The 62,207-nt window shown below is 35.7% G+C and overlaps 2 protein-coding genes and 1 long non-coding RNA gene across 3 annotated transcripts; all 3 read right to left on the bottom strand.

Annotated features, from left to right (window-relative positions):
* Positions 1 to 19,053: 19,053 nt before the first annotated feature.
* LOC145736023 (uncharacterized) lies at positions 19,054 to 20,105 on the bottom strand. The gene is made up of 2 exons (XR_014179820.1): positions 19,591 to 20,105; positions 19,054 to 19,479 (listed from the first exon to the last, which is right to left on the bottom strand). It is a non-coding gene; the product is annotated as an uncharacterized LOC145736023 (long non-coding RNA).
* A 29,716-nt stretch (positions 20,106 to 49,821) lies between these two features.
* LOC145735621 (uncharacterized) lies at positions 49,822 to 53,977 on the bottom strand. Its single transcript, XM_081989612.1, has 9 exons — positions 53,724 to 53,977; positions 53,467 to 53,649; positions 53,283 to 53,375; positions 53,104 to 53,166; positions 52,973 to 53,047; positions 52,820 to 52,896; positions 51,309 to 51,440; positions 50,472 to 50,631; positions 49,822 to 50,028 (listed from the first exon to the last, which is right to left on the bottom strand). Exons 1-9 carry the CDS (start codon positions 53,920 to 53,922, stop codon positions 49,901 to 49,903), a joined length of 1,110 nt encoding a protein of 369 aa, XP_081845738.1. The 5' UTR covers positions 53,923 to 53,977; the 3' UTR covers positions 49,822 to 49,900.
* A 3,524-nt stretch (positions 53,978 to 57,501) lies between these two features.
* LOC145735670 (uncharacterized) lies at positions 57,502 to 59,116 on the bottom strand. Its single transcript, XM_081989652.1, has 2 exons — positions 58,378 to 59,116; positions 57,502 to 58,298 (listed from the first exon to the last, which is right to left on the bottom strand). Exons 1-2 carry the CDS (start codon positions 59,114 to 59,116, stop codon positions 57,502 to 57,504), a joined length of 1,536 nt encoding a protein of 511 aa, XP_081845778.1.
* Between the last annotated feature and the right edge of the window lie 3,091 nt (positions 59,117 to 62,207).

The raw sequence follows: 62,207 nt of genomic DNA, 5'->3' as shown, positions 1-62,207 counted from the left end.
GGATAAAAACACTACAAATGAGCCAAAACTGGACTCTCTAGCTTTTCAGGTTACCGAGATATTGAATTTAAAAAAAGTAGTAAAAAACGACCCCTAATACCCCCCCATTCTTTCGCTAGAACGCCATTAGAAAGAGGATAAAAAATACTACAAAATGAGCCAAAACTGGACTCTCTAGCTTTTCAGGTTACCGAGATATTGAATTTCAAAAAGTATTAAAAAGGACCCCTAATACCCCCCCATTCTTTCAATTTTTTTGAAAAATGAAAAATTTTAAAGTGCTTTTTTTGTAATTTCACCTAATTTAAGGTCGTTTGGTGTAAATATGCTCTTTGCTGTGCATTGGAACCCTCCTGGAGCAAAATAAAAAATTGCCAAAATAGCACTTTTTGCAAAAATGAAATTTTATCAATTTTTGAATGAGTGTAACTCTTTTATTTGAACTCTTATAGATTTCGCTAAAACGCCATTAGAAAGAGGATAAAAAATACTACAAAATGAGCCAAAACTGGACTCTCTAGCTCTTCAGGTTACCGAGATATTGAATTTCAAAAAGTATTAAATAAGGACCCCTAATACCCCCCCATTCTTTCAATTTTTTTGAAAAATGAAACATTTTAAAGTGCTTTTTTTGTAATTTCACCTAATTTAAGGTCGTTTGGTGTAAATATGCTCTTTTCTGTGCATTGGAACCCTCCTGGAGCAAAATAAAAAATTGACAAAATTGCACTTTTTGCAAAAATGAAATTTTTTCAATTTTTGAATGATTGTAACTTTTTTATTTGAACTCTTATACATTTTGATAAAACGCCATTAGAAAGAGGATAAAAAACACTACAAAATGAGCCAAAACTGGACTCTCTAGCTTTTCAGGTTACCGAGATATTGAATTTAAAAAAAGTAGTAAAAAACGACCCCTAATACCCCCCAATTCATTCAATTTTTTTGAAAAATGAAAAATTTTAAAGTGTTTTTTTTGTACTTATTTCCCTAATTTAAGGTTGTTTGGTATAAATATGCTCTTTTCTGTGCATTGGAACCCTCCTGGAGCAAAATAAAAAATTGACAAAATTGCACTTTTTGCAAAAATGAAATTTTTTCAATTTTTGAATGATTGTAACTTTTTTATTTGAACTCTTATACATTTTGATAAAACGCCATTAGAAAGAGGATAAAAAACACTACAAAATGAGCCAAAACTGGACTCTCTAGCTTTTCAGGTTACCGAGATATTGAATTTAAAAAAAGTAGTAAAAAACGACCCCTAATACCCCCCCATTCTTTCGCTAGAACGCCATTAGAAAGAGGATAAAAAATACTACAAAATGAGCCAAAACTGGACTCTCTAGCTTTTCAGGTTCCCGAGATATTGAATTTAAAAAAGTATTAAAAAAGACCCCTAATACCCCCCATCCTTTCAATTTTTTTGAAAAATGAAAAATTTCAAAGTGTTTTTTTTGTACTTATTTCACCTAATATAAGGTCGTTTGGCATAAATATGCCTTTTGCTGTGCATTGGAACCCTCCTAGAGCAAAATAAAAAATTGACAAAATTGCACTTTTTGCAAAAATGAAATTTTATCAATTTTTGAATGATTGTAACTCTTTTATTTGAACTCTTATAGATTTCGCTAGAACGCCATTAGAAAGAGGATAAAAAATATTACAAAATGAGCCAAAACTGGACTCTCTAGCTTTTCAGGTTCCCGAGATATTGAATTTAAAAAAGTATTAAAAAAGACCCCTAATACCCCCCATCCTTTCAATTTTTTTGAAAAATGAAAAATTTCAAAGTGTTTTTTTTGTACTTATTTCACCTAATATAAGGTCGTTTGGCATAAATATGCCTTTTGCTGTGCATTGGAACCCTCCTAGAGCAAAATAAAAAATTGACAAAATTGCACTTTTTGCAAAAATGATATTTTATCAATTTTTGAATGATTGTAACTCTTTTATTTGAACTCTTATAGATTTCGCTAGAACGCCATTAGAAAGAGGATAAAAAATACTACAAAATGAGCCAAAACTGGACTCTCTAGCTTTTCAGGTTACCGAGATATTGAATTTCAAAAAGTATTAAAAAAGGACCCCTAATACCCCCCCATTCTTTCAATTTTTTTGAAAAATGAAAAATTTTAAAGTGCTTTTTTTGTAATTTCACCTAATTTAAGGTCGTTTGGTGTAAATATGCTCTTTGCTGTGCATTGGAACCCTCCTGGAGCAAAATAAAAAATTGCCAAAATTGCACTTTTTGCAAAAATGAAATTTTATCAATTTTTGAATGAGTGTAACTCTTTTATTTGAACTCTTATAGATTTCGCTAGAACGCCATTAGAAAGAGGATAAAAAATATTACAAAATGAGCCAAAACTGGACTCTCTAGCTTTTCAGGTTCCCGAGATATTGAATTTAAAAAAGTATTAAAAAAGACCCCTAATACCCCCCATCCTTTCAATTTTTTTGAAAAATGAAAAATTTCAAAGTGTTTTTTTTGTACTTATTTCACCTAATATAAGGTCGTTTGGCATAAATATGCCTTTTGCTGTGCATTGGAACCCTCCTAGAGCAAAATAAAAAATTGACAAAATTGCACTTTTTGCAAAAATGATATTTTATCAATTTTTTAATGATTGTAACTCTTTTATTTGAACTCTTATAGATTTCGCTAGAACGCCATTAGAAAGAGGATAAAAAATACTACAAAATGAGCCAAAACTGGACTCTCTAGCTTTTCAGGTTACCGAGATATTGAATTTCAAAAAGTATTAAAAAAGGACCCCTAATACCCCCCCATTCTTTCAATTTTTTTGAAAAATGAAACATTTTAAAGTGCTTTTTTTGTAATTTCACCTAATTTAAGGTCGTTTGGTGTAAATATGCTCTTTTCTGTGCATTGGAACCCTCCTGGAGCAAAATAAAAAACTGACAAAATTGAACTTTTTGCAAAAATGAAATTTTTTCAATTTTTGAATGATTGTAACTTTTTTATTTGAACTCTTATACATTTTGATAAAACGCCATTAGAAAGAGGATAAAAAACACTACAAAATGAGCCAAAACTGGACTCTCTAGCTTTTCAGGTTACCGAGATATTGAATTTAAAAAAGTAGTAAAAAAAGACCCCTAATACACCCCCATTCTTTAAATTTTTTTGAAAAATGAAAAATTTTAAAGTGTTTTTTTTGTACTTATTTCCCTAATTTAAGGTTGTTTGGTATAAATATGCCCTTTGCTGTGCATTGGAACCCTCCTGGAGCAAAATAAAAAATTGCCAAAATTGCACTTTTTGCAAAAATGAATTTTTTTCAAATTTTGAATGATTGTAACTTTTTTATTTAAACTCTTATAGATTTCGCTAGAACGCCATTAGAAAGAGGATAAAAAATACTACAAAATGAGCCAAAACTGGACTCTCTAGCTTTTCAGGTTCCCGAGATATTGAATTTAAAAAAGTATTAAAAAAGGACTCCTAATACCCCCCCATTCTTTCAATTTTTTGAAAAATGAAAAATTTTAAAGTGCTTTTTTTGTAATTTCACCTAATTTAAGGTCGTTTGGTGTAAATATGCTCTTTTCTGTGCATTGGAACCCTCCTGGAGCAAAATAAAAAATTGACAAAATTGCACTTTTTGCAAAAATGAAAGTTTTTCAATTTTTGAATGATTGTAACTTTTTTATTTGAACTCTTATACATTTTGATAAAACGCCATTAGAAAGAGGATAAAAACACTACAAAATGAGCCAAAACTGGACTCTCTAGCTTTTCAGGTTACCGAGATATTGAATTTAAAAAAGTAGTAAAAAAAGACCCCTTTACCCCCCCATTCTTTAAATTTTTTTGAATAATGAAAAATTTTAAAGTATTTTTTTTGTACTTATTTCACCTAATATAAGGTCGTTTGGTATAAATATGCTCTTTGCTGTGCATTGGAACCCTCCTTGAGCAAAATAAAAAATTGACAAAATTGCACTTTTTGCAAAAATGAAATTCTTTCAATTTTTGAATGATTGTAACTTTTTTATTTAAACTCTTATAGATTTCGCTAGAACGCCATTAGAAAGAGGATAAAAAATACTACAAAATGAGCCAAAACTGGACTCTCTAGCTTTTCAGGTTACCGAGATATTGAATTTAAAAAAGTAGTAAAAAAAGACCCCTTATACCCCCCCATTCTTTCAAATTTTTTGAAAAATGAAAAATTGGGGGGGTATTAGGGGTCCTTTTTTAATACTTTTTGAAATTCAATATCTCGGTAACCTGAAAAGCTAGAGAGTCCAGTTTTGGCTCATTTTGTAGTATTTTTTATCCTCTTTCTAATGGCGTTCTAGCGAAATCTATAAGAGTTTAAATAAAAAAGTTACAATCATTCAAAAATTGAAAAAATTTCATTTTTGCAAAAAGTGCAATTTTGTCAATTTTTTATTTTGCTCCAGGAGGGTTCCAATGCACAGCAAACGGCATATTTATACCAAACGACCTTAAATTAGGTGAAATAAGTACAAAAAAAGCATTTTGAAATTTTTCATTTTTCAAAAAAATTGAAAGGATGGAGGGGTATTAGGGGTCCTTTTTTAATACTTTTTGAAATTCAATATCTCGGTAACCTGAAAAGCTAGAGAGTCCAGTTTTGGCTCATTTTGTAGTGTTTTTTATCCTCTTTCTGATGGCGTTTTATCAAAATGTATAAGAGTTCAAATAAAAAAGTTACAATCATTCAAAAATTGTAAAAATTTCATTTTTCGAAAAAGTGCAATTTTGTCAATTTTTTATTTTGCTCCAGGAGGGTTCCAATACACAGCAAAGAGCATATTTATACCAAACGACCTTAAATTAGGTGAAATAAGTACAAAAAAAGCACTTTAAAATTTTTCATTTTTCAAAAAATTTGAAAGAATGGGGGGGTATTAGGGGTTCTTTTTTAATACTTTTTGAAATTCAATATCTCGGTAACCTGAAAAGCTAGAGAGTCCAGTTTTGGCTCATTTTGTAGTATTTTTTATCCTCTTTCTAATGGCGTTATAGCCAAATCTATCGGAGTTCAAATAAAAAAGTTACAATCATTCAAAAAATTAAAAAATTTCATTTTTGCAAAAAGTGCAATTTTGTCAATTTTTTATTTTGCTCCAGGAGGGTTCCAATGCACAGCAAAGAGCATATTTATACCAAACGACCTTAAATTAGGTGAAATAAGTAAAAAAAAAACACTTAAAAATTTTTCATTTATCAAAAAAAATTGAAAGAATGGGGGGGTATAGGGGTCTTTTTTTACTACTTTTTTAAATTCAATATCTCGGTAACCTGAAAAGCTAGAGAGTCCAGTTTTGGCTCATTTTGTAGTGTTTTTTATCCTCTTTCTAATGGCGTTTTATCAAAATGTATAAGAGTTAAAATAAAAAAGTTACAATCATTCAAAAATTGAAAAAATTTCATTTTTGCAAAAAGTGCAATTTTGGCAATTTTTTATTTTGCTCCAGGAGGGTTCCAATGCACAGCAAAGGGCATATTTATACCAAACAACCTTAAATTAGGGAAATAAGTACAAAAAAAACACTTAAAAATTTTTCATTTATCAAAAAAATTGAAAGAATGGGGGGGTATTAGGGGTCCTTTTTTAATACTTTTTGAAATTCAATATCTCGGTAACCTGAAGAGCTAGAGAGTCCAGTTTTGGCTCATTTTGTAGTGTTTTTTATCCTCTTTCTAATGGCGTTTTATCAAAATGTATAAGAGTTAAAATAAAAAAGTTACAATCATTCAAAAATTGAAAAAATTTCATTTTTGCAAAAAGTGCAATTTTGTCAATTTTTTATTTTGCTCCAGGAGGGTTCCAATGCACAGCAAAGAGCATATTTACACCAAACGACCTTAAATTAGGTGAAATAAGTACAAAAAAGGCACTTTAAAATTTTTCATTTTTCAAAAAAATTGAAAGAATGGGGGGGTATTAGGGGTCCTTTTTTAATACTTTTTGAAATTCAATATCTCGGTAACCTGAAAAGCTAGAGAGTCCAGTTTTGGCTCATTTTGTAGTGTTTTTTATCCTCTTTCTAATGGCGTTCTAGCGAAATCTATCGGAGTTCAAATAAAAAAGTTACAATCATTCAAAAATTGAAAAAATTTCATTTCTACAAAAAGTGCAATTTTGTCAATTTTTTATTTTGCTCCAGGAGGGTTCCAATGCACAACAAAGGGCATATTTATACCAAACAACCTTTAATTAGGTGAAATAAGTACAAAAAAAGCACTTTGAAATTTTTCATTTTTCAAAAAAATTGAAAGAATGGAGGGGTATTAGGGGTCTTTTTTTACTGCTTTTTGAAATTCAATATCTCGGTAACCTGAAGAGCTACATGGTCCAGTTTTGGCTCAATTTGTAGTATTTTTTATCCTCTTTCTAATGGCGTTCTAGCGAAATCTATAAGAGTTCAAATAAAAAAGTTACAATCATTCAAAATTTGAAAAAAAAATCATTTTTGCAAAAAGTGCAATTTTGGCAATTTTTTATTTTTCTCCAGGAGGGTTCCAATGCACAGCAAAGGGCATATTTATACCAAACGACCTTAAATTAGGTGAAATAAGTACAAAAAAAACTCTTTAAAATTTTTCATTTTTCAAAAAAATTTAAAGAATGGGGGTGTATTAGGGGTCTTTTTTTACTACTTTTTTAAATTCAATATCTCGGTAACCTGAAAAGCTAGAGAGTCCAGTTTTGGCTCATTTTGTAGTGTTTTTTATCCTCTTTCTAATGGCGTTTTATCAAAATGTATAAGAGTTAAAATAAAAAAGTTACAATCATTCAAAAATTGAAAAAAATTCATTTTTGCAAAAAGTGCAATTTTGTCAATTTTTTATTTTGCTCCAGGAGGGTTCCAATACACAGCAAAGAGCATATTTATACCAAACGACCTTAAATTAGGTGAAATAAGTACAAAAAAAGCACTTTAAAATTTTTCATTTTTCAAAAAATTTGAAAGAATGGGGGGGTATTAGGGGTTATTTTTTAATACTTTTTGAAATTCAATATCTCGGTAACCTGAAAAGCTAGAGAGTCCAGTTTTGGCTCATTTTGTAGTATTTTTATCCTCTTTCTAATGGCGTTCTAGCGAAATCTATAAGAGTTTAAATAAAAAAGTTACAATCATTCAAAAATTGAAAAAATTTCATTTTTGCAAAAAGTGCAATTTTGTCAATTTTTTATTTTGCTCCAGGAGGGTTCCAATGCACAGCAAACGGCATATTTATACCAAACGACCTTAAATTAGGTGAAATAAGTACAAAAAAAGCATTTTGAAATTTTTCATTTTTCAAAAAAATTGAAAGGATGGAGGGGGTATTAGGGGTCCTTTTTTAATACTTTTTGAAATTCAATATCTCGGTAACCTGAAAAGCTAGAGAGTCCAGTTTTGGCTCATTTTGTAGTGTTTTTTATCCTCTTTCTGATGGCGTTTTATCAAAATGTATAAGAGTTCAAATAAAAAAGTTACAATCATTCAAAAATTGTAAAAATTTCATTTTTCGAAAAAGTGCAATTTTGTCAATTTTTTATTTTGCTCCAGGAGGGTTCCAATACACAGCAAAGAGCATATTTATACCAAACGACCTTAAATTAGGTGAAATAAGTACAAAAAAAGCACTTTAAAATTTTTCATTTTTCAAAAAATTTAAAGAATGGGGGGGTATTAGGGGTCTTTTTTTACTACTTTTTAAAATTCAATATCTCGGTAACCTGAAAAGCTAGAGTGTCCAGTTTTGGCTCATTTTGTAGTGCTTTTTATCCTCTTTCTAATGGCGTTTTATCAAAATGTATAAGAGTTCAAATAAAAAAGTTACAATCATTCAAAAATTTAAAAAATTTCATTTTTGCAAAAAGTGCAATTTTGTCAATTTTTTATTTTGCTCCAGGAGGGTTCCAATGCACAGCAAAGGGCATATTTATACCAAACGACCTTAAATTAGGTGAAATAAGTACAAAAAAAGCACTTTAAAATTTTTCATTTTTCAAAAAATTTGAAAGAATGGGGGGGTATTAGGGGTTATTTTTTAATACTTTTTGAAATTCAATATCTCGGTAACCTGAAAAGCTAGAGAGTCCAGTTTTAGCTCATTTTGTAGTATTTTTTATCCTCTTTCTAATGGCGTTCTAGCAAAATCTATCAGAGTTCAAATAAAAAAGTTACAATCATTCAAAAATTGAAAAAATTTCATTTTTGCAAAAAGTGCAATTTTGGCAATTTTTTATTTTGCTCCAGGAGGGTTCCAATGCACAGCAAAGGGCATATTTATACCAAACAACCTTAAATTAGGGAAATAAGTACAAAAAAAACACTTAAAAATTTTTCATTTATCAAAAAAATTGAAAGAATGGGGGGGTATTAGGGGTCCTTTTTTAATACTTTTTGAAATTCAATATCTCGGTAACCTGAAGAGCTAGAGAGTCCAGTTTTGGCTCATTTTGTAGTGTTTTTTATCCTCTTTCTAATGGCGTTTTATCAAAATGTATAAGAGTTAAAATAAAAAAGTTACAATCATTCAAAAATTGAAAAAATTTCATTTTTGCAAAAAGTGCAATTTTGTCAATTTTTTATTTTGCTCCAGGAGGGTTCCAATGCACAGCAAAGAGCATATTTACACCAAACGACCTTTAATTAGGTGAAATAAGTACAAAAAAAGCACTTTGAAATTTTTCATTTTTCAAAAAAATTGAAAGAATGGAGGGGTATTAGGGGTCTTTTTTTACTGCTTTTTGAAATTCAATATCTCGGTAACCTGAAGAGCTACATGGTCCAGTTTTGGCTCAATTTGTAGTATTTTTTATCCTCTTTCTAATGGCGTTCTAGCGAAATCTATAAGAGTTCAAATAAAAAAGTTACAATCATTCAAAATTTGAAAAAAAAATCATTTTTGCAAAAAGTGCAATTTTGGCAATTTTTTATTTTTCTCCAGGAGGGTTCCAATGCACAGCAAAGGGCATATTTATACCAAACGACCTTAAATTAGGTGAAATAAGTACAAAAAAAACTCTTTAAAATTTTTCATTTTTCAAAAAAATTTAAAGAATGGGGGGGTATTAGGGGTCTTTTTTTACTACTTTTTTAAATTCAATATCTCGGTAACCTGAAAAGCTAGAGAGTCCAGTTTTGGCTCATTTTGTAGTATTTTTTATCCTCTTTCTAATGGCGTTCTAGAGAAATCTATAAGAGTTTAAATAAAAAAGTTACAATCATTCAAAAATTGAAAAAATTTCATTTTTGCAAAAAGTGCAATTTTGTCAATTTTTTATTTTGCTCCAGGAGGGTTCCAATGCACAGCAAACGGCATATTTATACCAAACGACCTTAAATTAGGTGAAATAAGTACAAAAAAAGCATTTTGAAATTTTTCATTTTTCAAAAAAATTGAAAGGATGGAGGGGGTATTAGGGGTCCTTTTTTAATACTTTTTGAAATTCAATATCTCGGTAACCTGAAAAGCTAGAGAGTCCAGTTTTGGCTCATTTTGTAGTGTTTTTTATCCTCTTTCTGATGGCGTTTTATCAAAATGTATAAGAGTTCAAATAAAAAAGTTACAATCATTCAAAAATTGTAAAAATTTCATTTTTCGAAAAAGTGCAATTTTGTCAATTTTTTATTTTGCTCCAGGAGGGTTCCAATACACAGCAAAGAGCATATTTATACCAAACGACCTTAAATTAGGTGAAATAAGTACAAAAAAAGCACTTTAAAATTTTTCATTTTTCAAAAAATTTGAAAGAATGGGGGGGTATTAGGGGTTCTTTTTTAATACTTTTTGAAATTCAATATCTCGGTAACCTGAAAAGCTAGAGAGTCCAGTTTCGGCTCATTTTGTAGTATTTTTTATCCTCTTTCTAATGGCGTTCTAGCGAAATCTATCGGAGTTCAAATAAAAAAGTTACAATCATTCAAAAATTTAAAAAATTTCATTTTTGCAAAAAGTGCAATTTTGTCAATTTTTTATTTTGCTCCAGGAGGGTTCCAATGCACAGCAAAGAGCATATTTATACCAAACGACCTTAAATTAGGTGAAATAAGTACAAAAAAAGCACTTTAAAATTTTTCATTTTTCAAAAAATTTGAAAGAATGGGGGGGTATTAGGGGTTATTTTTTAATACTTTTTGAAATTCAATATCTCGGTAACCTGAAAAGCTAGAGAGTCCAGTTTTAGCTCATTTTGTAGTATTTTTTATCCTCTTTCTAATGGCGTTCTAGCAAAATCTATCAGAGTTCAAATAAAGAAGTTACAATTATTCAAAAATTTAAAAAAAAAATATTTTTGCAAAAAGTGCAATTTTGTCAATTTTTTATTTTGCTCCAGGAGGGTTCCAATGCACAGCAAAGGGCATATTTATACCAAACGACCTTAAATTAGGTGAAATAAGTACAAAAAAAACACTTAAAAATTTTGCATTTATCAAAAAAATTTAAAGAATGGGGGGGTATTAGGGGTCTTTTTTTACTACTTTTTAAAATTCAATATCTCGGTAACCTGAAAAGCTAGAGTGTCCAGTTTTGGCTCATTTTGTAGTGCTTTTTATCCTCTTTCTAATGGCGTTTTATCAAAATGTATAAGAGTTCAAATAAAAAAGTTACAATCATTCAAAAATTGAAAAAATTTCATTTTTGGAACAAGTGCAATTTTGTCAATTTTTTATTTTGCTCCAGGAGGGTTCCAATGCACAGCAAAGAGCATATTTATACCAAACGACCTTAAATTAGGTGAAATAAGTACAAAAAAAGCACTTACAAATTTTTCATTTTTCAAAAAAATTGAAAGAATGGGGGGGTATTAGGGGTCCTTTTTTAATACTTTTTGAAATTCAATATCTCGGTAACCTGAAAAGCTAGAGAGTCCAGTTTTGGCTCATTTTGTAGTGTTTTTTATCCTCTTTCGAATGGCGTTTTATCAAAATGTATAAGAGTTCAAATAAAAAAGTTACAATCATTCAAAAATTGAAAAAATTTAATTTTTGCAAAAAGTGCAATTTTGTCAATTTTTTATTTTGCTCCAGGAGGGTTCCAATGCACAGCAAAGAGCATATTTATACCAAACGACCTTAAATTAGGTGAAATAAGTACAAAAAAAACACTTAAAAATTTTGCATTTATCAAAAAAATTTAAAGAATGGGGGGGTATTAGGGGTCTTTTTTTACTACTTTTTAAAATTCAATATCTCGGTAACCTGAAAAGCTAGAGTGTCCAGTTTTGGCTCATTTTGTAGTGCTTTTTATCCTCTTTCTAATGGCGTTTTATCAAAATGTATAAGAGTTCAAATAAAAAAGTTACAATCATTCAAAAATTGAAAAAATTTCATTTTTGGAACAAGTGCAATTTTGTCAATTTTTTATTTTGCTCCAGGAGGGTTCCAATGCACAGCAAAGAGCATATTTATACCAAACGACCTTAAATTAGGTGAAATAAGTACAAAAAAAGCACTTACAAATTTTTCATTTTTCAAAAAAATTGAAAGAATGGGGGGGTATTAGGGGTCCTTTTTTAATACTTTTTGAAATTCAATATCTCGGTAACCTGAAAAGCTAGAGAGTCCAGTTTTGGCTCATTTTGTAGTGTTTTTTATCCTCTTTCGAATGGCGTTTTATCAAAATGTATAAGAGTTCAAATAAAAAAGTTACAATCATTCAAAAATTGAAAAAATTTCATTTTTGGAACAAGTGCAATTTTGTCAATTTTTTATTTTGCTCCAGGAGGGTTCCAATACACAGCAAAGAGCATATTTATACCAAACGACCTTAAATTAGGAGAAATAAGTACAAAAAAAGCACTTTAAAATTTTTCATTTTTCAAAAAATTTGAAAGAATGGGGGGGTATTAGGGGTTCTTTTAAAAAATTATTTGAAATTCAATATCTCGGTAACCTGAAAAGCTAGAGAGTCCAGTTTTGGCTCATTTTGTAGTATTTTTTATCCTCTTTCTAATGGCGTTCTAGCGAAATCTATCGGAGTTCAAATAAAAAAGATACAATCATTCAAAAATTTAAAAAATTTCATATATATATATAAACCATCTTTATTTCCGAGGAAAAAGGCTATCGACCTACCGGTCTTTCTGCCAATGTTACAGAAACAAAACTTATGTACTAAATATTTGTTAAAAAAAAAAAATAAAAAATATATAATGTTTTACAAAGAAAAGGTTAAAATTAATAGTTCGTTTTTTTAGGTAAAGTGTTCCAACAGAGTATATTGAGGAAAGGCGTAGCGAGATTGTCTATTTGGTCTTGTGAGGGAGATGGGGTTTATAATTGTCCAGTTGTGGGGGTTGCCCTTCCATTTTGCCTCTAGTTTCGTTAATCGTTCTGTTATTTTTGTCATTTGTGTCCGTTCGTAGAGTAATTCGTTGGTTGGGTTATGTAGCGGGTTTTGAGGATGTCTAATCTTGGTTACTAGTCTAAGTGCAATTTGTTCTGTAGTTTGTATGTGTTTTTTTGTTTTGCTGGTCGCATTAACTCTTAGTATGTGTCCGTAGTCGAGTAGAGGTCTGCAAATAGATTTGTATATTTTAGTTGCAGTTTTTGTGCTTATACCTCTGTTCTTGTACGTCAGGGCTCTGAAATGTTTAGTTCGTTTAATAATTTCAGTTCTCACATTTTGTGCATGTTTGGTAAATTTGAGTTTTTGGTCAAGTGTTATCCCTAAGTATTTTATTTCTGGACTTGGTGTAGTTACATTACCGTCTGTTGTTATTGTAGGAGAGTTGTCTTTTATTTTGTGATTTGGTAAGAGTAGTTGGTTTTTCGTGGGGTTTGGCGTTAATCTCCATTTGTAGAACCATTCCGTCGTGTGGTTTGTTAATGTCTGAAGCTCCTCTACAGCTTTTGCCGTAGTTTTGGCATGAACTATGAGTGCTGTATCGTCAGCATATTGTAGAATGTAGTCATGTTTGCTTATGTAGTTTTTGTCAAGTAGATTGTGGTTGTATATGTCATGACAGTAGATATTGTAGAGGAAGTAAAAAATTTAATTTTTGCAAAAAGTGCAATTTTGTCAATTTTTTATTTTGCTCCAGGAGGGTTCCAATGCACAGCAAAGAGCATATTTATACCAAACGACCTTAAATTAGGTGAAATAAGTACAAAAAAAACACTTAAAAATTTTTCATTTATCAAAAAAAATTGAAAGAATGGGGGGGTATTAGGGGTCTTTTTTTACTACTTTTTTAAATTCAATATCTCGGTAACCTGAAAAGCTAGAGAGTCCAGTTTTGGCTCATTTTGTAGTATTTTTTAACCTCTTTCTAATGGCGTTCTAGCGAAATCTATAAGAGTTTAAATAAAAAAGTTACAATCATTCAAAAATTGAAAAAATTTCATTTTTGCAAAAAGTGCAATTTTGTCAATTTTTTATTTTGCTCTAGGAGGGTTCCAATGCACAGCAAAGGGCATATTTATACCAAACGACCTTAAATTAGGTGAAATAAGTAAAAAAAAAGCACTTACAAATTTTTCATTTTTCAAAAAAATTGAAAGAATGGGGGGGTATTAGGGGTCCTTTTTTAATACTTTTTGAAATTCAATATCTCGGTAACCTGAAAAGCTAGAGAGTCCAGTTTTGGCTCATTTTGTAGTGTTTTTTATCCTCTTTCTAATGGCGTTTTATCAAAATGTATAAGAGTTCAAATAAAAAAGTTACAATCATTCAAAAATTGAAAAAATTTCATTTTTGCAAAAAGTGCAATGAAAATGGTGAGGTTTTGTTTTTTGTTTATCAATCCCAATCCTCTGACCGGTTTCGCCGTATTACGTCTCATCAGAGAGGCTATAGGGCTTGATAACCAAAGAACAAAACCTTCGTTCCAGTATAGTCAACTGGATGCCAGAAATGATAGTTGTGTGCAACATCTGGTGACATCTGTACTCAACTCTATGAGTTAGAAAGTACAGATGGCGTTCCAAAATCTAGGAACAGCACCATTAATGCCGCATCATTCGGTAAACACCGATCTGATTGGTTGAAAATGGTGAGGTTTTGTTCTTTGGTTATCAAGCCCTATAGCCTCTCTGATGAGCCGTAATACGGCGAAACCGGTCAGAGGATTGGGATTGATAAACAAAAAACAAAACCTCACCATTTTCAACCAATCAGATCGGTGTTTACCGAATGATGCGGCATTAATGGTGCTGTTCCTAGATTTTGGAACGCCATCTGTACTTTCTAACTCATAGAGTTGAGTACAGATGTCACCAGATGTTGCACACAACTAAAAAGTGCAATTTTGTCAATTTTTTATTTTGCTCCAGGAGGGTTCCAATGCACAGCAAAGAGCATATTTATACCAAACGACCTTAAATTAGGTGAAATAAGTACAAAAAAAGCACTTACAAATTTTCCATTTTTCAAAAAAATTTAAAGAATGGGGGGGTATTAGGGGTCTTTTTTTACTACTTTTTTCAATTCAATATCTCGGGAACCTGAAAAGCTAGAGAGTCTAGTTTTGGCTCATTTTGTAGTATTTTTTATCCTCTTTCTAATAGCGTTCTAGCGAAATCTATGAGTTTAAATAAAAAAGTTACAATCATTCAAAATTTGAAAAAAAAATGATTTTTGCAAAAAGTGCAATTTTGGCAATTTTTTATTTTGCTCCAGGAGGGTTCCAATGCACAGCATAGGGCATATTTATACCAAACGACCTTAAATTAGGTGAAATAAGTACAAAAAAAACACTTTAAAATTTTTCATTTTTCAAAAAAATGTAAAGAATGGGGGGGTATTAGGGGTCTTTTTTTACTACTTTTTTAAATTCAATATCTCGGTAACCTGAAAAGCTAGAGAGTCCAGTTTTGGCTCATTTTGTAGTGTTTTTTATCCTCTTTCTAATGGCGTTCTAGAGAAATCTATCAGAGTTCAAATAAAAAAGTTACAATCATTCAAAAATTGAAAAAATTTAATTTTTGCAAAAAGTGCAATTTTGGCAATTTTTTATTCTGCTCTAGGAGGGTTCCAATGCACAGCAAAGGGCATATTTATACCAAACGACCTTAAATTAGGTGAAATAAGTACAAAAAAAGCATTTTGAAATTTTTGATTTTTCAAAAAAATTGAAAGGATGGGGGTTTATTAGGGGTCTTTTTTTACTACTTTTTTAAATTCAATATCTCGGGAACCTGAAAAGCTAGATAGTCCAGTTTTGGCTCATTTTGTAGTGTTTTTTATCCTCTTTCTAATAGCGTTCTAGAGAAATCTATCAGAGTTCGAATAAAGAAGTTACAATCATTTAAATATTGAAAAAAATTTATTTTTGCAAAAAGTGCAATTTTGAAAATTTTTTATTTTGCTCTAGGAGGGTTCCAATGCACAGCAAAGGGCATATTTATACCAAAAGACCTTTAATTAGGTGAAATAAGTACAAAAAAAACACTTACATATTTTTCATTTATCAAAAAAAATTGAAAGAATGGGGGGCTATTAGGGGTCTTTTTTTCCTACTTTTTTAAATTCAATATCTCGGTAACCTGAAAAGCTAGAGAGTCCAGTTTTGGCTCATTTTGTAGTATTTTTTATCCTCTTTCTAATGGCGTTCTAGCGAAATCTGTAAGAGTTTAAATAAAAAAGTTACAATCATTCAAAATTTGAAAAAAAAAATCATTTTTGCAAAAAGTGCAATTTTGGCAATTTTTTATTTTGCTCCAGGAGGGTTCCAATGCACAGCATAGGGCATATTTATACCAAACGACCTTAAATTAGGTGAAATAAGTACAAAAAAAAACACTTTAAAATTTTTCATTTTTCAATAAAATGAAAAGAATGGGGGGTATTAGGGGTCTTTTTTTACTACTTTTTTAAATTCAATATCTCGGTAACCTGAAAAGCTAGAGAGTCCAGTTTTGGCTCATTTTGTAGTGTTTTTTATCCTCTTTCTAATGGCGTTTTATCAAAATGTATAAGAGTTAAAATAAAAAAGTTACAATCATTCAAAAATTGAAAAAATTTCATTTTTGCAAAAAGTGCAATTTTGTCAATTTTTTATTTTGCTCCAGGAGGGTTCCAATGTACAGCAAAGAGCATATTTACACCAAACGACCTTAAATTAGGTGAAATTACAAAAAAAGCACTTTAAAATTTTTCATTTTTCAAAAAAATTGAATGAATGGGGGGGTATTAGGGGTCTTTTTTTAATACTTTTTGAAATTCAATATCTCGGTAACCTGAAGAGCTAGAGAGTCCAGTTTTGCCTCATTTTGTAGTGCTTTTTATCCTCTTTCTAATGGCGTTTTATCAAAATGTATAAGAGTTCAAATAAAAAAGTTACAATCATTCAAAAATTGAAAAAAATTCTTTTTGCAAAAAGTGCAACTTTGTCAATTTTTTATTTTGCTCCAGGAGGGTTCCAATGCACAGCAAAGAGCATATTTACACCAAACGACCTTAAATTAGGTGAAATAAGTACAAAAAAAACACTTTAAAATTTTTCATTTTTCAAAAAAATTGAAAGAATGGGGGGGTATTAGGGGTCTTTTTTTACTACTTTTTTAAATTCAATATCTCGGTAACCTGAAAAGCTAGAGAGTCCAGTTTTGGCTCATTTTGTAGTATTTTTTATCCTCTTTCTAATGGCGTTCCAGCGAAAACTATAAGAGTTCAAATAAAAGAGTTACAATCATTCAAAAATTGATAAAATTTCATTTTTGCAAAAAGTGCAATTTTGTCAATTTTTTATTTTGCTCTAGGAGGGTTCCAATGCACAGCAAAGGGCATATTTATACCAAACGACCTTAAATTAGGTGAAATAAGTACAAAAAAAGCACTTAAAAATTTCTTTTTGCAAAAAGTGCAATTTTGACAATTTTTTATTTGGTTTCAGGAGGGTTCCAATGCACAGCAAAGAGCATATTTATACCAAACGACCTTAAATTAGGTGAAATAAGTACAAAAAACGCAATTTTAATTTTTCAAAAAAATTGAAAGAATGGGGTGGTATTAGGGGTTTTTTTTACTACTTTTTGAAACTCAATATCTCGGTAACCTGAAAAGCTAGAGAGTCCAGTTTTGGCTCATTTTGTAGTGTTTTTTATCCTCTTTCTAATGGCGTTCTAGAGAAATCTATCAGAGTTCAAATAAAAAAGTTACAATCATTCAAAAATTGAAAAAATTTAATTTTTGCAAAAAGTGCAATTTTGGCAATTTTTTATTCTGCTCTAGGAGGGTTCCAATGCACAGCAAAGGGCATATTTATACCAAACGACCTTTAATTAGGTGAAATAAGTACAAAAAAAGCATTTTGAAATTTTTGATTTTTCAAAAAAATTGAAAGGATGGGGGTTTATTAGGGGTCTTTTTTTACTACTTTTTTAAATTCAATATCTCGGGAACCTGAAAAGCTAGATAGTCCAGTTTTGGCTCATTTTGTAGTGTTTTTTATCCTCTTTCTAATAGCGTTCTAGAGAAATCTATCAGAGTTCAAATAAAGAAGTTACAATCATTTAAATATTGAAAAAAAAATATTTTTGCAAAAAGTGCAATTTTGGCAATTTTTTATTTTGCTTCAGGAGGGTTCCAATGCACAGCAAACGGCGTATTTATACCAAACGACCTTAAATTAGGTGAAATAAGTACAAAAAAAACACTTACATATTTATCATTTATCAAAAAAAATTGAAAGAATGGGGGGCTATTAGGGGTCTTTTTTTACTACTTTTTTAAATTCAATATCTCGGTAACCTGAAAAGCTAGAGAGTCCAGTTTTGGCTCATTTTGTAGTATTTTTTATCCTCTTTCTAATGGCGTTCTAGCGAAATCTATAAGAGTTTAAATAAAAAAGTTACAATCATTCAAAATTTGAAAAAAAATCATTTTTGCAAAAAGTGCAATTTTGGCAATTTTTTATTTTTCTCCAGGAGGGTTCCAATGCACAGCAAAGGGCATATTTATACCAAACGACCTTAAATTAGGTGAAATAAGTACTTAATCAAAATCGATAATAAGTTTGACATTCATTATGTCAGTGAGTAAAAATAATTGCATTAATTTATTTATTCTTATGCGTCTTTAGACGATAATTCAGAAAAATTAAAATAGCGCCAAGATAGGTATAGAGACATCTTAATGAAACTTAAAGAGAATTGACAGGAGAATAATTCGCAACCCTTAATACAGGGTGTTCCATTTAAAAAAATCGAATTAACCGATTTTCAAATTTCCTAACTTGGACGCTCTGTACAAAACACTTTGTATGGTGCAATGTTTTCTACGCCTATTTGAGCTTTTACTTACAGTTTTGACTTCCTTTAGACCATATTATTTTCATTACTTTATTACGAGTCATTAGACAATTATTGTCGATAACAAAGATTAATGTTTTGCCCCTAATTTGATTGTTTTGTTAAACAAGTTGGCAACGCCGCCATTTTATGCAAAGATGAAAACTGATTCGGATGTAGAATTTTACAAAGAATCCAAATATGCAAAAATATACAGGGTGTTTTATTAAAAAAAAACAAAAAACATTTTTGATCCTCACTTACGCAACACCCTGTATAGTCGAAAGTATTTTTATCTTGTAGACCAAATGATTCTGATCAACTTTTACATAATGATTTTTTTAGAAAAATCAAAACCAACAACAATATGGGACTTTGTCACACTATTGCGCCACCCTGTAGGTAAACAAAGTTTGTCAAAAGACAAAATAAAAATTTTCTAATAGCCAATATTTCGAAAAACAATTTAAAAACCAAATTTTTTTCTAGAAAATATTAGCAGAATTTTGAGAACATTCCGAAAATGTTTCAATATACCCAGTGATCCATTAGAAAAAAGAAATTATTAGCTGTAGTCCTTTTATTTTGAGGTTAAGAATATTTTGGTAATAATTTTTGGATTCAACTTTTTAAATTACCTCAATTGGCTACTTAAGTATTTTCAATTACAAATAGTGAAGCCCAAAAAAGGAGTAGTAGGCAAACTTAAATACTATGTCTAAAAAATAACTTTAGTTTGCTATGTACCTAAACTATATTCCAAAAATACAGCATTCAATAAGGATTTTAAATTTATAAAAAAAAAAGATTACTGACGCAATACAGAAAAAAGTTTGAAGAAGTAAAACTTAAAAAAACAAAACTTTAAAGAACACCGTGTATTTCTTTAATAAAGCATTTTTGAAATTTGGTTTATATAGCAAACTATAGTTATTTTTAGACGTAGAATACGCGATTTAAGCTTGCATATTAAAACGTGAAACACCCTGTAGACAGGCTTTGCTATTTTCTTTATAGATATTGAATAAGATATTATCTTACCTTGTGGCTACACAGTCGTAAATAAATTTGAGAGTGCCTCGCTGGGTGACAGAAGCTTTCCTTAGCTGTGCCCTGAATGCTTCAGCTTCTTTGTACCTTGCCTCCCTCGGATGATTGTGGTGTGCATTCATAACCGTCACCTCACCATTTGACACTTTTCCAGAAGCCCTGCACCCCAACCTTCTGTCCTTCGTGCAAACAAGATACCTATAAATAGACAATAATAAGACTCAATAAGATATAGTGATATGGTCAGCCGTCCAGGAGCTACGTGTTATGATATGGCGAGTTGTTTTATGCAAATAAATACATTTTTACCTGGTGGTAACTGTTCTGCGACGAGTTTTGTAGGAAAATCCATCATGGAATACTACTCCCTCATCCATGATGAGCGTCCTGATGTTCGCTGCTATATACCTATTTACAAAAATCAAAACACTAAAACAACAACAGGATTAGTAAACAGTAATATCGCTTTAGAAATCTATTTAGGAATATCGCTCGAATGGTAAATGTAGGATCAAATTGCAATCACAAAATGAAAAGTCGCATGTAAAATTTCTGACTCAATCGTTAAACGCTCAAGACCAGAAAGAAAGAATGTATCAAAAACGCCCAATTTATATGAAAATTTTTAACGGTTTTCTAAGAAATGGTTTCATTTTGTAATGTTCTCTTAAGCCCGTTTTAGACTGTCATATTTTTGGTACCAGATCTTGTATAAGAAATTGGCACATAGTTGTGAGGTTTTTGGGATAGGTTTGACTTGGTTTGAATAATTTTCGGTGTTTACACTGTCCCATAAATGCTCTCAGATATGATCGAATTATTTTGACGCTTGACAGAAAAATGACATGAATGATAGTTTATAACCCGGTTTTGAAGTTTAAAGATTCAAAAATCAAAGGTATGATAATAATAATATACAGGGTGTCCCGCGAGGTAAGGGACAAAATTTCACTACGTGGTCCGCAAATGCTTCCTTACCAAGATATGATTTTTTTAAGTTTAATAGTTTTATTGTGTTGAAAAGTACAATAACCTCACAAAAATATTTTTTTACAAAAAAAATTAATACCTCTTGGAAAATAACTGTTTATAATAATTGTTCAAAGTGCCCATTTTCCCATTGTAAGCATAGTCTAGCCTTTTTAATAATGTGGATGAGAGCCATTGTAGTTTTCAGTACAAAATCACTATTAAATTTAAAAAATTATATCTCGGTAAGGAAGCATTTGCGGACCCATGTTCATAGAACATTTTTGACTGGAATTCACCTAATGAACACGTAGTGAAATTTTGTCCCTTACCTCGCGGGACACCCTGTATATGCTAATATTGATGCTAATTGATTAATAGTTTATTATTTGTGTTTTTTATTCTGGATTTTGTGCACAAATCGTGTTTAAAAACAATATTAAAGTTGATATGGATAACCTTGATTCGTATTTTATATTCCAATTTGCATATTGGTCCACTTTTGTGGTAAAAAAAATTTGCGAAGGAGGAATTGCTAAAAAGCGTTTGCAAAGAAGGTCTGCCAGAAAAGTGTGGCAAGAAACAAGGAGACAAATAGGTCGAGGAATTCTGAGTTTGCTGAAGGATGAACTGTTGTTGGAGGATCCTCATCATTATAGGAACTTTTTACGAATGGACAACCCCTGTTTTGTCAAACTTCTGGATATTATTAAAGATGACATACAGAAACAATCAACCCACTTAAGAGAACCCATATCGGCTGAAAATAGGTAATTAGGAAATAGCACAAATGCTATTGATTTAATAACCCTACAGTCATATTTTTTCGTTTACTGATGTTACAATGTTATACTATAACTTCATGTGTCTTGCACTGATATATAACAAGTAAAACGTAAATACTTATACCTAATGGGTTAAGCTGAAGCCAAAGTGTTGTATCTGTTAATTGAGGATAAATATTAGAAAAAATTGAATGGATTGTGTTGTACATAAAATCTTTATTGTTTTGTTTTTATATTTAGTTAAAAAGTGGCTTTTTTCAGGTAAGCAATAACATTACGATATTTAGCAAGTGGCAATTCTTTTCGGGATCTCATGTATTCTACTTGAATACTGAGCACTATTAGTCTTATAATACCAGAAGTGTGCAAAGCAATAATTTCAAATATGCAAGAAGAATATATAAAAGTAAAATATATGACACTGTTTTATCAGATATAATATATGATAACACTCTTAATGTAATTGTTAGTTACCAACTGATAGCCAAGGATGGACAAATGTTGCCAATGACTTTGAAAAGCTGTGGCAATTTCCATTTTGTTTAGGAGCTCTTGATGGCAAGCATATAAGTTTTGAGGCCCCAAGAAGCTCAGGTTCTTTTTACTACAATTACAAAGGGAGCCATAGTATAGTATTACTTGCACTGGTAGATGCTACTTACAAGTTTTTATATGTCGATGTGGGTGTGAATGTAAGAATAAGTGATGGAGGAGTGTGGAGAGAAAGCAGCCTTAAAAAAGCAATTGATAAAAAATTACTAAGTTTTCCAGAAGATAAATGTTTTCCTGGCTCAACTATTAAGGTGCCATTTGTCATGATTGCTGATGATGCGTTTCCCTTGTCACGGAGAATGATGAAACCATACCCTCAAAGAGGCCTTTCAAGGGAAAAACGAATTTATAATTATCGTCTTTCAAGAGCCAGGAGAACTGTAGAAAACGCATTTGGAATATTGTAACATAGTAATTACACTATGTTCCGTACCTGCATTTGCTTCGGTCTCCCCCAATACCAGACTTATGTAAACAAGATCGGCGAATTGGGGTCATGATGTGGGTATAAATACAGCTTCAAAGCACGTACTAATCACCGAACTCTGGGGTCTTCCCCAGAGGGAAGTCACTGACTGATCTCTGGGACAGTCTGGGTTTACCATCTGTGTAGCTTTTAGTGGAGCAGTTGGTAACCGAGTGCAAGCACCCGGAAATCAGCTTGACAAAGGAAATAGCACGGGCGAGCAGCATTAGTTACCGTACCGGCTTATCTCCCTTTATCAGTACCTACGCGTCTTATTCGGCGTGGTGAATGCCCTGGGACACTAGTCTAGGGTTCTATTCACCCCCGGTAAGCGTGCGCCCTCCGCGAAACCCTTCAGACGCTCCTTACATCATGATCCTCGCCTACTTGGCAATCTGGGGGTAAGACCATTGTAGTTTTATCTTAAATAAAAACGGCTTACCTGTATACCTGTGGTTTTCTTCTTCTGAGCTACCCCTTAACGTGACAATATTAGTCAATAGATTTAGAATCTTAAAACATGTGATTAATTTAAGTCCAGAAAAGGCTGAATTAATAACATTAAGCTGTTGTATTCTGCATAATTTTCTGTGTACACATAACAGTAAATATAGTGAAGTACAAGAGGAAACATGTGAGTTACCAGGAATTTTACAGCAAGGTGAGGATCTAATTTTTCACCCTATTTTTTTTTTTTTTTAATTCAGTCTTTTTTCCTAGGTGGGCTTAGATGTACCAATGATGCTACCGCAATTAGAAATAAGTTTTGCACCTATTTTAATTCACAAGGGCAGGTAGATTGGCAAAACCAATATGCAGGCCTTTTATAATATAGATTTTTCTATGTATTGGCTATTCTTTTAAATAAAAAATCATTTAAAATGACAAATTTATTAATAAAAAAAAAAACAAAATTTTAATTACTGCTTTTTAATTGCCTCCCCCAACAAACGAACAATCTCCATATAGACGTCTTGCTTCACTCTATTATCCTTTATTAAGTGTAATTGGGTCGCAACAAATTGACCCATTATGTCTTCTGAGGTGCTCTCCATTTTACGCCTGTTTGAGAATGCAGCCGACATTGTCTCAAGTCCACATGACACACTTTTTAGAACTTCTAATTCACCAGCAGTGTCACTGAGTTTTCTCTTTTTTCCACTCCTCTTTGTACTTTCGCCAGAAACCATAGGCTGGGACTGGGAGCTTGCTGGCCGGCTACCAAAATGGGATGTTGGGGACAAAATCCCGTCCTGGTTGCATTCATAAATTCCATCCACAAGTGTCTGTGACTATAACAATATTTATTTATTTTACTACTAGATAGGAATAATAAAATTAAACCTTAAAAATTAATTCTGTGCTTCTAAGGTCCAGTTGTACAAGTAGGGTTCAAAGGCGGGTTTAGCTGAACTCGACTGGTACTTGAACCTGCCCATAAGTAGAGTATTGCTGTCACAAACCAAATTAATTTGACAGCAATGCTATTCTTATGGGCAGGTTCAAGTACCAGTCGAGTTCAGCTGAACCCATGTTTGAACCCTACTTGTACAACTCGGCCTAATTTTATTATTAATTTTTAAGTATCTATTTACATTAAATTCCTCCAATGTCACAACATCTTCATCTTCAGGTTCTTGTAGCACCTGCTTACTGCAGCCGGGCTGAGGGCTTAGCTGTGTATCTGGGATTGTGAATGTGCTCTTTGATGGTCGAATTTGAAGATGTTCATTAAGAAATTCCAGCTTTTGGTAATACCATAGAGATGGCTGGTAAACCTACAAAAAGCAAAGACCTCACATTTTCACAGAAGTATGCATATTCCTGGTAGCTTTACAAACCTCTTCTTCACCCATTCCAGAGTGAATTGCCTCCAACACTTTTTTTCTTTCTGCCGAATAGGTATTTCGCAGGCCCTGAAACTTTTTGCTGACTTCTTGTATGGTGGTATTAGGGCGTAGCACATTTACTTTTTTTGTTATGTCTTCAAGAGCTTATTATGATAATCTTTGTTTTTTATGGCATACAAACATGGATATGATTGGTACTCTTCAATTAGAGTCTCAATTTGACTTTGAGTCCAGGAAGACATTGAATTTCGTATACACAAAATAAAATACTAAGTACACTAGTTTCACCAGAGTTTTCGTGGGACGTGTAGATCGGAAATAAACACAATACACAATCACAATACCAAACCCAAACAACAAAAATAATCAAATGGATAATTTTTAGGTTAGGTTTGTAATTGTTATGCCCAATGCGCATGCTCACACACTAGAAATGTGTTGAAAATAGAACGCGTCCTATTTTTCAACACATTTCTCAGACCATCTTTAGAATTCAACTGTTTTCCTGTTTTACACTGTCACATCTAAATGGTATAAGATTTTGTATCAAATCTGGTATAAAAAATATGATAGTCTAAAGCGGGCTTTATAGAAGAGTGCATTTTTTTTCCATAACAATGTTAAGATAAGAAAAGGATGAACAGAACACTGCACAAAAAAAAAACAAAGGTTTTGGGGGTGGCAAATGGTAGATTTGTATTTACCGGTGGATGTGTTGATTGACAGTTGACAAATTAAATTTCATAGGAATATAGAAAGCGGGAGCTTCAAAATGAAATGGAAGAAATTAGAAAATTTCGATAACTTTAATAGTAAATGAAATACAGAGGAGGTTCCAAAATGACCAATTTTCAAAAACCCCCCGTATCTTTGAAACAAAAGAAGTTTGCGCAGCCCACTCTTCGCCAGTCATCTCAGCTCAGAAAAAGAGATCAGAACACGTATGCTACTTTTTTTCTATCTATTACCGTTTTCTCTGTCCCCGTAAAACCATCGAAAATGCAGCACCCTGTACAGTTAAATGGGTATCCTGCTCCTCACCCTCTGTATCAAATTCGTACATATTTTCAGGTCTGGTTCCATCAGATTCATATTGACTATCATATTCGACTTGAGAATTTGTGGTTGATGGGTTTAAATCAATACCCAAACGTTCATTAATAATATCTAGGGGGACATAGATTATGTTATTGGCTACAAAATTAAAACATTAATTGAAATAATGTTGTGTGTAGCGATTAAATCCATTACTTACTTCCATTCTCATGAACTAAAGCTGATTTCTTAGATGAACTGTATATGTATTCCCCATTTTCATCTACGACTAAGGTGTGGGTATTGGAAAAAATGTCTGTATCCATTTTACACGCCATTTTAAGTGATTAAACTATCATTGACTAACATACTCTCAATTTTACAAAAAAGAACATTTCAATCAACCGTTTTAAAGTTTTTGCTGTTGTTTACCTATTTCAGACTTCAACAATCGGCGTCTGCGCGACAAACTTTATCTCAGTCACGATTGGGACAAAAAGTTACGTTGTAGGGTAATCTTTGTGCGTATTTCGAACGCTAATAAGTTTTACCGGGTACGTTCATAAACGAGTTAAAAAGTTGCCGGACGTGTCGGGCGATCGTTCGGTAATGATTATAAACGCACCCCAGGATACGCCCTTTTTATATCCTGACAAAACCTCATAAATCGACCCGTCACCAATTGAATGTCCCCCAAAATGTTCTGACGATAGATCCACTCTCCAATGTAAGCGTCTGCATAGATGATACTCGTGCAGACTCCCAAGTCGTTTTTTAGCCCTCTTCATGCCCTTTCGATATTCTGCGGGTGGTATCGAAGGGGTACTAAATTAGGACCTGGTGCTGGTCCGGTGAACTCATCCAAGCATTCATCACTGAACCGCCCTTCGGCCACCCAAATGGGATCCAATGGTCTTGCTGGTCTGACGAACTCCACCGAATGGTTTACTGTCCCATGTCCAGAAAAAGCTTCACCACAAATCCGATATGCCCTCCATTCGTCGGAACATATGAAGCTATTAACATCAATGAAGTCTTGCATTATCGGAATAAGAGTGTCTCGAGTACGATTTTCCACCAAAACCGCAAACCTTTTTTTGGTGGTCATCGAGATTCCACCGAAGACCCAGTGGTGGTTCCACATTGTTGCCCGTCAAACGTTGTATTTAGACTTGAAGAGGTGAGTCTCATCCACCTCCACAATATCTTGATCGCCCCCTAACTGACAAAAATCATGCCACGCAACTTTTCTGGCCACATCTCTGCAGTACTGGTACTACGCTACTGCAGTGTCTTTGGAAACATGGACGTTTTCCACGGCCGCTACGACTGGTTGCCCCGTCAACCAACAATAAACAAGTTTCACTATCTGGTCGGCGCCCATCTCCGACAATCCTGCACTTTCCAGAAACGTGTTTTTCGTAGGTTCAAGCCTATGTTTGGCAGGACATCGAAAATTCCACCCTAATTTCCTTCCTCTGTCGGTCGAGTCTTTCATTTCTCGACCGCAATTGACAACTGGACACGTTACGACTTCGCCCCTTGCCGGAATTACGCCCAAATGCTGAAACACCGAATTCCCTGGTGATTAACAGCCCGTTTTTCCTCCTCATTCCAGGTAGTCCCGAGATAAACCCCTAAAGTAAAAATGTCTAGCCTTTCGCCGCCGTTAAACAAATCAACAGGATTCATTTTAAGGTAAAAGTGGCACAAGAACAAACACAATACTACGCAACAGTAAAAAGTTTAAACTAGACTAACGTATTTTAACGAAATCTTCATATATTATTCAAAAGAACACCGCCATAGATGTTCAGTGGTGGAGACGTAAAAAAAAAATCCGCGAAAAGCCGCGTATAAAAAGAAATAACTCCCTATTTATTATATTGAAGATTTGCCTTTTCTAGACAAATACTTACAAGATTTCTTTAGAAGACTTATTCAAATTCGAAGTTTAGGGTATGTCCAAGATGCACGCTGGTAAAAGCAGGTAGTCAGACTCAGATACTCGACGCCGATCGTCTGACTTTGAGCGGCAGGTGGAGTGTGACCATTATGAAAGCTGGTTGTCAGCGCAGATCAGAGTGCGCAAACACCAAAACGGAATTAAACAGATTAGTGTAATATGGAACTTACAAGAGAACAGCTCTATTGCTGTGTAGTGACAATGTTACAACCAAATTAAAACCAACGAGAAGTGAAATAGATCCAATTAATAAATTAAGATCTATTTACGGGGAGTACAAACACCTTTTTTCGCAGTTACTTGCCGACGAAAACCGATTTTTCGAATATTTTAGAATGAGTCCAAATACTTTTTATTTTATTTTGTCAAAAATTGAGCACAGACTTACCAAGAACTGAGCAAATTACCACAAAACCCCTATTCTACCAGAAGAGAGATTGGTTGTCACCTTAAGGTAAGTAAAAAATCTCTTTTTTTCAAAAAGTTTTTTTATATATTTTTTTTAAACGGTTTCTATAAATAGGTACAATGAATGTGGAGTGCTAACTTTAAATAACTAACCTAAATCCAATAGATAATGATCAACTGCCGAAAGCCTACTATCATATGAAGTACTATCATGTGAAGTTGTTGACTGAGTTGGGGATAGCAGCGAATTAGATACATGTGTCGACTGTCTTGCATATGTAGGCTGTTGTAAAATACATTTCGGGAAAGCAAACTCTTCCACAACTTGTTGAATACGGCTCCGGAAATTAAGTTTTTTTTCTGTTGGTATTTTTGAGACAAACGGCAATATTATTGCCGTATGTCCGTAATTAGCAAATTGGCTCACGTGACTTTCTCTCTTTTCTGTCATAGTAGGTGCTTTCGGTTTCAGATTGCTTGAAGAAGCTCGAGGAGTAACTATGTCTTTTAAAAATAACATTTGTTTAAAATAAGGCCATTTGGGCTCAGTGGCCGTTTCTGCAGCGTCTCCTGATCTTGGTGTCTTTATTTTGCTGTATTCAACGTTGAATTGATCACGTAGATAATTCCATTTCCTCCGAAGCACAGCTCCTAAAGCCAATTAAGGAAAATGAGTATCAAATATTTAGGTTGATTATAGAATTTTCAAATTCAGTTACACTTTTTTTGATTGTGTTTCAGGTTTTTGTATACGGGTATGTCATTTCGAGGGTTGGCATTCATCTTTAGAATGGGGAAATCCACAGTGGCTATGATAGTAAAAGAGACAGTTAGTGCAATATGAGAGGAACTACAACCAATTTATATGGTACCATTGGATAAAGACTTTGAACGAATAGCTGAAGATTTTGCTAAACTTTGGAATTTTCCACATGTGATAGGGTGTCTTTATGGCAAGCATGTGAGAATGGTGTGTACAATGGTTCAATGTACTTCAATTACAAGAAATACTTTTCTATAATTCTACAAGGTTTAGTGGATGCACACTACAAGTTTATTATTATTGACGTTGGAGGGTATGTATTGTTACGGTCTGGACCTACTATGCTCGATAGTTCTTAACAAGCGCTCGCTTCGGGATGAAACCGATGCGCCGTAATATCTGGCCGGGCGCGTATTAAAGTAGGCCACAGTTAGGAAGCGCCGGACCTGGAACAATCGTTAATATTCGACGTAAATCGCGAAGCGTTTCGCGGTCATTCTAGAACGTGGGTTGCGAATATAAAAGACGCGGTGTAAACCGCGGGAGTAGTGAATTTGGGAACGCGGTTAAGTTTAAATAGCGAAGTAATTGTGGAATTGTAGTAGTGTTTTTAGTAGCTGTGTTAATTATTGTACGGAGTGTTTTAACGTGTTAATAAATTTATTAATTGTTCAGTTAAATTGACTTTGTGTGAACCCACGGGAAAATCGTAACAATTGGTGTCAGAAGTGCGATCAGACTTTAGTGCGACGTGAATTGGAACTAAACTTCGGGTTAGAGACTTGTGTTCAGAACCGGACTAGAGATTTTCGGAACAGTGGTGTGTTAAATTTATTTTATGCCAATAACAAGACGTCAAAGTGCAAACATGGAGGCCCAACTTGCAGCTATTATGGCAATGCTTGGAAAACAAGAAGAGATTCGACAGCAAGACAAAGAAGAACAAGAAAGGATTCGACAAGAACAAGAAAGGATTCGACAACAAGACAAGGAAGAACAAGAAAGAATTCGACAACAAGACAAAGAAGAAAAAGAAAGAATGAGACAACAAGATATAGAAATGCAAGAAAAACGTAACGTAGAAATATTGAACGGTCTAGCGGGGACCAAAACAGAAATCCAAGAGTATGTAACCCATAGTCTTAAAAAGATGGAGTGTGATGTTGAGGAAAAATTAAAGGATGTTCGGGAAGACATTAATGATGTTCGGGACGACATTAATAAAATTCAGAATGATGTTGAGATAAAGCTACGCGACTTAGAGCAGAAAATTGACAGCAGAGGAGCCAGCTCTACAGTGATCACCGGAAACGGGCTCAACAAGATCAAGCCTCCCACATACGACGGTCAAACTTCATGGGCAACGTACCAACTCCAATTTGAGGCCGCTGCAAATGCAAATAGATGGAGTAACGAGGAAAAGGCTGTAGCACTGGTGGTGGCATTACGAGGACCAGCATTGGAGCTGTTACAGACTCTGCCTATCGCCCAACAAAGCAACTATGACGCATTAGTAGCTGCATTAGAACGACGTTATGGGGATCAGCATAGGAAAGGAGTGTACCAAACACAATTAAAGGCAAGACTGCAGAAAACTGGTGAAAATTTACAAGAGTTTGAGGCCGAAATTCGTCGCCTTGTGCATCTGGCTTACCCAGCCGTCCCGGATGAAATCCAAGAAGAACTTGTGGCACAGTGTTTTGTAGATGGGATTCGAGATCTGGAAGTAAAGAAAATGCTGAAGATGTTCAAAGGAAGCAACAGCAGCGAATTACTAGTTCGAGCGCTGGAAGTTGAAGCTGCGTGCAATGACTTAAAGCCAAGGATCAGGGCCGTGACTATTCAAGAGGAGAGAGAACCGCCAGCCGATCATGCTGCTACACCAATGAATGAAATTAAATCAATGTTCGGCCAATTAGTGCAACAAGTGGCAGCATTAGGAAATGGTCTTTCCACACAGTTAGAACGATCACGCCCGATCACGAGAGTGGAGTGTTATCGATGCGGACGTACGGGACACATGAAACGAGATTGTCGAGTAAGGATACCGTCCCGCTCTCCAACGAGGGACGTACAACCATCCAGAAGGGACCAGGAAAACTCCCACTAGTCAACATTACGGGGCGAATGTTGACTAGCGAAAACAAAGCCCCCAGAATTATCTCCATCAGAAGCCTGGGTAGATCAATGGGAAGCCTGAACGTAGATGGAAAGGTGGATGCGATGAACGTTACTTTTACTTTGGATACCGGTGCGGCAGTATCTTTGATCCGGTCAAACCTTGTGGATAAAAGTCAAGTTAAGCCTTTACGAAGAAGTATTCTCCTGCGCACTGTGACTGGAGAATCGGCTAAAGTTTTAGGAGAAATAACAGTCAAGATTTGCCTTGGAAGGATTACGTTTTACCACACTGTGTTAGTAGCGGATATTGAAGATGAATTTATTCTGGGAATGGACCTGATTCGTCAACATGGATTTTCTTTTGATCCCGAGCAAAATATCCTAAGGTTTGGAAGTGAAGAGTTCATCCTGTCAACCAGTCACCGCTGTGAGTCACCCATTAATGTTTTGGCATCTCAGACAGTAAAAATAAGCGGCAATTCCGAGCAAATAATTATTGGACAATTGGAGCAGAATTCTGGGAGCTGTGTTGGACTTGTACGAAACCCGGACCGACCAGGAAGATGCCTCATTGGGAAATCACTTGTAAATGGAGGAAGTGAAGTCCCAATAAGAGTTGCAAACATTTTTCCAGACGACGTCAAAATCAACAAAGGCGAAATTATTGCGGTATTCGAGCCTGTAGTCAAAATAACCAATTGCGATGGGTTACCAGAACAGGAGCTGGGGGGAAACAAGCTCTTAAATGAACTTGAAAAGACCTGGAAACATCTGTCAACACCACAACTGAAGAAGGCTCGGAAACTGATTTTGGACCATGGTAGCATATTTGGAACACCGAACAATATGGGAAAAACTACCATTGTAAAACACCGAATTAACACCGGCAATGCACAACCGATTCGACAACCACCTAGGAGACTACCAATAGCCAAACAACAGGAAGTGCAGGAATTAGTGGACAGGATGCTTGACGACGGAGTTATAGAAGAATCCTGCAGCCCTTGGTCATCACCTGTTGTTCTGGTCACTAAGAAAGATGGATCAAGCAGATTTTGTGTAGATTACCGAAAACTGAATGACGTGACCAAAAAGGACAGCTATCCACTTCCCCGTATCGACGACACACTGACGACTTTGGCAGGATCCTGTTGGTTTTCTACTTTAGATTTGAAGAGTGGGTACTGGCAAGTTGGCATTGAGGAGCAAGATAAGGAGAAGACTGCTTTTTCTGCTGGAAATGGGCTGTACCAATTCAATGTGATGCCCTTCGGACTTTGTAATGCTCCTGCTACGTTTGAAAGACTAATGGAAATTGTGCTTCGTGGCCTTAACTGGAAGACTTGCTTGGTTTATCTGGACGATATCATGGTGATGGGAAAAACTTTTGAAGAACATCTGGACAACTTGCAAGAAGTATTTGCTAGAATAGGTGGTGCCCATCTTCGATTGAACGCCAAAAAGTGTTGGTTCTTCCAAAAGCAAGTCGAATTCCTTGGGCATGTGGTGACGGTCGACGGAATCCAGACGGACGACAAGAAGATCCAAGCAATTAGAGAATGGCCAGTACCAAAGGATAAACACGAACTCAGAAGCTTTCTAGGACTTGCCACCTACTACAGACGGTTTGTGGAAGGATTTGCCAACATCGCAGCTCCGCTACATCAACTTACTGAGGACAAAACACCCTACTGTTGGAATACCCAATGTGATCAGGCGTTCAGAAGATTAAAGGCCTCACTTTGCTCCAGTCCCATCCTCAGTTATCCACAACCAAAAGGAAAGTTCATTTTAGACACAGATGCCAGTAATTCTGGTATTGGAGCTGTATTGTCTCAAGTCCAAAACGGAGAAGAACATGTCATAGAATACTTCAGTAGGAAACTTACCAAAGCAGAACGGAACTACTGTGTAACGAGAAAAGAGCTACTGGCAATAGTAAAATCAGTCGATCACTTTCACAAGTACTTGTACGGACAGGAATTTTTGATAAGGACTGACCATGCGGCACTCAAGTGGCTCCTCGGAATGAAACAACCGGAAGGACAAGTAGCAAGATGGCTTGAAAAACTCCAGCAGTATAATTTCAACATCAAGCATCGACCCGGAAAGCTGCATAATAACGCAGATGCTCTATCAAGAAGACCTTGCGCCGAAGAATGCAAACATTGCCAGAAAGCGGAACAACGTGAGGGAGTTGTGTCCATCAGAATGGTTCAGCTGAAGACCGATGATGAATGGAGTCCCGATGAGATCAGGAAGGATCAACTAGAAGACAGCGACATAGGCCCATTGTTGTTGAGAAAGGAACAAAGCGAGCCAAGACCAACATGGCAAGACATCTCTAGCAAAGGCCTGACGTTCAAAGCACTTTGGGCTCAGTGGGACTCGCTTGTGGTTGAAGGCGGCTTGCTAAAAAGAGCTTGGGAGAGTGCCGATGGAAAAGAGATAAGGAAGCAGCTGGTAGTTCCCAGAGGAAGGGTCAACCACGTACTGGAGGAAATGCACAATGGAAAGACTGGTGCTCATTTGGGAGTAAATAAGACTTTGGACAAAATCCGGCAACGCTTTTACTGGGTGAACTACTGCCAAGACGTGAAATCATGGTGTCGACAATGTTCCATTTGTGCAGCTAGCCACGGACCACAGACGAGATCCCGGGGACCTATGAAGCAGTACAACGTAGGATTGCCGTTCGAACGTTTAGCCATAGACGTTGCTGGGCCTTTTCCTGAGACCAACAGAGGCAACAAGTACATTCTTGTTGCCATGGATTACTTTAGCAAATGGCCTGAGGTGTTTGCGATTCCAAATCAAGAAGCCAGCACAGTCGCTGATATTCTCGTCGAAAATGTCTTCAGTAGATTTGACACTCTGATCAGGGACGAAACTTTGAGTCCAAGCTCTTTCAGAGGCTCTGTGACCTGCTAGGCATTAGGAAGACCCGAACAACGCCGCTTCATCCTCAGTCGGATGGCATGGTCGAGAGATTTAATAAGACCATAGAGCAACATCTCTCAAAGGTTGTTGATCAGCATCAGAAAGATTGGGACCAGCATATTCCGCTCTTCTTGATGGCTTATAGAGCAGCAGTCCACAACTCAACGGGACAGTCACCATCTAAAGTTCTGTTTGGTCGAGAACTGCGACTTCCATGTGATGTGGTGTTCGGATCTCCAACAGGCCAAAGCACAAACATTGAGAACTACGTTGACGAGTTGCAAGACAGATTACTGAACGTCCATGATCTGGTCAGGGAAAGTCTGAATCTAACTAGCGACAAGATGAAAGCTCGTTATGATCTGAGGGCCAATTCGGGAGGGTTCCAGAAGGATGACAAAGTTTGGTTGTTTAACCCTCAGAGGAAGAAAGGCAAATCACCAAAATTAACACCTGTTTGGGAGGGACCTTACAATGTGGTAAAAAGGTTAAACGATGTCGTGTACAGAGTCCAACGCAGCCCCAAAGCCAAGATGAAAATTGTCCATCTGGACAGACTAAAGAAATACCACGGATTAGATGAAGCGGATCGGGACGATCAGCTTTAAGAGGGGGGCAGTGTTACGGTCTGGACCTACTATGCTCGATAGTTCTTAACAAGCGCTCGCTTCGGGATGAAACCGATGCGCCGTAATATCTGGCCGGGCGCGTATTAAAGTAGGCCACAGTTAGGAAGCGCCGGACCTGGAACAATCCTTAATATTCGACGTAAATCGCGAAGCGTTTCGCGGTCATTCTAGAACGTGGGTTGCGAATATAAAAGACGCGGTGTAAACCGCGGGAGTAGTGAATTTGGGAACGCGGTTAAGTTTAAATAGCGAAGTAATTGTGGAATTGTAGTAGTGTTTTTAGTAGCTGTGTTAATTATTGTACGGAGTGTTTTAACGTGTTAATGAATTTATTAATTGTTCAGTTAAATTGACTTTGTGTGAACCCACGGGAAAATCGTAACAGTATGTATATAACATTAACAAAACAAGAACAGTATCAAAGATTTTTTTCCTGATAAATCAAAATTAGTTTCAATTGAAAATTTTCCAAGGCCAAAAAATGTAAAGGGTATACAAAGTTTTTTGGGACTTTGTAACTACTACCGGAAGTTTATAGAAAATTTTGCAAAAATTGCACGTCCCTTACATGATCTGACAAAGAAACAAAATAAATTTGATTGGCAGGACATACATCACGAAGCGTTTGAAACACTAAAACAAAAATTGATTAGTGAACCGGTTTTAGCACATTTTCAACCAAATAAAGGATGTGAATTAAAGGTAGATGCATGTAAAGATGGAATCGGAGCAATATTATTGCAGGAAGATCATGAAAATGCGTTACACCCAATAGCATACGCAAGCAGAAGTCTTAGTAAAGCTGAAAAGAATTATTCTATAACAGAACTTGAAGGGTTAGCAGCCATATGGGCGCTATCTTATTTTAGACATTTTATTTATGGAAAACCTATAAAAATAGTGACAGATCATCATGCACTATGTTGGCTAAAACCCTTGAAAGAGACTACTGGACCTTTAGCGCGTTGGGCGTTAAAATTATCGGAATTTGACTACACAGTACATCATAAATCAGGAATTGCTCACAGAGATGCAGACTGCGTACGCAGATATCCTGTTTTGCCAGCGAATACGAAAGTACAAGAAATTGACGAAATACCAACCTTTTTATTGGATAAGCGTAACATTGCAAGCAAAAGATGAAAACATTTTGGAAATAATTCAGGCTATAAAACATCCTGAAGAAGCTACAATTGGTATACGCAAGCAAGCGAAAATTTTAGGCTTGAATCAGAAGTTTTGTACCGTATAAACCCGCATGGAGTGGGCCGGACTAAACTTTTAGTGATACCGCAACAGTTAATAAGGGAAATTTTGTACTCCCACCACTCAGAACCACTGTGTGGCCATTTGGGATTGTCAAAAACCCTAGCGAAAATAAAACAAAGATACTATTGGCAAGGGTTGCAAAATATACGTGGAACGTTTTGTAAAAGGATGTCCGGATTGCAGGCCAGGAAAGGCCAACAAAATCAAAAGCCTATCGGTCTGTTACATCCTATCCCAGTTGGCACCCCATTTGAAGAGGTTGGAATAGATTTGTTAGGTCCGTTTCGCAGAAGTAGCAGCGGCAAAACCATGATAGTGGTAGCGACAGATTACGCCACAAGGTGGGCGGAGACTGACGCATTACCGAGCGGCAAAGCCGGACCTGTAGCGAAGTTTATACTAGAGAGAATTATTACAAAACACGGTGCACCTAAGGAATTGTTAAGCGATAGAGGAAAAGTTTTTCAATCAGAATTGGTTACGGAAATGCTAAAAAAGATGGGGACAACGAGTCAGTTTACTACTGCGTATCATCCCGCAACTAATGGCTTAACAGAAAGATTTAATAAAACTTTAGCCAATATGCTATCTATGTATACCAATACTAATCAAATTAGGATGAATATCTTCCACATGTGACTTTTGCGTACAATTCTGCAAAACAGGATAGTACTAAATTTTCGCCATTCATGCTGGTATACGGTCGTGAACCTATTTTACCAACAGAAGCAAACTTGTTGCCACCCTTAGAAAGTAGTAATAGCGACCAAATTAGAGACGTTGGTTTAGCAGTCAGAAATTTGGCAGTTGAAAATATAAAACGGCGACAAAACATAGATAAATTACGTTACGATTGTAAACACCGCCATGTTGAATTTGAAGAGGGTGACCAAGTGAAAGTTTTCACCCCTATTAGGAAAGTAGGAAAAAGTGAAAAATTATTGCTTAGATGGTTTGGTCCTTATTACATAAATCGAAAAATGTCTGATGTGGACTATGAAATACGGAAGGGTATTTCACAAAAATCTAAGACTGAGGTAGTCCATGTAAGCCGAATTTTACCTTACCATGACCCCTGGACACCGGAAGGAACCTCCATCACAGAGGATCTCAATTGAACTAATACAATCAATTTATAATAATATTTCTTTATTTTTCCCCATAAATACTACAGGAAGTAAAATTTTATATTTTTTGAGTGGCTTCCTATAGCCCCGACCGCCATTTGAGGTGCTGGGAATACCGGGAACGCTTGACCCGTAACCTCCCCCTGGTAAGATTGCGGTGTAGTCGGAGGTTCATGAGGAGCTTCCTTGTCACTAGCATCTTGAGCGGGAGGGTGACCGTCACTAACCTGAGCCTCCGCCTGGGGGTCCACTGCGGCCGCGGCCTCACGAGCGGCATCTCGAGCTCGTCTTGCGGCCAATATGGCCAAAAGCGTGCCACCGCTGCCCCGGGCCCGTCCAGCTCCGTTTCCACGTTCCATCTTAATGAAAAAAATACAAAATTTGAGGAATAAAAAGTTTTTTCCTATACAATGAGTAAAATTAAAAAAAAAATTAAATAATAATAAAATAAAAATGTAACGAATAAATGGCAAGATAAAGTGAAATTCCGAAAATTCAAGAACAGATATTAGTTTAATTTTCCGTGGATGTTAAAAAATGGTTAGATAAATGATTGAATTTAAGAATGTTTAATATTTTTCTTTTGTAGGCGCCTACCTATAATTATGTATAAAGATAAACCACTGATGATTAAAAAGAGAGTATATTTTTGTCTGTATAATAATGCGGTAATAGACGTATTACCTTAGGCATATAAGTTGTTTATGCATTTGGCAAAGAATGTAATTCGCGAGCGATGAGAAATGAATGTGTCGCTGCGCGCATAAATAAATGACTAATTTAAATAGTCCGAGTTAGGAAGACGGTTTACATTATGTGCATATTGATTTTCATTACGTGATTGTTGAATCAACCGAATCATTCCCAATACACGCATACTTATATACCGAATGCTACGTTTCACCAGTTTCGGGTACCAGTAGTACCCCAAACACAACAAAGGGTTGAAACATCAGAAGTGAATTCTGCTGGCGCATCTTCTGGAGGTGCATTTGGACCACAAACTTATGGGACCACCTGAATCCCACGCAAGTCAGGTTGTCCGCAATCCGGCACTGTGCCCAAATCCGGATAACCAGGCGCAAGTGCAAGCAGTGGGGCCCATTAATCCTCAAACTAGAGAGAATCCTGAGCAAGCGGTAGCACAGCCGTTTGTTGCTCAGTTAGAGCCTTTTGGAAATATAGGGTCATATTCTGCTTATCAGCAGCAATAAGGTCTACTTATCGATTATTCTTATTGGAAATTGTACATTAATGTTTACGAGAATAATCTAGTCATGAAATTAATTTAATTATTTTTTAGCGCTATGAACTAATAAGGTGCGATAAAAAATGTCTCGCTGGGGAGGCGAATATTCTTGACACGACGTTCCGACAATCTTGTTGGTTAATGACGAACGACTAACATAACAAATAAAATATTGATAACAGTAAACGAACGTTCAAGTTGTTTACATGACTAATTTTGTTCGCGCGGTATATACACGGGAAATTACATCCCAATCCTTGCTTTACAGCATTAGGGAAATAAATTTCACACGTTCCATTTTTTATTTTTTAGGAATGGAAAATGGATCGTACATACTAACTCATAAATAAGAGTTACAAATGATGCTAAAATTAATTTTGTTATAAGACATGATATTGTATATTAAGCCTTAAGTAGCGCATATTAACCTTTGTTCTTATATTTCATGTAACACTGAGGACTATATGAGAATGAAGCCAAAGCAGACTATGATGAGCCATTATTGTTAATGGGCCTGTACGTTGATGCTGAGGTCCAAGCTAGCCGAATCATCGATTGGATAATCGACCCAGACCACAAACATTTATGGAACATTAATCATAATGGTGTTCGGTGATGTGAGATGCAAAGTTTGGCTCATAGGACTAAGCCTCTATTGAACTTTTCCCAGTGTTGCGTTATTTTGTTTTTTTTTCTGCCGGAAGCAAAGCGATTAAGGTAAAGTTCATAATTTGAACTATGTATGTTTATTACAGAAGCATAACTTTACTATATAATATTGTTAGAATAAGTACTAACTTATTATTAAGAAATGATTGTAACCAGTGTCCTTGGACAAACTTAACTGAGTACTATGGAATACTCACATATGTAAACCTACTAACCATTTATCATGATGTATGTATGTACACATGTAACTTTTAAATTTCTGTTAAGCTAACGATATATTTTTGCTATTGTTAAAATTTTTAATTATTGTTCATATAAAACTGGGTACCAGTTTTTCTAGGGCGGAGGCATATGTCACGAATGGGAAATCCATTAATTCAAAAGATGGACTTATTGACTTAAAAACATAAGAGTATTCAAGGATTGCGAAATATTAAACGCACGAGGCAAGGTCGCACCATGATGCACCGAGTGTGTCATGCACCGAGTGCATCATATCAGTGATGAGTCACCAGCACCTGCTTTGCAGGAATATGAAAAATAGGCGACGAACAATGACACACTACGTCAGCCGATCGGGTATAAAACACGCCGATTTCAGCAGTATAAGGGAAGTGTAAACCAATCGACGGTAGTGCGACCAGCTGAACCAAGAAGTCGAAATGTCGACTCTCCTCGAGAAAAGATCAAGTTAAGTAGTCCATTCTCCAAAGTTGTTCCAGCACGAAAGTGACCGAGCCAGCCGCCAGAAAATGCTAAGTCCTTAGCTTATGAATCTATGTAAGTACAATTGTTAAATTGTCAACTTTTAGTGTGTTTATCACCGTATTGTGCTGACCCATTTATGTATACTATATTTAATAGATTTAAGTGTTTAATAGAAAACTCAGTGTTTGATTCCATCCTTGAAACTGAGATCCCGGCGCGACGTTTAACGTCGTGAGTCAGTTTAATTGATGAACCCAGAAGGGCTCATAAATTAAACGTGACATTATCTCTAAATTTTCCTGGCTTTTTTGCTTTAAACCTTCAGTTTCGGTGCTCTGACGGGGTGATTGGTGTTTTTTACGGGAGGTAAGGTAGTGTTTCAGCACGCCGTATAATATGACGCCGATCACTATTCCTCCAATTAGCCACGTTGTTACGCCCAGCCAGTATTCCTGCGTGCCCCCCCGGGTGCTTGGGGGGACCCGTTTTCCGTGTGGGCTGTCTGTGCCAATGCGAGTAATGTTGGTCTTCGTAATAGTAAGTAAATTACCGCTATTGACAAGACTATGTTCCACGTGAACATGAAGGTGTGGTTGCCCTGGTGTATTTCCACGTGGTCGAGGTGTTCCTGTTTTTCCCATTCTCTGTCCATGTTCAGCCTTACTTCTTTTTCTGAGGTTAGGTTGAAATGTGGCAAGTTTGTGGTCCAGTTACTGTTTAGTGTGTGGTAGTATGTGGCGTATGGAAGCTGGGTTTTCTTCGTCTTTGCAAGGAAATCGTTTTTGGATGTCAATGTCCTTGTCTACTAATAGCTGGCACTTGCATGGTAAGTTGATTTTTAATGCCCCTGGTAGTCTTAACATTTCCTCCCCGAGTTTAGTGGTGCTTTTAGGGCAGCTGATTGTCGTGTTTGCTTTTGGGTGCGTGATGAGGAATTCTTCGGACCCCGTTTCTGATATGATCATTAGGTTTGACTGGTGGCAATGCATGGGGCAATGTTCCGCTATGTCTTCCACTGTGGATCCATGAAACAGTTTTCGAGCGCACGAAGGGCCTTGAGTTTGGTCGCCGGAGAATCTTGGTAAATAGCACAGCCTGTCTTGAAATGGTTTGCATTCGTGTAGTGCAATGCCTGTGATTTCTTTTAGGACCGTGGTTCCCTGGTTATTAGCTACGGCCATCATCAGTGGTGAGTGTTTTAATGTGCATGTCTGACCTTGCCATGCGAATGGGTTTGTCTGGAGTTGGAATAGCTGCCACTGGTGGTTTTTAGTTACTGTTGGTACCTTGACATGCACCACCAGCTGTTCTCCGGAGAAGGTGCACTCGCTTATTGGTACACGGAAGTATGATGCTAAGTTGGATACAGGTATAGCCAAATCGATGTTGTCTTTCCCTATTTCGTCTTTTATTTTATTTAGATCGCTCCTTAACGTTTCAGGTTGAATTAGTGACAGTGGTATATGTTTATGTCTACATTCTTGTATTGCGGATTGGCTCCGCATTCTTCTAATTAGTAAGATCATTTTCCTTGCCATCCCAAGATTTGCTTGTATGTTTGCCTCTAGAGACCCTGCCGCTAATTCCCTTCCTGCTAGTTCCCTTTTCCGATCCTCGTTTAGGAATTCCTCTAATATGTGCACCCTTTTTTCTGTTGTCTTGATTGACATGTTGGTTTTTTCCTGGCAGCGTTTTTGTTCTTCAGAATGTGTGCTGATTAGTTTCAGCGTATCACTCATAGTGCTATGTAGGGCATTTATATGTGCCTCCAGTTTACCCTCTTCCATGGACATTGAGTCAAGTTTTTCCTTGGTTTGACCCCGCAGCAGTAATTAAGCCCGTCCGCGATGAATCCCAGTGAGAACGTTCGTTTCTGACGTTTTTTCTTACTAGTCTCTGTCCACTCCGGGTACCATGCTGCTTTGTACTTGTCCATTTCTATATCTATTGCCCTTTCTAATTCTTCTAAGTGTTTTTTGGCTCTGTAGTATATCTGTTGGTCACTGCTCAAGCAATTATCTACTCGTCTGAACCCTGGTTCTGGGCTTAGTCTAGGTTCTGACCATGGGATAACGTATGTCAGTGGTATAGTGCCCTCATAAAGTATTGTTTCTGGTACTGTTTTCCATGTTGCTCCTGCTGACACTTCCACATGCTGTGTATCTGACGTGCCTGGCCTACAAAAATTGTTTTTATTACTGTCTCCGTTCCTTGTGGACCGACCGACTCGTGCTAGTCATTGTTCTTCCTCTTCCTTGCTTTCTACGTCTGAATCTACATCGGATATATCCCCCAATGTCCATTCATCATAGAATGGTAAAATCCTCCCTATGTGCACTATATCCGTTTTTTTTTTCCTTTTTTCTGTTTTACTTCATAGTTAACTTCACTGAGTTTCTTTATTATTCTGTAGGGTCCGAACCATTGTAGCAGTAATTTCTCGCTTTTTCCTACTTTCCTGATTGGGATGAATATTTTCACCCTATCTCCTACCTCAAATTCACCATCTCTGTGATATTTGTCGTAAATGTCTTTGTCCTTTTCCTGTTTTTTGTGGATATTCTCTACAGCAATTGCCCTTAGTAGTAGGGCTTTCTCTCGTAGTTCGTCCGTGTTCGGTTCGTCCTCAGTTTCTAGGAGGGTGGCGTCCAGTGGTAGCGTGGGGTTTCTTGCGAATATTAGTTGAAACGGGCTAAAACGTGTCGTCTTTTGTTTGGCTGTATTGTATGCGAATGTCACGAATGGCAGATAAGTGCACCAATCTGTCTGCTCTGTATTGCAGTATAGTGACAGCATGTCAGCCAACGTTTTGTTTAAGCGTTCAGTTAGTGTTATTAGTAACTTTTCAATAATAGAACCTTTAGACTGTGGTTAAACATTAGATTTTATTTAAGTTAGGGTGAACAAAAACATAAAAAAATAGCAAAAAACGTTCGCGCAGTCACAACCCTAATCTTAGGTTAAGTGTCTCTCTTCTCGCATCTTTCACACCCGTCACTGTCAAACGTCACGTTGGGATCTGAGGAAATCGGGGATAATGGACGGGAATTTAAAATCCCTTCTATTTGCACTAATACTGTGTAAAACTCCTCATACGTTAAATGTGCGTTTCCTAAAATCCTTTTCAAATGTTTCTTTGTTGCTTTAACCCCAGCTTCCCAAATTCCACCCATGTGTGGAGAAAATGCTGGTATGAATTTCCAGTTTATACCTGTATTTGTAATAGATGCTTGTATTTCTGTCTCATTTGACGATAAAAATTTAGCCAATTCAGAAAGCTCAGACTGAGCTCCAATAAAATTAGATCCGTTGTCTGAGAATACCTGGCTGGGCTTTCCTCTACGAGATGTAAGCCGACGAAATGCTCCTATAAAAGCGTCCTTACTCAGGTCTCCAACCAGTTCAAGATGGATACATTTTGTTGTAAAGCATATGAAAAGAGCTAGGTAGGACTTTATCAATTTCGCACCGCGCCCGGACTTGTTCTTTATCAAGATAGGTCCGGCATAATCCACACCTGTCACAAAAAAGGAAGGAGCTGGACAAACCCTATCCTTTGGAAGATCTCCCATAATAGGAAATTCTGTCACAGGGTTAACTCTAAAACACCGAACACATTCATGAACAGTATATCGAGCAATATTTCGACCATTTAGAGGCCAAAATCTCTGACGCACAGAGTACAGAAGCTGTTGAGGACCAACATGAAACAGTCGTTCATGTTCATATCTAAAGATTAACTTGGTCAAATGATGATCTTTTGACAAAAGAGCAGGGTGTTTTGCTTCAAATGTCAAACACGAATGCTGAAGACGACCTCCGACCCGCAAAATACCGTTTTTATTTAAAAATGGATTCAATGAAAGTAGTCGTGACTTTACAGGTAACGGTAATTTTCTTGAAAGCAAATAAATTTCATTGCCAAATGATTCACGTTGTGATATTTTGACCAAAGTGTTAGTAGCTAATTGAAGCTCGAAAGGTGTCAGGGTTTTTGAAAATCTTTCCCTAGTATGATGATTCGCAAAGCTTACTAATCTCAAACACCAAGCAGTAACTCTCTGCAAACGAATAAAATTTGAAAATTCAGATATTGGCAGAGGATCTAGAATCTGAACATTCACAAAAATAGTTCGCTGTTCTCTCAATTCTGGAATTTTACTCTCAAATACTATAGATGATTCCGGCCAATCCTGTTCACTGTTTGAAAGCCAACAGGGACCACTCCACCATTTTTCTAATTTAGACAACTCAACTGGATTGACACCTCTAGAAATATAATCGGCAGGATTGTTTTCTGTAGCCACGTGCCGCCAGTCATCTGGTGACGTAAGTTCGTTAATTTGAGATACTCTGTTTTGAACAAAGGTGTTCAACTTGCTTGGAGATGTTTTTATCCATGATAGACAAATAGTGGAATCACTCCAAAGATAAACTCTTGAAGGCCTTATATTTATAGAAGACACTACTTTGGCGTACAATTGAGCAAGCAACAATGCTCCACATAATTCTAGTCTGGGAATCGTCAGAGACTTCAAAGGAGCAACCCTGGACTTTGACATAACAAGGGCAACCCTTACAAGACCGCGACGATTTACACTTCGAAAATAGATACATGCTCCATATACAAGAATTGAGGCGTCGCAGAATCCGTGTATCTGGATATCGTCTTTATCTGGCAAAACCACTAATCTAGGAATAAAAACGTTATTTAGAAATGAAAGTTGACTCTTAAATGTTCGCCACTGAGTATCAATGTCAGAAGGAAGAGCTTCATCCCACGAAAGCTTTAATGACCACAATTTCTGCATCATAATCTTACCTATAACTATACATGGACCCAGAAGACCCAATGGGTCATAGATCTGAGCAATGTCAATTAGCACAGTTCTTTCAGTCACTGAACTCAAGCAGTTAGCTGACACGCTATAGCAAAGGTTGTCATCAAAACACGACCAGTGAAGACCCAATGTTTTAGTCTTATTACCTTCTCCAATCTGTATTACAGCCTTAGGATTTTGCTGTTGAAGGTGGGCTAATATAACTTTACTATTAGAAGCCCATTTCTGCAAATGAAAACATCCAGACTTCAAAATTAATACAATAGTGTCACAGATTTCCTTTACTTCTTCCTCAGTGTCACCCCCAGTCAACAAATCATCCATAAAAAAGTCATGCAAAATATTATATTCTCTGGGAAATTTATCCATGTGATCTAGTGCCTATTGCTTGAGACACCGTACAGAAAGCCAAGGAGCAGATCTAGTTCCATAAGTAACTGTATTTAACTGAAACTCTTGAACCTCCTCGGATGTAGTTTGTCTCCAAAGAATGCACTGAAGATTTCTTTGTGAGGGATCAATTAGTATTTGTCTGAACATTTTGATAATGTCACCACAAATTACATATACATGTAATCGAAATCGCAGTAAAATAGATAACAAGTCGTCTTGAATTACAGGACCAGTACACTGAAGATTATTTAGAGAAAGTCCTGAATTTGAAGGACAAGACCCATCAAAAACTGTTCGTAATTTTGTGGTTTGATTATTTTCATTAAAGACACAGTGATGGGGTAAAAAATTAGAAAATATAGATTCGTCATGTGTAAGTCCTGGTGACATATGACCCATAGAAAGGTACTCAGACATGAAATCATAGTATAATTCAGACAGAGTAGGGTTTTTTCCAACTTGCGTTCAAGTGAATTAAGTCGTTTTAAGGCATTAACTCTAGAATCCCCTAGAAGACCAGGGTCAAATTTTAAAGGAATTTGAACAATAAATCTTCCTTCATTATCCCGTTTTGTAGTCTCACGGAATATTTTTTCACAGGCAATGTCATCAGGAGTATGATTGTTAACATTCACAATAGGTTCCTCAATTTCCCAGAATAGTTTCAATTGATCTGACAATTCAGTATTGGACATGGAATTATTTACGATTCGATGAGAAAGTGAACAAGAAATTTGAGACTGGAAAGTTTGGGGTATGGTTCCACCAATCACCCAACCCAAAACAGTTTTCTGAAGTGTAGGCATGTTTCTACCTAATGACAATTGTCCAATACTTAAAAGTGAGAAAAATAATTCAGCACCCAAAAGCATATCTACCTTATCCGACTTGTTGAATTGAGGATCTGCTAACTTTAAATGACGTGGAATCTTAATAGTTGACACATTAATATGTTGGCTAGGCATGTTTGCATTAATTAGAGCTCGAATCAGCTAAGAAAAGGCCACAGGCGTCATCAAACGATGATGTCACGATCTCTGTACGTCTCGCTTTAAATATTGCTGCTCTCGTTACTTTCCAAGTTGTTGCAGCCAGTCAGTGGCGTGCTATTATTTTATCAGTAAAATGAAACATTTTCGTCGTTTTTAATAAAGAAAATAAAAGACAACATGTTTTTCAAAGGAATGGAAACTCCTTCTGCTTCTTTCTTCATAAATTGTAAGACGTTACTGACGATTTCACGGCCTTGGCTGTATATGATAACACCTTTCTTTCCAACCTTTTTGAAAGACATTTTGACAAAATAACGTTTTTTATTCATAACACTATGTGAACTTCAACTGCGACCATCAACAATACAACCAAAACACCAGACTAAAACGGAACCTAACCTAACCCCCTAAGTCTCCCTGTCCGCCATTACATTTTTTTAAACTTGGCAACACCGTTTAGAGTGCCGGCTAGTAAAAGCATATAAAAAGGTCCAAATGTCCCTGGCCGCTGCCGCATCTGTTTTAATTGTGTCCAAGTAAAAACCGTACTACGTTGCCAAGTGGCTTTTTGACCGCTTAACAATTTATTTTCGGGAATATTTTAATAGGACGCCTCTGATTATATCTAATGCGACGGCAACTGTAGAAGGAGAAAGAAATAGTTTTAAAAACTGTGTCATTGATGATGCGGTGGCCTTTTCTCATCTGATTCGAGCTCTACTGGTAGTATTAAACAACTAATAGTCCTTCTAAATGCTGATGTTTTTGACTGAATGGTTACTGTACACATACCCTGTATTCTAGAATATACTTCATTTATATTCTAGAATACAGGGAGATAGGATTTATACCAACCACAGATATAGTTACCTTTGAAATAACCAATCCCAAACTTTCACACAATTCTTGAGTGATAAAATTAGATTGAGACGCGGAATCTAGCAATACCCTGCAATTATGTGGTTGTAAGTTAGTATCAAATACCATCACAATAGCAGTTGACAAAATTATGTAATCATTAACACCATTTGGTGGCTTACTATTTGCACAATTAACATTGTACTGAATACAGTCAATTCCAGCAATATCATTACTATTAGGTGAATTAACAGACTCAAGTGATTGATCACAATCCTGAGGAGGTGCTTGATTAAAAAGAGAATTTAGAACAGCTTTAGTTTTTACATTAGAGTTGCATGATTGAGAAAGGTTATCAGATTTTTTGTCAAAATGCAAGAATGTTCTATGCCTTCCATTACATTTTCTATAATTTCCAGCATAACACCTTTTGTAAGAATGATCAGCTCTTAGACAATTGATGCACAGTCTTAATTGCTTTACTTTTTCAATCCTGTCCTCTATAGCTAAATCCAAAAATCTGGTGCATTTCTGAATGTAGTGACCTTTAGTCTTACAAAAATAGCATTGTGCCTTCAGCTCTGCATTAGAAGAGTTTGAAGAAGAGTTACAAGATAAACCTTCACCTCTCTGACAAGAAAATGAATGAGCATTCCGACCTTTTGGAGTAGGATGTTTTTCAGCTTTATGATCTGTAGTTAATTTCAATGTCTACCCAAAACATCATCTAACGTTAATCGAAAAATGCCCTTATTACAGATGCGTAAAATTGTATAACGTACTACCTGAACGTATTAAAATGATAACATGCGACAAAGTATTCAAAAAGGCGATTAAAAATTCCCTAATAGAACTAGAGCCTTATAACTTAAAGGAATATTATCAAAACCTGTAACAAAAATTGTAAATAAGTTAAGTCCACGGATTGTTTAATTATTGTGAAACATATGACGCTATTTCATTTATGTATAACTCATATTTGAAATAAAGAGTATTATTATTATTATTATTATTATTCACAGTTTGAGAAATTTTCTTTCTTAAATAAAATGGGTAATTTTTGGAATCTCGTTTGTTGTTTTTACATATTAAATTCTATTTGTTAACAAGAATTATAAAACTTCCTTCAAAATATTTGCGTATTTTATAGGTAGGCTTTTCAAGTAAATTTACATTTTTGGCACCTACTGGTAAAATCTCAGAACTAGTGCCTGGAGAGGTGTCCACCAGACAACTGGGAAAATCGATTTTTTCCGGTGTAACGGCACAAAAAATGTCTCTTTTCACCTTCAAAACATTTGTATAGTAGGGCTGCACTGAGGATGAACTACGGGTGCTGCGAAGTTCGACGCAACTATTATTAGAGTTAACGCAGCTTTTTTGCGAACCAGTAATCAATATGTCAGGATACTTTTCAGGTGTTGATTCTAGCTTACTTACCACATTTTCCTTTAGTGATATATCAGGAATGATTTCGTCGTCATCCTCAACTTTTGCAGGTTCACGTTCAATATTTTCTTGCAAATAACTATAACATGCTTTTCGAACAATGAATTTTCGAAAAGCATTAGTTTTTTGTATTAACCTTCCAGCCTAAATTTAAACAAATACTTTTAATGAAAAGTGGTGATTTCAATTGTACTAAAAGACTTTCCCTAGAAATATTTTTATTCTTTAGTACTTCGACAGCTAAATCAAATTTGACTATACGTTTTGATTTGGCTGCAATATCCGTCTCTCCTTGTTCATCATTCCTGTTAAAATATTTCACAATGTACTCCTTATTTCTACTAAGATATAAGGCAACCACGCTAGGATACTTAAGTTTCGGAGTTTTAATACTTCGTGCTATTTCTTGTATTAAATCCTATTTTGAACTCAATCTTAATAAATCCAAACCTTTAATATTTGGACAAATTGCTACTGCAGTGCTCAAAATGTCGTCAATATTACAATTATTATTAAACATTACGAGATTAATAATTCACTACACCTATTTATCTACTAACTCGGTTTATGTAAATATGAACTGAATTATTGGTCACTACTAATTGGTACGTGATATAGAAACAAATATGAGCAATTTTCCAAAATAAAATATAACAGAAAATTCCTACCTTACGCACGAAAATCTACTTTGCTACGAGTGCGAGTTTCAATGGTTTCTTTTATACCGCGGCATCGGTTTTTACACCACCATTTAGAAAATCAAAACGCCAGGTACCAGGTACATTATGAGTCCTATAAACGAACCAAAGGGCGTTGTGATACACTATGATTAGTTTTGAATTAAATTAAATCTGAATGTCATATGCGCTGGCTTGCTAGACTAGTGAATTCAAAATTATAACAATCCTATACCTAACTTCAACCGTTTCTGACTTATCAACAGTTTTTCCTTAAAGTGTAAATATCGTACTTCATACTAATCTGAATACGAACACCTGCTTGTGCAAAGTTTGAAGCAGTGTTGAACTTGACAAATATCTGTGACATGTTGTAGTTATGGAATCGACAACTAGTCATTATTACCAAGCAGGTGTCCGTATTCAGATTAGTATGGACTACTATTGAATGCGCCCTTTTAAGAAAATAAGTCAGAAACGGTTGAAGTTAGGTATAGGAAATGTATACATGGATTTGTTCTAAATTTAAGGTTCTTTTATTACAAACCAGAAAACACCGATGGATCCATTGAAAAAAAATGGACTTTTTGCAGTTTTTTTATCTGTCCGACTAAAAGGTAAATATTAACCATTCTGTAGGTTTTTTCCATTTTTTGTGTCTGGGCTTTTCAACCATGTAGTATTGTCTAACTGAAGACAAAAGGTCACATCAGCAGAACTTGAGAATTTAATTAAAGTTTAGACCACCGTTTTGCTGACGAACTGAACGGTGCAAGATAGGTATAGGGAAGTATTAACATTAATTACTAGGGTACAAACAGGGGGTTGTGAGCAGGCCTTACCTTTTGAAGGTCGAAATAAAGTATTGTGGAGACGACTGCGTATCATTCCCTTCCTTTTGTACTTGTACAACTCCACTGAAAGGATATGGACTACTACTTCTTTTTTAAAAAATATTGAGTTGTTCTCTAGATACTTCTAATTAACCATCACCGTGAATCACCCTGTATAGTATATTATTAAACATTCGTAGAAAATACCTATTTATGTAACCAGTTACGAAAAGTTCGATTTTGTGTAACGAATGAATGTTTGTAGGGCGAGCACAGCGAGGTCCTACAATTTGAATGAATTACACAATAAGAGATTTTCGAAACGTGTTGCATACATAATTTTTTCTAATTTTGACCAAAAAGCTGTGAAAACCATCTTCCCAGTAAACACAAATTGGTCCTAGAGAAGTCCCAAGTACAGCATCATCGGATGTTAATAAAATCCCACGGACGTCCCGTATGATCCCATTACGTTCCTAGGATATATCTAGGACGTTTATTTGGAACAGTTCGGAATGTAATTGGGATTATCCCTAGGATGTCTTGCAGGATGATCCTTGGGATCATCAATGGGACTTTTTCAGGGCATCCCTTAAATGTCTTTGTAAGACGTGTATGGGATTAAGCATATACCAGGTGTCCCTGACAGGTGCGGAAAAAATGCTAACACAAATTCTTGAGGCTTAAATATGACGATATACTTACCTCAGTCCAAAAGTCGATAATTACGGAGATACAGGGTGTCAAAAATTCAATTTTGTTTTAGATTTGTGACAATACACCAATTATTAAAGGAAATATTTCGGAAAAACTAAAACCCTATTGAACTTTTGACATTCTGTAGCTCCGAAATTATAGACCTTTGGACTGAGGTAAGTTTTGGGTTATATCGTTATATTTATAAGTCTCAAGAATTTGTAGTAGCAATTTTTCCGCACCTTTCAGGGACACCCTGTATATATAATGACATTTATTTTATGTCATTATATATAACATGTGTTTTATTTTATAAACTTAAATGCTAAATGTTATTTTATTGAAAAACTAGTTCAAAAAGATATTCGCGAAAATTAAATTGAAGAGTTGAGGCGGCTGTTCTGCCGTTTAAATCGTTCAGGAGCGTGCCTCAGCCAATTGGCAATTTCTACTTCGATTTCTTTTTTGGTGGCAACTATTTGTATTATTGGATATATCGATTCTACTCAAAATTTCAAGCATGTTTTAAGAAGCATGATACCCTATACCTATCTTCAACTGTTTCATTTCAGTGGTAGAATTAACCAAATAGTTTTAGAACACATCATAAAAATTGCGCTGCATATATTGTCCGCAATTTTCCTCAATATATCTTTCATGAACTCTAATTGTATGATTTACTACTTATAGAGACGCCATTTTCTTGGAAACAGTTGAGGATAGGTTGTACAATATGCTTGGAACAAAAAAGTTACTGATCAGAATGTAATCAAAGTTTTTGAAACACACTACACGCAGTTAAACAACTGTTTTAACTGCTGTTCAAACATGCAAGCAATAATAAATAATGCATACATATACTTCTAAGAGAAAGAAAATATTTAAATGCTCCTACTCAAATTAAACAAGCTAAAATCATGAAAATGTATTATTTTATATGCTTACCTATAACACCTCGGGCAAGTTTCAATGCTTGAAAAGAATGTTTATCCTTTTTTCCTTGCCAACTATAAGTTGATGCCAGTTGGTTTGTTAAAATTTTATTCAGAGCCCGGGAAAATGCGTCGCCTTTGTGGGCCCCTCCAAGTAATTTGACAAATTTAACCTGAAAACAAGGTGTTCAAATCTAAAGATTTATTAATATGAGATGTCTTATATAAACTCTACAAAATCAGCAATTTTGTTAATTTGACAAAACCTAAATTACTGATATACAGGGTGTCCGGAAAATACGTGTACAACGTTTGACGAAAGACTCCTGACGTCAAAATATGTCGATCTAAGCCGACTTAGTTATATCCAAAATTGTCTCGTTTAGCCGGTAGAGGGCGTCAAAAATTTGTAAAAATATTGGTTTTTTACTAAATTACGTGAAAACCTGCTAATCGATTTTAATGAATTTTAGTATGTAGACTAATACTATAAAATGACGTTTTCTAGTAGTATAGTCACCGGCTGTAAATAAGTGGACGTGTTATAAAGGTGATATAATACGTCAACATTTCTCCTAATTTTTTATATGAACGGCGTTATGACAACCCAGATATTTTTGTCGAGTGACCGAAAGTATTTTACATACTAAAATTCATTAAAATCCATTAGCAGGTTTTCACGTAATTTAGTAAAAAACCAATATTTTTACAAATTTTTGACGCCCTCTACCGGCTAAACGAGACAATTTTGGATATAACTAAGTCGGCTTAGATCGACATAGTTTGACGTCAGGAGTCTGACGTCAAACGTTGTACAAGTATTTTCCGGACACCCTGTATAGGTACTTACAAATTTATTACAATTCTCTTCTACTTCTAAGAAAGTTTCCAATACTTCCACATTGGAGACTGGAAATCCTGAAAATAATTGATCTTCGTATGGATTTAATTCGTCATCGTTATTATTTCTACTTTCAATAATTTATTTTATTTATTTATTTAGGTACACTTTACAAACACCCTAGGCGGTACTTAAAAGTAAAGGAACAGTTGAGCTAAAACAGTCGCTCATAAGGTAACAAAATAACTTTCAAATCGCTTAAGGTAACAAACAGAATATCTGGTATCACATTAGAAGAGATCAGCTCATTGCACTGTAAAGTCATATCGCTGAGGGGTGAAGCCACAGACCTATTATCAACATAGAAAAGGCTGGGGGATAAAATTCTTAAATTAATTTTAGGAACTTTGAAATTTATATAATTAATCAGATCACAGCCAGAATATTTAGTGTTATTTACAATGTGGTGGATGAAGAGAACAGCCTGAGTTTTCCTCCTAGCACCAAGAGCAGTCAAGTCAAAAGTGACAAGCATGGAATTGTACGACACTTTAAAAGGATACACATTGTTTTGTTTTACGTATAAAAGAACCTTTTTTGAACCTTCTCAATTTCATTGCTATTAGAAAAATCAGCTGGTGACCAAACATTAGAGGCATATTCAAGATGTGGCCTGACCAGTGCAGTATAAAGCTTGATGATTGTATCGATGTTGAAATCTTTGGAAATACGTATGACAAAACCCAGTAATTTAAACGCCTTGTTTATTATATAGTCATAATGGTTATTGAAAGCAAAATTACTTTGAAATTTAACTCCCAAATCCTTGACCTCATTGCATCTTTCCAATTTAGAGCCTGCTATATAGTAATCTCCAGTTACCAGCGTACGCTTCCTGCTGTATGTGACAATAAAACATTTTTTAATATTCAGTGTCATATTATTGTTATAAAACCATGCAGCAACTTCATCCAAGTCACCCTGGAGAATGCTACAATCAGCATCGTTGCCTATCTGTCTAAAAATCTTAAAGTCGTCAGCAAATAACAAGCCGGTAGAGCCTCGCAGGCAATTCGGTAAGTCATTAATAAAAATCAGAAAAAGTAAAGGCCCCAGAATACTCCCCTGGGGTACCCCAGAAGTTGCAACATAATAATCGGACAATGAGAAGCCCACTTTAACAGTCTGCACACGACCAAGCAGGTAGGAACTCATGAGCCTCAGCACTCCACCAGAGAACCCCGCCTCCTCAAGCTTACGTAGTAGTACACAGTGATCGACCTTATCAAATGCCTTTGCACAATCAGTATAGATGACATCTAGTTGCTGTTTATCACGCAAGGCATCTGCCACATGCTCAGAAAAAACGCACAGGTTGGTAACTGTTGATCTGTCAGGCAAAAAACCATGTTGATACTTCGACATGTCACAGCGCACATATGAATATATAAAATTATAGATAATCCTCTCAAATATCTTACTAAGAGAATTTAGTAAGCTGATAGGCGTAAGCTGATAATAGTAGAGACATCTTTCTGGAGGATGTCTATTTTTACATTAATCTTCGAAATCTCTCTAAAAATAGATCGCAGCAAATCTGCAAACAATTAGAATTATTAATTAGTTAAAACGTACACGTTGTCAAACATTGAGCAAATAACTAATTTTTTTACCATTATTAATCGTTATAGCAGATTGTGTAGCAACAGGTGTTACAGGAGTAGAGACAGGAGTAATATTTCCCTCACCTTTGAACAAAAAATTGTATTGAAATTTAACTGTAACAAAAACACAAAAAACTTACAGTAAGGAGAAGTAGGCCTACGGACCGAAAATCTTGCTGAGCAAGCAGAATTGTTTTGAACACCTAAAAAAGTTTGTATACATAAAATTTGAAAATATTGTAGTAAAAACTTTCCTGCAGTACAGTGTTTAAAAACAAAAACTGTAACTTAAAAATACAATTAGAAGTAGTAATCATACCTGCACATCTTGGAGTATTATTTTCATTATGTTCATTAAGCAAGTAGCTGTTTGCATCTTCTGTTGATCGTTTTGAAACCAATTTGTTAGTTGCTGCAATGGTAATGAAAACATTTAAAATACTGAGATATTTTGTTTTATATAGATATTTTGTCATTAATAGGTACTAAATATGATTAATAACCTGGATACTTGGGCATACTAATGCCTATTTGCTCATCATCTGAACTTTTATTGCTACTGCTCGTGGATAGTATTCGCTTATTCTTGCGCTTCCTGTTGCGATGTGTTGTCTCATCATTCAATTCACTCAGTGAAGAATACTCTTCAGCGATTTGGCAACTTTGCCTTGCTTTTATGAGGGTATCTGCAAAACAGTGTGTTGGTACAGTACAGCTTTCTTACTAGAATAGAATAATATACAACTACTATTTTACTTACCATAAGATTTCATGTTTCCTCCTGGAAATCGAATTTTAAATAATTTCCAGGTTTTTGCATCTGGTTCTACGCAGTCCCCAATTTTTGTGGCAATTCTGTCATCATTGGGTGGCCAGAAACACAAATTCTTATTCGGTATTAGCCATGACGTAGGTATGACTTCGACCGAGTTCTCATCAATAATACTAACTGTCCACATGATCAAAACTATGGTTCTAAAGAAAAAAACTTTTTACCACTAAACTAAACACAAATCACAAACATTACATAAAATACCTAATCTACACCCTGCACTCAATTAACCAACAAAAAAAGATTTTTCTATCCTAATTTACACTTAAATCTACAACAAATTAAATCCGAAGTACAAGAAACGTCTATGGCATAAGGATGAATGAAATGAAGTGTGTTATTAATAAAAATCAGTAAATAAGTTCTAAAGTAAATCACTTACAAACAAGCAAGTAGTATGAAACCTAAGATGAATATGTAACTTTACTGCACTTTTCATATCCGAAATATTTTTGTTTTATTAAACTCACCATTAAACAACAAATACTTTTAAAAAAAAAATATGTGAGCGAAAATGCACTGAGTATAGTCTGACTGAGGTCTGATACTATTGTTCACTGTGCAGCAAAGGTATAACTACAAATACATCAGGAGAAAAAACAAATTTAACAAACTTTAATTCAACTTGTTCAATTGGCCAGAAATTGAGCCTACTGTCTAGATTCCACACTTCACAAAATTCTCAGATTTGAAGAAGACATGGTTCAATAAAAAAATTGTCGATTTCCAGAAACCTCTTTCCTATTAAACACATTTGATTAGTACTTGAAAGTACAAAGTTTTCTATTAAAATAATATGGCCATTTCTGAGACCACATACATTATTTGGAGAACTTGCTTTAAGAACAAAATTTGGAAATTGGTACTCTGAGTATTGTAAATCAATAGATTCGTTATCCACTAATGGCCCATTGTTATGCTTTTTATTGGGTCCTTTGTTTTTTTTTATCCTAGATACAATATTTATATTGGCTACATTTGCTTCAAAAAAACGATTAATAACTTGCTGAATGGGACAACTTGGCTTTCTAATAATCTTTTTAATTGTTTGTAAAAAAATTTCAAAAGGAAAAGCACTGTAACTGTCCAAAGAACCAAAAATACGGACATCATCCACAACATGAAGAAGGTTGTGAATATTATGTACAACATGCTCTATACCATATAAAATTTTAAATGTTTTAACAAAGTATTTATTTAAAGAATGAGCATAGATAAGTTGGGTTTCATCTGCATCAGGATTACATAAAATAAATGTTGAAAGTTGAAGTGCCAAGAAATTACCATAATATCTTCTGGGCAACACACCTTGCAGCACTATAATGCCAGAATACAGTAAAAACTGTCTAAATTCTGTGGCTTTCCAACAATTAGCTTCTTCTAATTTGCGAGGTTTTCTACAAAATTCTACAGGAATATTTTTTGATTGATTTATTAAGTTTTCTGAAATTTGAGCAATTTTAAAAGCTGATAACTTAAATGGAGGTTTACCATTTAGCCAGAGTAAAATCATTTTTTTCATTATTCCTAAGCAATGAAGATGCATATAGTCCAATGGGAAAGAAGATATTAGACATAATTGTGGAATTTCAAGCAAAATGGTTGTACCAGTGTGATGTTCCACTTGAGTTTGATTTAAAAATTCATCATGAGTACGTAATACAACATCAGTGTCAGGAAAACACATCTGATTTTTGAAAAACTCTCCTTCTTGAGTGCACTTTGTGCATGAAAAATACCCCGTATGGTCTATTCTCGCTGGGGACAAGTAACTGTCCTGGGAGGCGGGCGGGCGTACCAAATACCATTTCGGATGCGGTGCAAGCGATATCCGGCTTGAACGTATTGCGGAGGCTAAGTAACACCAGAGGGAGGGCTTCCACCCAAGAAACCACATCCGCGGCAATCAAGACTGCCTTGAGTGTGCGATGAAAGCGCTCGATGCATCCATTTGCTTGTGGGTGGTAAGCGGTTGTTGTGTTAATGTGCTGGACGCCGAGCATGACGTTGAGCTGTCGAAAAAGTTGGCTTTCAAATTGGCGGCCTCGATCTGTCGTCACCGTCGCAGGAACACCAAAACGGGAAATCCAACTCTCCAGAAGTTTACTTGCCACAGTCTCGGCGGTTATTTCTTTAATCGGGAAAGCTTCTGGCCACCTTGTAAAGCGGTAAATGATCGTAAGAAGGTATCGGTAGTCATGACTCGGTGGAAGGGGTCCTACAATGTCTATATGAATATGTGTGAATCGATCGTCAGGCATACCTAGTGGTGCTATCGGTGTCCGAGTATGTCGTCCAACTTTGGCTCGTTGGCACTGGAGGCATTCTCTACCCCATTGCTTCACTTGTCGGTTCATGTTGTGCCAAACGAAACGCTCTGCAATCATCCGCAATGTTGCGGCGTGTCCTGGATGTGCTTGGTCATGAAATTTGCGAAAAACATCTCGATGGAAAGCAGCTGGTACATACACGCGTATGCGTCCATCTTGTATAGAACAGTACAGCGGCTGCTGGCTATCCGGTGGAATAACACGTTGAAGTCGTAGGAAACTGTTTGGGTCACATAAAATTCGTTGCAGGTCATCATCGGTAGTTTGGGCGTCAGCAAGGCGGTCAAAATCAATTGTAACGGCTGCGGCTACAGCGTCTACTTCGGGGCGGGAAAGGCAGTCAGCAACTACGTTATCTACTCCCTGAACATGTCGAATGTCGGTGGAGAATTGTCCTATAAATTCCAGCTGTCGAATTTGTCTCGGGGACTGACGATCATGTCGTTGCTGGAGAGCATATACAGGGTGATTCCAAAGTTGGTGCTTTCCTTTCACTTGCGAATAGGGCTTCTAAAAATAAGTTTTTTTTTCCTTTGACGCTTTTCGAAATATGAACAATAACGAAGTTACAGGGTGTCAAAGTTTTGCTGAAAAAAAAAAACAAAATAAAAAATAACTTAAATTTATTTTAATTTTAATATTATTTTGATTTTAACTAACTACAGGTTATTCCTTATCAACAGACATAAACAAAAACAAAAGATTTCAGCCGCCTTTGAACTAAGTTTTAATAATTTGACATTTTAAATTAAAACAGCATTTAATTTTAGGCACGCATTAAGACGGTTTTTATTTTTTTACTCGAAAGCGGTGCGTCGTAGCAAAAAATAATAAAAGGGGTTTTATTTTTAGAATTGAACAAGGAGTTCAATAATAAATTTTATGTTGAAAAAAAACCAGTAGGGTAATATTTTTTTTCGAAAATGTTTTAAAAAAAATTGTACGCGCGCCACTTGTAAATGCAAGGAAATTGTTGTTTCTTGGAAAATTTTCTTTCCACGTAGCTACTGACACCTACAAAATTTTGTCTAATTACTTCAAGTGGTTTGGCCAAAATCATTAAATTTTAATTTTTTCAGTAAAACTTTGACACCCTGTAACTTCGTTATTGTTCATATTTCGAAAAAGCGTCAAAGAAAAAAAAAACTTATTTTTTGAAGCCCTATTCGCAAGTGAAAGGAAAGCACCAACTTTGGAATCACCCTGTATTAAAGGCTTGTGGTCAGTGTAGATGGTGAACTGCCTTCCTTCGAGAAAATTGCAGAAGTGCTGAATGTCACAGAATATAGCTAGCAATTCTCGATCATAGGTACTATAATTCCGTTCGGTTCTAGATAGCTTACGGGAGCAAAATGAAATCGGTTGCAAGTGTCCACCTACCAGTAGGTAGTAGGTAAAGGCAGGATACCCGTCGGTGAGATTGTTACACCTAAGAAATTAGCTACTTGGGTCCGGAATTTAGATTTTTCCTGGTTAATTTGGAGTCCATTTGGCTCTACAATGCGGAGAACTGTTGCTAAGTGCTCTTCATGATCGACTTCCGTTGCCGAAGCTACTAAAATGTCATCAATATAGACGTATACAAAGGGGCATCCACGGAAAAGATAGTCCAGATAACGTTGCAGGGTTTGGGCGGCGTTCCGCAAACCAAATGGCATTTGTAGGAATTCATACAACCCAAAAGGCGTCGGCACAGCCGTAGTTGGGACATCCTTCGAGTAGACGGGAATCTGGTAAAAAGCACGAACGAGGTCAATGGTCGAGAAGATTCGCTTACCGTGCAGTTGATTGGCAAAATCTTGTATGTGTGGTACTGGGTACCGGTCGGGCTTGGTAACAGAGTTCAGGCGGCGAAAATCTTCGCAGGCGCGCCACTGGCCGTTGGGTTTCTGAACCATATGCAGCGGGCTAGCCCAAGGTGACTTTGACGGTCGGATAATGCCAGCTTGCATTAGGTTGTTAAACTCGATACGAGCTGCTTGTAGACGATCTGGTGGAAGTCTACGCGGCTTGGAATAAACTGGACTGCCTGTGGTTTCTATATAGTGTTGTACCATTTCGGAATCTCCAGGAAGGGAGACTGAATGCTCATAGGGGTGAGCAGTGGACAGCCCTACTTCTAGAGCTCTGACCCTACGAGAAACGCACTTTACGTTGGCGGGTATCTTCGGACCTATAAGTCGTTTGTTACGCAAATCTACTGAGATACCAAAATGTGATAGGAAATCAGCGCCTAGAATAGCTGTAGTGACATCCGGAAATCCCGTCGTTATCGGGAATAGTCGTCGTCTGGACAGATTGAGAGGAAGCCTGGGGGTCGGACTGCGGTTGAGATGGTGAATGTCTCTGGTTTGTCTCAATTTTAGTGGATAGGGCACTCATTTGACTAGTTAAGTCGGCTACTACCTTCTCCATTGAGGATTTCGTTTCTATAGGCATAATCGGGGAGTTTGCACTAAGTGTGAACTTGTCGGCCTTTTTGGCAAGTTCCTCTAGGTCGCCATCGAGGATAGAAATGACTCCCCTGATCTGAGAAGGTAGACGGTCAAGCCAAAGGTTTTTTAATACCTGTGTACTGATGCTATCTAGGGTGAGGGCTTGCATACGGTGCAGCAATTGACTAGGTTTGAGGTCGCCCAGTGTCATCTCCATAAGTCGGTGGATCTTCTCGTCTTCACTGGTACCATACCTGTCCAATAAGCGAGTCTTCAGGTCGTTATAGGCCCTACCACTAATAGGATTCCGCAAAATGTCAGACACTTCGATTAGAACGTCACTATTCAAGCTTGCGACAGTGTGGTCAAATTTGCAGCCATCAGATACGACCCTAGCTTGTCTGAATTGTGCCTCTAGGCGTAGGAACCACAGTTCGGGTTCGGCACGCCAGAAGTCGGGTACCTTGATACCCACTCGGGCACCCATTACGGTATGGTCCTGGTCAGGCTGATCGGTGCCAGTAGCCGGGGCTTGAGGAGTGTCGGAGCCGTCCATCATACGTTTTGTCGAGTATTTATGGTCGGGTGATGTGTTTTAAACAGCGGAGAATTGCTAGCTCGGGACACGAGGTCACTAACCTTACTGGAGCCGTCAGCGTCGGAACGGGCTTTGTCGGGGCTACCAGTGTGGTCGTTCTAGACGTCGTTGGGCGTGCTGGGGCCTGGGCTCTTGTCGTGGGTCCTGCCTTGGCCGTCGTCGGGGTCACCAATGTGGCTGGTTGTCAAGGGACATCGAAAATAAGTCGCTCTTGTAACACTAAACACTAACTGTTTATTATTCAGTTACACACATAAACTACAAGAAAACTACAAGAAATTCGAAATTAAATCCATGATCCATCCCGATGATTCTGGATTCTTGAATTTTTGGTCGGACCGGTCGGTAATCGGTAATCTGCTGCTGTTGCGACCTCCTCAAGTCCCTTTCTGTCAAGTCAACTCTGTCGTTGTCCGGGTCCGGGGTCTGTCCGCCGTCATCTACCGACAAGTTACGCGGTGTTGCCAATGCGATCAGCTGATCTGGGGCGAATGGCAATTCGCCACACCCCTACAATCCGGTTAAACTAAAAGTGAGGTTATTCAGTCTATTCTTCCTCTTCTTCCCTACGGTCAATATCCTGTTTGCCGTTGTTTAAAAAGGTGGCATCTAATAGGCTCTAAATTATTGAGACTGCACATGCGCAGTTCATGTTTAATCCTAGTGTGTTGTGCATTACGTGCTTCATTCACAGCCACACTAGGATTGATTTAAATTAAAAATTAATTTCACGTGACAACATAAATAAAGTTTATTTATATTGTCACGTGATTATCCATATTAGACGTCGGCGCATGCGCAGTACGGAATCTTTGACATCTTTTTATCGGCCACCTTTTTTGAACAAAACTAACAGTATATAACCTCTATTCTAATGTATTTAATTGCCGGCCGGCTTTGTTGAAAAAAGATGGCCCATATAAAACATGTTAAAAATTCCGTAGTGCCGTGCGTAGTGCGCGTGCGCCGACATGTAATATAAAAACTGACTGACTGACAATATAAAATGTAGGCTTTATTTATGTTATCACGCAATTTTTTTATAATTTAATTATTAAATTTAAATCAAAATTGCACAAAAAGCTCGTGAAGCCCATTTTGGTGACAAAAACCAATAAACCGTCAAAGTTTTAACAAATATAAAACTGAATAAACTGTTCAATGTCTAACTGTATTAAACAAATACGATGAAATATCAGTATTAAAATCAATCGAAATTAAAAAACTTTTCGACGTGGCGTTATATCTCAATTTCTCAAAACTACTACCATTTACACGAGCATTTACATCTGGAAAATTCTGATTTAAAACTTAAAGGTTTGGTGATATCTTCAGGACGTCTTATAACCGTAAAATAATTTGTCTTACATTTGTCAAAATTATACGTTACAGGGACGTCCTGTTTGGGCTGTATCGAATTTGGTACGATACTTGATATCCAGCAAACGTCTCTTGGATGTCATTACATATAACATCTCACCTGGGACATAAAGGATCAAAATGCGACGTCCCAGAGACCATGTGTGTTTACTGGGTCTACAGTTTGAATGTGCAAATAGTGAGTATATAATAAATTTCCAGTTTAAACAGTAATAAGTCAGTGAGTGAACGATCATCATTTTTAAAAACATTTATTATTTTTTACATGTATACAGATTTGCAATCCATCATTAAAAATTTTTAACATTAATGCCCGCTTTCCTAGATCTGTGCACGACTCTGCAATTTGGCAGACATCAATTGTTCGCACACATTTAGCAAGAAATTTTAGAGAACATAGAAATGAGTTGACTTATTTACTAGGTAACTCAACAAAAGAAAGCTTTAGTTTTGCTTTGCCTTTTTTTCAAATACAATCATATTACATGTGCTAATTAGACTCTTTTATAGGTGATTCTGGATACCCTCCTATTCTCCATCCACAAAATGATAATGAACGTCAATTTAATAGACGCCATAGATCAATACGAAATGTTATTTAGCGAACTAATGGTGTCTTAAAACAAAGATTTAGGTGCATTTTAAAACATCGAACACAACATTACTCACCAGAGATGAGAGAAGGCAGCCAATATAATTTATTCCTGTGCTATTTTACATAACCTTTATACTATAAGAGACATGATAATACAAAATTATTTCAGAAATGTGGAAGTGAACAATAATTAAATATTTTTTGAATAAAAACTTTTTTAGCAATATAATTGTTTAATTATAAAATTATGTTTAACAACTTTTGTAATGCAATACTCAACAGATTTATATTCTTTATAATATTCTTAAAGTTACAAGTAAGTAAGTAAGTAAGTTTTTTCTTAACAACTAACTATTCAGTTACCTGAAGTGTTTCATCTAAAAAGCTTATTATTAGTAGGGTGATCGGAGCACTTGAAAGAAACACAGGTACCTAAACATTTTTTTTGCCTCTTTCTGCACTGAAGTTTCTTAATTTGATATCTGGGTTTACTTTTTGTCTTTTTTTTAAAGCCCAATTCAATAACTTTGGGATGTCCATATATCAATATCTTTGACAAGACTTCCAACAGCCTCTTTTCAAGATTGGTTAGTATCTCCACGACTGCACGTCCACCCCAGTAAACTCTTGCTCAAAGTGAATTCTCCTTGCTTTTGCCTTGACTCTGGACTCATATTGCTAAACACAGAGTACAAATTTACTCGTTTCCCATTTTCCATAGTTCTTTTTGGACCGCAATTTTCTTGATTTAATTCGAGACAAAGATCTTTAAATGATTCTTCATTTTGTGAAAACTGTTTTTTATACTGCAGGTACATTTCCAATTGTAGAGGACTGGTTCTTGCTTTCTTGTCTGCTACAAAGTTTAATGTAACAGTCTGTATCATGATACTTATTTATTCCAAAACGTGCTTACATTTAAAATAACCTGGATAAGCAAAATTTTTATTTATTTTTAGCAAGGGTTATTAGACCAAGCAAAAGCACTGGATTAAAATAAAATGAATAAAAACTGCAACAAATGTGTTATATATTTTATTTTGAACTTAATTGAAACTTTATTTTATTTATGTT

The sequence above is a fragment of the Ips typographus genome, linkage group LG11, assembly GCF_016097725.1.
Source record: "Ips typographus isolate SLU linkage group LG11, UJ_Ityp_2.0, whole genome shotgun sequence".
NCBI lineage: Eukaryota > Metazoa > Arthropoda > Insecta > Coleoptera > Curculionidae > Ips > Ips typographus.
Note: the sequence above shows the minus strand (reverse complement) of the source record. Positions and strands in the feature narration are given on the sequence as shown.

Bases quoted from the DNA above. Each gene is read 5' to 3' on its own strand.
- LOC145735621 (XM_081989612.1), bottom strand. From the start codon at position 53,922: ATGTGGACAGTTAGTATTATTGATGAGAACTCGGTCGAAGTCATACCT. The intron at 51,441-52,819 runs ATTATCAGCTTA...TAAATAAAATAA, and splicing joins TCCAGAAAGATGTCTCTACT to ATTATTGAAAGTAGAAATAA. The intron at 50,029-50,471 runs GTAAGCATATAA...AATTTTGAGTAG, and splicing joins ACTTGCCCGAGGTGTTATAG to AATCGATATATCCAATAATA.
- LOC145735670 (XM_081989652.1), bottom strand. From the start codon at position 59,116: ATGGACGGCTCCGACACTCCTCAAGCCCCGGCTACTGGCACCGATCAG. The intron at 58,299-58,377 runs GTCACTACAGCT...AACGACTTATAG, and splicing joins TAACGACGGGATTTCCGGAT to GTCCGAAGATACCCGCCAAC.